Source organism: Procambarus clarkii, chromosome 46 (genome assembly GCF_040958095.1).
Source record: "Procambarus clarkii isolate CNS0578487 chromosome 46, FALCON_Pclarkii_2.0, whole genome shotgun sequence".
In the NCBI taxonomy this organism is placed as follows: Eukaryota; Metazoa; Arthropoda; class Malacostraca; order Decapoda; family Cambaridae; genus Procambarus; species Procambarus clarkii.
The window spans coordinates 253,174-325,262 of NC_091195.1; the positions used below are offsets into that span (position 1 = coordinate 253,174).

At 47.9% G+C, this 72,089-nt stretch overlaps 1 protein-coding gene and 1 pseudogene across 1 annotated transcript; both read left to right on the plus strand.

Annotated features, from left to right (window-relative positions):
- The first annotated feature begins 2,911 nt into the window (after nucleotides 1-2,911).
- On the plus strand, nucleotides 2,912-43,879 carry LOC138350609 (uncharacterized). Its single transcript, XM_069301637.1, has 2 exons — nucleotides 2,912-3,466; nucleotides 43,378-43,879. Exons 1-2 carry the CDS (start codon nucleotides 3,117-3,119, stop codon nucleotides 43,403-43,405), a joined length of 378 nt encoding a protein of 125 aa, XP_069157738.1. The 5' UTR covers nucleotides 2,912-3,116; the 3' UTR covers nucleotides 43,406-43,879.
- Nucleotides 43,880-51,837: 7,958 nt separating this feature from the next.
- On the plus strand, nucleotides 51,838-53,698 carry LOC123752165 (kelch-like protein 26; annotated as a pseudogene).
- The last annotated feature ends 18,391 nt before the right edge of the window (nucleotides 53,699-72,089 follow it).

The window sequence follows — 72,089 nt, forward strand, 5'->3', positions numbered from 1 at the left end:
CCATCACCACCTCCAGTACCACTCTCATCCCAGCTAACACCACCTCCAGTACCACTCTCATCCCAGCTAACACCACCTCCAGTACCACTCTCACCCCAGCTAACACCACCTCCAGTACCACTCTCACCCCAGCTAACACCACCTCCAGTACCACTCTCATACCAGCTAACACCACCTCCAGTACCACTCTCACCCCAACTAACACCACCTCCAGTACCACTCTCACCCCAGCTAACACCACCTCCAGTACCACTCTCATCCCAGCTAACACCACCTCCAGTACCACTCTCACCCCAGCTAACACCACCTCCAGTACCACTCTCACTCCAGCTAACACCACCTCCAGTACCACTCTCACCCCAGCTAACACCACCTCCAGTACCACTCTCATCCCAGCTAACACCACCTCCAGTACCACTCTCACCCCAGCTAATACCACCTCCAGTACCACTCTCACCCCAACCATCACCACCTCCAGTACCACTCTCATCCCAACCATCACCACCTCCAGTACCACTCTCACCCCAGCTAACACCACCTCCAGGACCACTCTCACCCCAGCTAACACCACCTCCAGTACCACTCTCATCCCAGCTAACACCACCTCCAGTACCACTCTCACCCCTACCATCACCACCTCCAGTACCACTCTCATCCCAACCATCACCACCTCCAGTACCACTCTCACCCCAGCTAACACCACCTCCAGTATCACTCTCATCCCAACCATCACCACCTCCAGTACCACTCTCATCCCAACCATCACCACCTCCAGTACCACTCTCATCCCAGCTAACACCACCTCCAGTACCACTCTCATCCCAGCTAACACCACCTCCAGTACCACTCTCACCCCAGCTAACACCACCTCCAGTACCACTCTCATACCAGCTAACACCACCTCCAGTACCACTCTCACCCCAACTAACACCACCTCCAGTACCACTCTCACCCCAGCTAACACCACCTCCAGTATCACTCTCACCTCAGCCAACACCACCTCCAGTACCACTCTCACCCCAGCTAACACCACCTCCAGTACCACTCTCATCCCAGCTAACACCGCCTCCAGTACCACTCTCACCCCAGCCAACACCACCTCCAGTACCACTCTCATCCCAGCTAACACCACCTCCAGTACCACTCTCATCCCAGCTAACACCACCTCCAGTACCCCTCTCATCCCAGCTAACACCACCTCCAGTACCACTCTCACCCCAGCTAACACCACCTCCAGTACCACTCTCATCCCAACCATCACCACCTCCAGTACCACTCTCATCCCAGCTAACACCACCTCCAGTACCACTCTCATCCCAGCTAACACCACCTCCAGTACCACTCTCACCCCAGCTAACACCACCTCCAGTACCACTCTCATCCCAGCTAACACCACCTCCAGTACCACTCTCATCCCAGCTAACACCACCTCCAGTACCACTCTCATCCCAGCTAACACCACCTCCAGTATCACTCGCACCCCAACCATCACCACCTCCAGTACCACTCTCACCCCAGCTAACACCACCTCCAGTATCACTCTCACCCCAACCATCACCACCTCCAGTACCACTCTCATCCCAGCTAACACCACCTCCAGTACCACTCTCATCCCAACCATCACCACCTCCAGTGCCACTCTCATCCCAGCTAACACCACCTCCAGTACCACTCTCACCCCAGCTAACACCACCTCCAGTACCACTCTCATCCCAGCTAACACCACCTCCAGTACCACTCTCATCCCAGCTAACACCACCTCCAGTACCACTCTCATCCCAGCTAACACCACCTCCAGTATCACTCGCACCCCAACCATCACCACCTCCAGTACCACTCTCACCCCAGCTAACACCACCTCCAGTATCACTCTCACCCCAACCATCACCACCTCCAGTACCACTCTCATCCCAGCTAACACCACCTCCAGTACCACTCTCATCCCAACCATCACCACCTCCAGTGCCACTCTCATCCCAGCTAACACCACCTCCAGTACCACTCTCATCCCAGCTAACACCACCTCCAGTACCACTCTCATCCCAGCTAACACCACCTCCAGTACCACTCTCATCCCAGCTAACACCACCTCCAGTGCCACTCTCATGCCAACCATCACCACCTCCAGTACCACTCTCATCCCAACCATCACCACCTCCAGTACCACTCTCATCCCAGCTAACACCACCTCCAGTACCACTCTCATCCCAGCTAACACCACCTCCAGTACCACTCTCATCCCAACCATCACCACCTCCAGTACCACTCTCACCCCAGCTAACACCACCTCAAGTACCACTCTCAACCCAGCTAACACCACCTCCAGTACCACTCTCACCCCAGCTAACACCACCTCCAGTACCACTCTCATCCCAGCTAACACCACCTCCAGTACCAATTGTGAGAGTTTGAGGATATGGAATATGGAATAGTAAGGAATTGAGCTCGGAAAATTTCTAAAAATTTTCTTTAATTCTTTTAACCTTTATTCCTGTCGTGATATTCAATTAGGTCGCCTGAGGAAGGACTTGCTTAGCTAACACACCAGTGTAGTAAGCAGCTCATTCCTCACTCTGGGACCATTTATGAACAATTGACTAGGCAAACGCAGAGAGACACCAAAAAAGTTTAAATCCCCTCTACTATCGGCCGTCGACCTTCGCCATTCGCCGAAGCGAATCTAACGAGTAGGTCCTGGGCTCTCACAACAATAATTTATTGTTGTGTGATGCCGTATATTTGGTCCAAAACTCATCAGTTTCAATTTAATAGTCGAGTGTGAGAGTACGCTTACAGAACCATATAAATGTGTGGGTGTAACGCAGACAGTGTTCAACATAACTTAGTTTATTCAATAAAGTACTAACCACTACAACAAAAACAAAAGAAATATCAATGACGTTACTGGAGATCCTTCCTGTGACACTATCAATGACAGCTAGACACCAGCCCCTCGGACTGCATAATGAACTAACTCGAACATAATGAGAGATTCCGTCCTCTGCCTCTGGGGGGCGTGGACGTCGGGCTCTGGCTGCCAGTAGCTGTTTGTCGCTGACTGGTGGTGGTTGCTCGTTGCTGTGGGGCGCCAGCTGACTGAGGCGGAGGTCAGCAATATGGCGGCGACTGGTGGTGGCCGCATCCGCCGTGTGAATACTGCTCGGCTGGAGTTCTCTGCACCGGTGGATTGGGAACTAGTGGCGGCTGCGCTTTTGGATGTCCTTCAGGTGGATGTTAAAGATCTCCTCGGTCTCGAGAAATTTTCTCCCACTCGCGTGGCGGTGACGTTTGCCACGTCACCTGGATACGAGCGGTTTGTGGGGTGTTGGAACGAGCGGACGACTCCCCTTCCTCATTCGGCTGTGTCTGTGACTGTCTCTGATCCGTGGGGTCCACTGACCTTTGTGAGCGTGCACGGGGTACCTGTTACGTTTCCAGAGGTGGAGCTTTCTTCTGTGTTTACGAGGTATGGTATGGTGTTGCGTCATCGGTACAACTTGTTTAGTGCCGGGCGGCTGCGGGGCCTCCGGCTGGGTACTCGCACGCTGCATATGCGCCTCAAGGAGCCCATCCCCTCCAAGGTTATGTGCTGTGGTCTTCCGTTCCGGGTTTTCTATCCAGGGCAGGCCCGCACGTGCTTCCGCTGTGGGGAGGAGGGCCATGACGCTGCCCAGTGTGAGATTCCTCGACTGGAGACTGCTTCTGTATTCAGTGTGGGGGATTTTCCCCCCCTCCGTGAGGATGGTGCATCCCTGGCTGGTCCTCGGCGTGGGGGTGTGAATGGTGGGGCACCTGTGACTGTTGTGCCTGGTGGTGCACCTGCGACTGTTGTGCCTGGTGGTGCACCTGCGACTGTTGTGCCTGGTGGTGCACCTGCGACTGTTGTGCCTGGTGGTGTACCTGCGACTGTTGTGCCTGGTGGTGCACCTGCGACTGTTGTGCCTGGTGGTGCACCTGCGACTATTGTGCCTGGTGGTGCACCTGCGACTGCTGTGCCTGGTGGTGCACCTGCGACTGCTGTGCCTGGTGGTGCACCTGCGACTGCTGTGCCTGGTGGTGCACCTGCGACTGCTGTGCCTGGTGGTGCACCTGCGTCTGCTGTGCCTGGTGGTGCACCTGCGACTGCTGTGCCTGGTGGTGCACCTGCGTCTGCTGTGCCTGGTGGTGCACCTGCGACTGCTGTACCTGGTGGTGCACCTGCGCCTGTTGTGCCTGGTGGTGCACCTGCGACTGCTGTGCCTGGTGGTGCACCTGCGACTGCTGTGCCTGGTGGTGCACCTGCGACTGCTGTGCCTGGTGGTGCACCTGCGACTGTTGTGCCTGGTGGTGCACCTGCGACTGTTGTGCCTGGTGGTGCACCTGCGACTGTTGTGCCTGGTGGTGCACCTGCGACTGCTGTGCCTGGTGGTGCACCTGCGACTGCTGTGCCTGGTGGTGCACCTGCGACTGTTGTGCCTGGTGGTGCACCTGCGACTGCTGTGCCTGCTGGTTCGTCTGTGCCTATCGTGTCTTCTGTGCCAGCTGTGGTGGAGGACGTGGCTGCTCCTGATTCCCGTCTTCTACTTCCGGTGGATGTGGAGGTGCATCCTGTTCCTGGTGCTTCGTTGGTGAATGGGCGAGGTGTTGGGAGTGTCGTCTCGGTGCCTCCCGTTGTGGGCGATGCTTTCACTGAGGGTGATGGGAGCGTCGTCGTTGGTGCCGGCGTTCCTGTTGCATGCATTGCGAGTCCGCCTTCTGCTCCCCCTGCGGGTGCGTGCCAGGAGGGGGCGTTGACCTCCCATGCTCCTCGCCGGAAGCGCGTTGCGGGGGCGCGCTCACGCAGTCGAGAGCCCCCTGGCAAACGGATTGAGGCTTCGCGGAGTTGTGCCTTGGGTGGTGCCCCCCCTCCTCCTCCTAATTCTCCTGTGTCTGATATGGATTCCGGAAGTGATGCAGTGCCGGTTGGCAGCAAGAATTCCTCGTCGGTGGTGGACGTTGGTGATACCTGGTCAGTGGCAGCGGGGTCTCGGCGTGCTTCGCTGGGTGATGCCGGCACTGTCCGCCTCCTGCGGGATCAGAGGCCAGGCATTATGGTGGATTCCCCGACGGTGGAACGGCGGCAGTTTGAGCCTCAGGATGCTGACGGCGCCTCTGCAGTGGGTGGCTCTGTGCCCTCTGGTGGTCCTGGAAGGGCTGGGGGTCATTGATGGGTTCGATGGCGCCTGCTATTGTTTGTGCGTCTTTGAATGTTCGTGGTCTGAATGCTTTGGCGGTCCAATTGGGCCTTGTGGATGTGCTTCGGGAGCAGCGGGTGGATGTGGCTCTGATCCAAGAGCACAATGTTCGGGATGTGTCTGTGTTGCAGGGGTTGTGTGCTGAGTATCATGTTGTGCTGAACCCGCCGAGGACGTCCTTTGGGGGAACGCTGATGTTGTTTTCGCGGAGGGCATCCATTTCCGTGCTTCACACGGAAATGGATGAAGATGGGCGGGTCTTGTTTGTTCGGGCTGAGTATTTGGGGGTTGTGATTCCGTTCTTGACAGTGTACGCCCCTTCTGGGGTGGCGCATCGTCAGGACCGGGAGCTGTTTTTTCGGGAGGGGCTTTTGCCATACCTGCGGCATGATACGCGGGATTTGATCTTTGGGGGGGATTTTAATTGTGTTACGTGTGTGAGGGATTGCTCTAGTGCTCACCCTCGGAATGTTTCGGCCGCTTTAATTGAGGTTTTGCGTGCGTGCGGGTTTCGCGATGCGGCTGTTTTGTGTGGCGGCTCGTTGGAGTATACCTTCGCTGCGCGTGGGGCGAGTTCTAGGTTGGATAGGTTCTATGTTTCAGGTGGGGAGTGTTCGGTTTTTGATTTTCGCACGGTCCCGGTGGCTTTCTCGGATCATTGTATGGTGGTTGTCCGGGTTGGTGTCCGGAGTCAGGTGCGGGTGGGGCCTGGGTGGTGGAAACTCAATTGTCGGTTATTGCGTTGTCCACGTATTTGTGCGCAGTTTCGGGCCTGGTGGGTTGGCATCGTTGCCCGGAAGGCTGATTTCTCCTCTTTGTTCGTTTGGTGGGAGTGGTGTAAGGTGGAGTGTCGGAGGTTTTTTGGGATTGTTGCTAAGCGGGAGGCTGCCGGGAGGTTTGGTCTGCTGCGGTTCCTTCAGGCGCGTTTGTCTTCTTTATATGTGCGGTTGAATGCTGGGGTTGACTGCTTTAGTGAGATTGCTGAGTGTAAGGAGCGTATTTGTGATTTGCGTGCGGTGTTGGCTGACGGTGTTCGCGTGCGTGCTCGTGTAGCTGAGCGGGTGGATGGGGAGAGGCTCTCTCCCTTTCTTTTAGGGAGGGAGAAGGCTGCTAGGGGTTCCGTTCTTCTCCAGGGCCTTCGGCGGCCTGATGGGTCTGTGCTTTCTAGCACAGAGGGTGTTCTGCTTACCGCACGGCGGGAGTTGGAGGCACTCTATGGGGAGGTGCATGGTGATAGTGTGCTCGCGGGTTCCTTTTTGGACAGGTGCTTCCCCGGTTTGTCGCGCTCGGAGTGTGCCCGGTTGGTGCAGGATGTTTCCACGGTGGAGCTCCTGGAGGTGGTTCGGTCGTTTCGTTCTGGGAGAGTGCCGGGTGCGGATGGCCTGCCCGTTGAGTTCTACCTTACCTTTTGGGATGTGCTGGGGGGGGTGCTTTTGGAAGTGGTGCAGGCGTGTTTGCGTTTGGGTGCTCTGCCTGATTCCTTCTGTGACGGGATCGTGCGGCTACTCCCGAAGCCGGGCGATTTGCAGTTGTTTTCCAATTGGAGGCCTATTACGCTCTTAAATGTTGATTATAAAATTCTTTCTAAGGTTTTAGCGCGTCGATGTCGGGGTGTCGTTGCGTCGGTGGTCTCTATGGAGCAATTTTGTGGTGTGCCTGGCCGTGCCCTGATGCATTGCAATGCCTTACTTCGTGACGTGCTTCTCTATGCGTCCGAGTATCGGCTTTCGGCGGCTATGATCAGCTTGGACTGGTCCAAGGCCTTTGATCGGGTGTCTTTAGAGTTTGTTTTTAGTGCTATGGAGAGGCTTGGGTTTCCGGTGGTGTTTGTGGGGTGGATCCGTTTGTTGTATGTCCGGAGTCGCAGTCGCGTTTGTGTGAATGGGTTTTTTAGCTCATTTTTTCCTATTTGCCGTTCCGTTCGTCAGGGGTGTCCCATGTCCATGCTTTTGTATGTGATTTTTCAGGAACCTCTTTTTCGGGCGGTGAAAGCGTGTTCCTTGATCGTGCCTCCTTGTCTGCCGTCCGGTCTCCGGCTACCCGTTTGCGGGTATGCTGACGACACCATTCTATTTGTAGCTTCGGAGGGTTCTGTTGCAGCTGTCCAGGACGTTCTCCTGCGGTTTGAGTCCGCTACGGGGGCCGTTCTTAATCGGGCGAAGTCGGGGTTGATGGGGATCGGTGAGTGGGCCTCCCGCCTGGTGTGGGATAGGTCGTGGTTTCCGGTGGTCTCCTCGATTCGGGTTCTTGGGATTACTTGGTTTGCCTCCTATGACCGCTCCTTGGAGTGGAATTGGGGTGCTGTCTCTCGGTCGGTTGGTGTTGCAGTTGGCCTTTTGTCGCGTCGGCCCTTGACGATTTATCAGAGGGGACTGCTTGTTGCGTGTAAGGTCTTGTCGCGTGTCTGGTTTGTGGCTCGATGTTTCCCGTTGGATCGTCGGAAGGCCTTGGGTTTGGAGAGTGTGGTGTATAGATATGTATGGTGTGGGCGTTATCAACCGGTGCGCCGTTCGACGTTGGTGTTAGGGGTGAGAGAGAGGGGTGTTGGCATTCCTGACGTTTTCACGAAGGCCAAGGCCCTCTTCTGGGTCTCGTTGCGTCGGGGGCTGGCTCTCGGTGGGGGGTTGAATACGCTGGGTGTGTTTTTCTGCTCGCTTCGCTTCAGTTTTTTGGTTGATTTGGGGGTTTGTCAGGAGGTGGCCTTGGTTACCCCCCCCTGTTTATTCTTGGGCCGTGGGGATTCTTCGGGAGCTCTGCCGCCATCCTGGGTTTCTGTCTTTCTCGTGCAAGGCTGTGTATGGGGTGTTGTTGCCCCGGGTGCGGCCTCGAGTGGAGGGCTTGTTCCCGTGTTGGGATTGGGGTGGTATCTGGTCGTGTTTGGGGGCACGGTTCTTGGCGCCTCAGCAGCGTGAATTGCTGTTTCGGGTTCTGCATTTGTCGCTGGCGACAAATGAGCGGTTGTGTATGCTTGGCTTGCGGGATTCTGGGGCGTGTGTTCACTGTGGTTTATGTGAATCGCAGGTGCATGTATTTTATTTTTGTGTCCGGTTACAGGGGTTGGTGGACTGGTTTCGGGATGTCCTGGAGGTGTTTTGTGGTCCGGGTTGTCGGGGTGATGTTTTGCGGTTTTTGTTTTTGTATTTTCCGGCTTATCCGCAGCGGGTGCGTAATACATTGTGTGTTTTGGTTGCTGATTATGTGTTTTGTGTGTGGGTTGGGAGGCGGGAGGGTTTTGGGATTGCCCGAATTTTAGGATTTTTACGGGGGCGCATGCGGTTTACCTGGTGGTGGTTGCAGCGCGCTTTTCCGGAGGAGTTTGGTCGGTGGTTCACAGATGCCTATGTTCGTGGGGTTGCCTTTGGGTCGGCGGGTGCCTTGGTGGCAAGGTGATGTTCTCGTCTTGGGTGGGGTTGGGGTGTTGATGGGGGGGGTTTAGAGGGGTTGGGGGGTTTCGGGGTTTGCTTTGCTATGCGCTCCCTTTCCGCTTCTTGGGGTGTCCTTGGCGGGGGTTGCGTGTGTTTGTGTGTCTCCCCCCTTGAGATGCTGCTGCTCCTGTGTGTGTGTGGTGTGTTTTCCGTACCTCCGGGTGCCGGTTGTGTCCGTATGCGTGTGGGTGTGTGATTTTGAGGGGGGTTTTGGCTCCTGCGTGGGCCTGGGTTTTCTGCTGTACTGTTTTCTACTGTTCCTTTTGTGGCCGTGTTTCGCTTTGGCCTGTAACCCTTTATTTTGCGTGCTTGGGTGCAGTGTGGTGTGCCGTGGTGGTGTGGGTGGTATGAGTGTGTTTGTCTTGTTGTTTAGAGTGTGTTTAGTGTGTGGGTACATAATTTCTTCTTATTTAGTGTATATCATTTTCCTGGGCAGCGCGTGTATGATCCTATGCTCCTTTGTTCTTCTGTGTGTGTGGTAGGCGTGGTTTTGTGCACGTGATTATATATCCACGTCTGTGTATGTTTATGTTATTGGTTCCCGGTGTGTTTCAATGTTATTTATGTACTTTATTGTTAATTTATTTTTCATGTAATTTTCTTGGCCATGTTCTGTGTTGCTATGTAGATATGTACTGTTTAGCCTATTGTTTCCATGTACTGTTTTAACACTTATTTCCCTGTACTGTTTAGCCCATTGCTTCAATGCGTTTTCATTTTGTTCAGCGCTTGTGTTTGTTTTGCGGTTACTGTTATTGTTTAGTGTACAGACTGTTTATTCCTGTGTACTGTTACTTCATTGGTGTACTTGATGTGTACAGGTTTGCGTTGTTTTGTGTGTTCTTGTAATTTGTGTAATTTATAAAAATAAAAAAAAAAAAAAAAAAACTCGAACATAAGCGTGCACACAGAGGAATCAAACAAGCAGGCAATAACAGATCTATAATCACACCTGTAACTATGACACAGTAGGTTCTGAGACACGTCTCCAGTAACCTCCTAACTGTTCTACACCTCTGTGCAGTCCACACCTGCACTAGCGGTTGCAATGCTCTCATATCAGTAGCCTGTCAATGACAACAATGACTAATGGGTTCACTGGCAACTCCATCAACCCTTCCTCGAATTAATCTTTACGTTACGTTAACACTCCGTCCCACGGACGATCAACAATCAATAACAATTGATTTACGTTAATGACAAAGTAACATTTACGTTAATAACAAGGTAACATTTACGTTAATTTATTAACTCTTACAACTGTCCCTAGTAACGCGGAAATTACATAAATACTCTACCCGTCGAGCATTCAGTGAGTAAATCCCATTAATCCCTGTACTTCCAGACAGCTGATTAATCTCTTTACTAGTTACGTTAATTTACGTTACTTTACGTTATCGGTTACTATCACTCAACGATGGTAAATTCTGATTTACAATGTCCAAAGTGATAAGAGAACGGTAATCACTCGTGATTACCCTTAGTCATTAATTACTATCCTCAAGATCAATAATTAATCAATTAAATACGCAACTTTTCACACTGGCTCAGCAATTTACATTAAGGTATGAATTCCGTCCGAGGCTTCCATACTCAGACCAATTCAGGTGATTAAGAACGTTAATCACCACGTTTACGTTATTCTAAAATGACGGTTCTCTTCCCACAGTCAATCAAGTGCCGGTACTTCAGGCCCCCTGCTGGCAGGTGGCTGGCTCACGGCACGGTAGGTGGTGTAGGTGGCGGCGCGCTAGGTGGTGTAGGTGGCGGCGCGGTAGGTGGCGGTAGGTGGTGTAGGTGGCGGCGCGCTAGGTGGCAGTAGGTGGTGTAGGTAGCGGCGCGCTAGGTGGTGGTAGGTGTAGGTGGCGGCGCGCTAGGTGGCGGTAGGTGGTGTAGGTGGCGGCGCGTTAGGTGGCGGTAGGTGGTGTAGGTAGCGTCGCGCTAGGTGGCGGTAGGTGGTGTAGGTGGCGGCGCGCTAGGTGGCGGTAGGTGGTGTAGGTGGCGGCGCGCTAGGTGGCGGTAGGTGGTGTAGGTGGCGGCGCGCTAGGTGGCGGTAGGTGGTGTAGGTGGCGGCGCGCTAGGTGGCGGTAGGTGGCGGCGCGCTAGGTGGTGTAGGTGGCGGCACGCTAGGTGGCGGAAGGTGGTGTAGGTGGCGGCGCGCTAGGTGGCGGTAGGTGGTGTAGGTGGCGGCGCGCTAGGTGGCAGTAGGTGGTGTAGGTGGCGGCGCGGTAGGTGGCCGTAGGTGGCGGCGCGGTAGGTGGTGTAGGTGGCGGCGCGCTAGGTGGCGGTAGGTGGTGTAGGTGGCGGCGCGCTAGGTGGCGGTAGGTGATGTAGGTAGCGGCGCGCTAGGTGGCGGTAGGTGGTGTAGGTGGCGGCGCGCTAGATGGCGGTAGGTGGTGTAGGTGGCGGCGCGCTAGGTGGCGGTAGGTGGTGTAGGTGGCGGCGCGCTAGGTGGCGGTAGGTGGTGTAGGTGGCGGCGCGCTAGGTGGCAGTAGGTGGTGTAGGTGGCGGCGCGCTAGGTGGTGTTAGGTGGTGTAGGTGGCGGCGCGCGAGGTGGCGGTAGGTGGTGTAGGTGACGACGCGCTAGGTGGCGGTAGGTGGTGTAGGTGGCGGCGCGCTAGGTGGTGGTAGGTGGTGTAGGTGGCGGCGCGCTAGGTGGCGGTAGGTGGTGTAGGTGGTGTAGGTGGCGGCGCGCTAGGTGGCGGTAGGTGGTGTAGGTGGCGGCACGCTAGGTGGCGGTAGGTGGTGTAGGTGGCGGCGCGCTAGGTGGCGGTAGGTGGTGTAGGTCACGGCGCGCTAGGTGGCGGTAGGTGGTGTAGGTGGCGGCGCGCTAGGTGGTGGTAGGTGGTGTAGGTGGCGGCGCGCTAGGTGGCGGTAGGTGGTGTAGGTGGCGGCGCGGTAGGAGGTGTAGGTGGCGGCGCGCTAGGTGGCGGTAGGTGGTGTAGGTGGCGGCGCGCAAGGTGGCGGTAGGTGGTGTAGGTGGCGGCGCGCTAGGTGGCGGCCCGCGAGGTGGGGGGAGGTGGGGTAGGTGGCGGCGCGCTAGGTGCCGGTAGGTGGTGTAGGTGGCGGCGCGCTAGGTGGCAGTAGGTGGTGTAGGTGGCGGCGCGCTTGGTGGCAGTAGGTGGTGTAGGTGGCGGCGCGCTAGGTGGCGGTAAGTGGTGTAGGTGGCGGCGCGCTAGGTGGCGGTAGGTGGTATAGGTGGCGGCGAGCTAGGTGGCTGTAGGTGGTGTAGGTGGCGGCGCGCTAGGTGGCGTAGGTGGCGGCGCGCTAGGTGGCGGTAGGTGGTGTAGGTGGCGGCGCGCTAGGTGGCGGTAGGTGGTGTAGGTGGCGGCGCGCTAGGTGGCGGTAGGTGGTGTAGGTGGCGGCGCGCTAGGTGGCAGCGCGCTAAGTGGCGGTAGGTGGCGGCGCGCTAGGTGGCGGTAGGTGGTGTAGGTGGCGGCGCGCTAGGTGGCGGTAGGTGGCGGCGCGCTAGGTCGCGGTAGGTGGTGTAGGTGGCGGCGCGCTAGGTGGTGTAGGTGGCGGCGCGCTAGGTGGCGGTAGGTGGTGTAGGTGGCGGCGCGCTAGGTGGCGGTAGGTGGTGTAGGTGACGGCGCGCTAGGTGGCGGTAGGTGGTGTAGGTGGTGGCGCGCTAGGTGGCGGTAGGTGGTGTAGGTGGCGGCGCGCTAGGTGGCGGTAGGTGGTGTAGATGGCGGCGCGCTAGGTGGCGGTAGGTGGAGTAGGTGGCGGCGCGCTAGGTGGTGTAGGTGGCGGCGCGCTAGGTGGCAGTAGGTGGTGTAGGTGGCGGCGCGCTAGGTGGCGGTAGGTGGTGTAGGTGGCGGCGAGCTAGGTGGCGGCAGGTGGTGTAGGTTGCGGCGCGCTAGGTGGCGGCGCGCTAGGTGGTGTAGGTGGCGGCGCGCTAGGTGGCGGTAGGTGGTGTAGGTTGCGGCGCGCTAGGTGGCGGTAGGTGGTGTAGGTGGCGGCGCGCTAGGTGGTGTAGGTAGCGGCGCGCTAGGTGGTGGTAGGTGGTGGAGGTGGCGGCGCGCTAGGTGGCGGTAGGTGGTGTAGGTGGTGTAGGTGGCGGCGCGCTAGGTGGCGGTAGGTGGTGTAGGTGGCGGCGCGCTAGGTGGCAGTAGGTGGTGTAGGTGGCGGCGAGCTAGGTGGCGGTAGGTGGTGTAGGTGACGGTGCGCTAGGTGGCGGTAGGTGTAGGTGGCGGCGCGCTAGGTGGTGGTAGGTGGTGTAGGTGGCGGCGCGCTAGGTGGCGGAAGGTGGTGTAGGTGGCGGCGCGGTAGGAGGTGTAGGTGGCGGTGCGCTAGGCGGCGGTAGGTGGTGTAGGTGGCGGCGCGCTAAGTGGCGGCGCGCTAGGTGGCGGTAGGTGGTGTAGGTGGCAGTAGGTGGTGTAGGTGGCGGCGCGCTAGGTGGCAGTAGGTGGTGTAGGTGGCGGCGCGCTAGGTGGCGGTAAGTGGTGTAGGTGGCGGCGCGCTATGTGGCGGTAGGTGGTATAGGTGGCGGCGAGCTAGGTGGCGGTAGGTGGTGTAGGTGGCGGCGCGCTAGGTGGCGGTAGGTGGTGTAGGTGGCAGTAGGTGGTGTAGGTGGCGGCGCGCTAGGTGGCAGTAGGTGGTGTAGGTGGCGGCGCGCTAGGTGGCGGTAAGTGGTGTAGGTGGCGGCGCGCTCGGTGGCGGTAGGTGGTGTAGGTGGCGGCGAGCTAGGTGGCGGTAGGTGGTGTAGGTGGCGGCGCGCTAGGTGGTGTAGGTGGCGGCGCGCTAGGTGGTGGTAGGTGGTGTAGGTGGCGGTGCGCTAGGTGGCGGTAGGTGGTGTAGGTGGCGGCGCGCTAGGTGGCGGCGCGCTAAGTGGCGGTAGGTGGTGTAGGTGGCGGCGCGCTAGGAGGCGGTAGGTGGTGTAGGTGGCGGCGCGCTAGGTGGCGGTAGGTGGTGTAGGTGGCGGCGCGCTAGGTGGCGGTAGGTGGTGTAGGTGACGGCGCGCTAGGTGGCGGTAGGTGGTGTATGTGGCGGCGCGCTAGGTGGCGGTAGGTGGTGTAGGTGGCGGCGCGCTAGGTGGCGGTAGGTGGTGTAGGTGACGGCGCGCTAGGTGGCGGTAGGTGGTGTATGTGGCGGCGCGCTAGGTGGCGGTAGGTGGTGTAGGTGGCGGCACGCTAGGTGGCGTTAGGTGGTGTAGGTGGCGGCGCGCTAGGTGGCGGTAGGTGGTGTAGGTGGCGGCGCGCTAGGTGGTGTAGGTGGCGGCGCGCTAGGTGGCGGTAGGTGGTGTAGGTGGCGGCGTGCTAGGTGGCGGCAGGTGGTGTAGGTGGCGGTGAGCTAGGTGGCGGTAGGTGGTGTAGGTTGCGGCGCGCTAGGTGGGGGTAGGTGGTGTAGGTGGCGGCGCGCTAGGTGGTGTAGGTGGCGGCGCGCTAGGTGGCGGTAGGTGGTGTAGGTGGCGGCGCGCTAGGTGGTGGTAGGTGATGTAGATGACGGCGCGCTAGGTGGCGGTAGGTGGTGTAGGTGACGGCGCGCTAGGTGGTGGTAGGTGGTGTAGGTGGCGGCGCGCTAGGTGGCGGTAGGTCGTGTAGGTGGCGGCGCGCTAGGTGGCGGTAGGTGGTGTAGGTGGCGGCGCGCTAGGTGGCAGTAGGTGGTGTAGGTGGCGGCGCGCTACGTGGCGGTAGGTGGTGTAGGTGGCGGCGAGCTAGGTGGCGGCAGGTGGTGTAGGTTGCGGCGCGCTAGGTGGCGGCGCGCTAGGTGGTGTAGGTGGCGGCGCGCTAGGTGGCGGTAGGTGGTGTAGGTTGCGGCGCGCTAGGTGGCGGTAGGTGGTGTAGGTGGCGGCGCGCTAGGTGGTGTAGGTAGCGGCGCGCTAGGTGGTGGTAGGTGGTGGAGGTGGCGGCGCGCTAGGTGGCGGTAGGTGGTGTAGGTGGTGTAGGTGGCGGCGCGCTAGGTGGCGGTAGGTGGTGTAGGTGGCGGCGCGCTAGGTGGCAGTAGGTGGTGTAGGTGGCGGCGAGCTAGGTGGCGGTAGGTGGTGTAGGTGACGGTGCGCTAGGTGGCGGTAGGTGTAGGTGGCGGCGCGCTAGGTGGTGGTAGGTGGTGTAGGTGGCGGCGCGCTAGGTGGCGGAAGGTGGTGTAGGTGGCGGCGCGGTAGGAGGTGTAGGTGGCGGTGCGCTAGGCGGCGGTAGGTGGTGTAGGTGGCGGCGCGCTAAGTGGCGGCGCGCTAGGTGGCGGTAGGTGGTGTAGGTGGCAGTAGGTGGTGTAGGTGGCGGCGCGCTAGGTGGCAGTAGGTGGTGTAGGTGGCGGCGCGCTAGGTGGCGGTAAGTGGTGTAGGTGGCGGCGCGCTATGTGGCGGTAGGTGGTATAGGTGGCGGCGAGCTAGGTGGCGGTAGGTGGTGTAAGTGGCGGCGCGCTAGGTGGCGGTAGGTGGTGTAGGTGGTGTAGGTGGCGGCGCGCTAGGTGGCAGTAGGTGGTGTAGGTGGCGGCGCGCTAGGTGGCGGTAAGTGGTGTAGGTGGCGGCGCGCTCGGTGGCGGTAGGTGGTATAGGTGGCGGCGAGCTAGGTGGCGGTAGGTGGTGTAGGTGGCGGCGCGCTAGGTGGTGTAGGTGGCGGCGCGCTAGGTGGTGGTAGGTGGTGTAGGTGGCGGTGCGCTAGGTGGCGGTAGGTGGTGTAGGTGGCGGCGCGCTAGGTGGCGGCGCGCTAAGTGGCGGTAGGTGGTGTAGGTGGCGGCGCGCTAGGAGGCGGTAGGTGGTGTAGGTGGCGGCGCGCTAGGTGGCGGTAGGTGGTGTAGGTGGCGGCGCGCTAGGTGGCGGTAGGTGGTGTAGGTGGCGGCGCGCTAAGTGGTGTAGGTGGCGGCACGGTAGGTGGCGGTAGGTGGTGTAGGTGGCGGCGCGCTAGGTGGCGGTAGGTGGTGTAGGTGGCGGCGCGCTAGGTGGCGGTAGGTGGTGTAGGTGACGGCGCGCTAGGTGGCGGTAGGTGGTGTATGTGGCGGCGCGCTAGGTGGCGGTAGGTGGTGTAGGTGGCGGCACGCTAGGTGGCGTTAGGTGGTGTAGGTGGCGGCGCGCTAGGTGGCGGTAGGTGGTGTAGGTGGCGGCGCGCTAGGTGGTGTAGGTGGCGGCGCGCTAGGTGGCGGTAGGTGGTGTAGGTGGCGGCGTGCTAGGTGGCGGCAGGTGGTGTAGGTGGCGGTGAGCTAGGTGGCGGTAGGTGGTGTAGGTTGCGGCGCGCTAGGTGGGGGTAGGTGGTGTAGGTGGCGGCGCGCTAGGTGGTGTAGGTGGCGGCGCGCTAGGTGGCGGTAGGTGGTGTAGGTGGCGGCGCGCTAGGTGGTGGTAGGTGATGTAGATGACGGCGCGCTAGGTGGCGGTAGGTGGTGTAGGTGACGGCGCGCTAGGTGGTGGTAGGTGGTGTAGGTGGCGGCGCGCTAGGTGGCGGTAGGTCGTGTAGGTGGCGGCGCGCTAGGTGGCGGTAGGTGGTGTAGGTGGCGGCGCGCTAGGTGGCAGTAGGTGGTGTAGGTGGCGGCGCGCTACGTGGCGGTAGGTGGTGTAGGTGACGGCGCGCTAGGTGGCGGTAGGTGGTGTAGGTGGCGGCGCGCTAGGTGGCGGTAGGTGGTGTAGGTGGCGGTAGGTGGTGTAGGTGGCGGCGCGCTAGGTGGCGGTAGATGGTGTAGGTGGCGGCGCGCTAGGTGGCGGTAGGTGGTGTAGGTGGCGGCGCGCAAGGTGGTGTAGGTGGTGTAGGTGGAGGCGCGCTAGGTGGCGGTAGGTGGTGTAGGTGGCGGTGCGCTAGGTGGCGGTAGGTGGTGTAGGTAGCGGCGCGCTAGGTGGCGGTAGGTGGTGTAGGTGGCGGCGAGCTAGGTGGCGGTAGGTGGTGTAGGTGGCGGCGCGCTAGGTGGCGGTAGGTGGCGGCGCGCTAGGTGGCAGTAGGTGGTGTAGGTGGCGGCGCGCTAGGTGGCAGTAGGTGGTGTAGGTGGCGGCGCGCTAGGTAGCAGTAGGTGGTGTAGGTGGCGGCGCGCTAGGTGGTGGTAGGTGGTGTAGATGGCGGCGCGCTAGGTGGCAGTAGGTGGTGTAGGTGGCGGCGCGCTAAGTGGCGGTAGGTGGTGTAGGTGGCGGCGCGCTAGGTGGCGGTAGGTGGTGTAGGTGGCGGCGAGCTGGTTGGCGGTAGGTGGTGTAGGTGGTGTAGGTGGCGGCGCGCTAGGTGGCGGTAGGTGGTGTAGGTGGCGGCGCGCTAGGTGGCGGTAGGTGGTGTAGGTGGCGGCGCGCTAGGTGGCGGTAGGTGGTGTAGGTGGTGGCGCGCTAGGTGGCGGTAGGTGGTGTAGGTGGCGGCGCGCTAGGTGGCGGTAGGTGGTGTAGGTGGCGGCGCGCTAGGTGGCGGTAGGTGGTGTAGGTGGCGGCGCGCTAGGTGGCGGTAGGTGGTGTAGGTGGCGGCGCGCTAGGTGGCGGTAGGTGGTGTAGGTGGCGGCGAGCTAGTTGGCGGTAGGTGGTGTAGGTGGCGGCGCGGTAGGTGGTGGTAGGTGGTGTAGGTGGCGGCGCGCTAGGTGGCGATAGGTGGTGTAGGTGGCGGCGCGCTAGGTGGCGGTAGGTGGTGTAGGTGGGGGAGCGCTAGGTGGTGGTAGGTGGTGTAGGTGGCGGCGCGCTAGGTGGCGGTAGGTGGTGTAGGTGGCGGCGCGCTAGGTGGCGGTAGGTGGTGTAGGTGGCGGCGCGCTAGGTGGCGGTAGGTGGTGTAGGTGGCGGCGCGCTAGGTGGCGGTGGGTTGTGTAGGTGGCGGCGCGCTAGGTGGCGGTGGGTGGTGTAGGTGGCGGCGCGCTAGGTGGCGGTAGGTGGCGGCGCGCTAGGTGGCAGTAGGTGGTGGCGCGCTAGGTGGCGGTGGGTGGTGTAGGTGGCGGCGCGCTAGGTGGCGGTAGGTGGCGGCGCGCTAGGTGGCAGTAGGTGGTGTAGGTGGCGGCGCGCTAGGTGGCGGTAGGTGGTGTAGGTGGCGGCGCGCTAGGTGGCGGTGGGTGGTGTAGGTGGCGGCGCGCTAGGTGACGGTGGGTGGTGTAGGTGGCGGCGCGCTAGGTGGCGGTAGGTGGCGGCGCGCTAGGTGGCAGTAGGTGGTGTAGGTGGCGGCGCGCTAGGTGGCTGTAGGTGGTGTAGGTGGCGGCGCGCTAGGTGGCGGTAGGTGGTGTAGGTGGCGGCGCGCTAGGTGGTGTAGGTGGCGGCGCGCTAGGTGGTGTAGGTGGCGGCACGCTAGGTGGCAGTAGGTGGTGTAGGTGGCGGCGCGCTAGGTGGCGGTAGGTGGTGTAGGTGGCGGCGCGCTAGGTGGAGGTAGGTGGTGTAGGTGGCGGCGCGCTAGGTGGTGTAGGTGGCGGCGCGCTAGGTGGCGGCGCGCTAGGTGGCGGTAGGTGGTGTAGGTGGCGGCGCGCTAGGTGGCGGTTGGTAGGCTGTGGCAGCCTACCCCCTCCCGAGCAAGCGTAGTACTCCCATCACTTTGGCGCCAAAACACTGACTTGAGATTTCCACGAATTTCTATGAGAAAACTGCCCCCTGAACACTTGGCACGAATTTCCCCGTTCCCCTCGACTGCTACAAAGCACTAGCAGGAATTAGAACGTCTATAATCACTGGAGTGGGGACCCACGAGTCTGTTGCTCCTCGTATGCAAATTACCCACGATCCAAGATTTCTCTCACTCGTTCCCTATCTATCTACCCCTCAACGAGGATTCCAGCTGGATTCTGTCTGTGCAGCTGGTGGTCTTGGTGGGGGCGGCAGTGAGGGAGCTGAGACGACAGTTACCACGACGTCGTCTTACCCAATTTGGTCGAATGGGCAAGAGAGAGACGTCAGGCTGGGGTGGTGACTGGAGCAGAATGATGTCTTGGGGCAGGAACACCGGCTTCCCGGGCTCTGCCTCAAAAGAACCAATCAGAGAGAGGCACACAGCAGCCTACCCCTCTCAACCAATCAGAGACGGTGTACCATGGCCCTAGGGCACTCCAAAATGGCCGACCAACATGGCGGCTCAAGATGGACGCCTGCCGTTGCCATGACGACAATGCTGGAGCTAGCGGGAGGCCCACGCTCGCCCATGCTGTCCCAGGCCTCCCAAGATTCCCGCGCAAATCTTGAGTCCCTCCAAGCTTACAGTGAAAAGATGCTATTGTTATATCTCTGTCCACAGACCGACCAGGGGTAACATTTCTGGAATGCTGATGACTGGGGCTCTCCCATGAGTCCAAACACAAGATGTTTCGGGTAATGGTTTCCAAACTTAGGTCCGCGCACTTAACAAGTGCACTTAGCAAGTGTACAGGCCTCCACAGGCATAAGAGCACTATTGTAAGTGAGCTGGTGAACCATCCCCTCACATAACTCTCATGCCAACCATCTCCACCTCCAGTACCATTATCATCCCACTTATCACCACTTCCAGTACCACCCTCATCCCAGCTAACACCACCTCCAGTACCACTCTCATCCCAGCTAACACCACCTCCAGTACCACTCTCACCCCAGCTAACACCACCTCCAGTACCACTCTTGTAATAACCCTCAATGTCCCTTTTATTATCACCCTGAACCTTTCAATGGTAACCCTTCTCTGTACTCTGTGAACGGCTCTCTCTTCGCTCAATACCCCAGCTTAACTCTGTTACAGTCCAGTATGACCCCTCACTGGACGGCCACGAATATAAACTGAATATTAAATGAGGAGGACATAACGAAGGATAGGGGTTATTAATTTATTACTAATTATAAACTATAAAACATTAAAACTGCCACCACCTTCCAAACATAAATGAATGAGTCTAAAATTATTGAGACCCTAGGAAGGAAGGGACTCAATAACCAGGGAACTCAAAGTAAATGACTCTTAATGGATTAAACCTGTAGTCTTACGGAACTGAACGGGAGATTCTAGAGCGACTTTACTATTCATAAGATGGAGAACACAAAGGAATTTCTAGCACAGCAAATGAGAATCACAAGAATGAATAACACAGTCATTAATAAAAGGGAACAGATAACTAAACAAAAAAATACGTTAATATTTTTTATTTATTGGAACCAGCATATTTGAATCAAAATTGAAACATAGCCTACTCTAATAAAAATTAAAATCTCCTATGAGGCACGGCCTGTAATACCAGTGTTACAACTCAAGTGCACTATACCTTAAATACTGCAGCTTGCCAAAGGATGTTGATTGGCTGCCCACAGGTCAGTTGACCTGTATGTACCTCAGCCGAGGTCCCCAGACACACTAAACTTTTCTTTATTGAATACGCTCACCAGTGGAACAGGCTCCACCCCCTAGTTCCTAGGCCCACATTAACTCCGGCTATCCCAAGCCTATGGCCAATGGATTTTACTATGACTAGGTGCTCTAGAAACCGGACCAATGGCATGGGCAGGCACTACCCTGTGAGGCCCCGCCTCCCCAGGCCTACATGTCTTTAACCAATCCGGATCAGGCTTAACCATAAGGGTCAATTCCTCTTGACAGAAAACTCCAAAAACTGGGAAGACACCAACGACTTTCCTTGCTGGGCACCCACGTGTAACTTGAGATCCCAAGTTTATTATCCCTGGGGTAATATACCCAAATTCGTCACTGGCCCGGAGGACAGGAAAGAGAGGGGAGCAAGTGGCTTCAAGCTGTTTATGACACCCCCCTCCCCCCCGGGACAAAAGACAAATGACCCAAGGGAGGGTAGGCAAGCGAGAGAAGGGAAGGGGAAGAGGAAGGAGAAGAGAAAGGGGGAAGAGCAAAGGGGAAGGGGAAAGGGGGTAAGGGGCTATGGTGTGCATATACCATTACACTCTCACCCCAGCTAACACCACCTCCAGTACCACTCTCGTCCCAACCATCACCACCTCCAGTACCACTCTCATCCCAGCTAACACCACCTCCAGTACCCCAGTACCACTCTCATCCCAACCATCACCACCTCCAGTACCACTCTCATCCCAGCTAACACCACCTCCAGTACCACTCTCATCCCAGCTAACACCACCTCCAGTACCACTCTCATCCCAGCTAACACCACCTCCAGTACCACTCTCATCCCAGCTAACACCACCTCCAGTACCACTCTCACCCCAGCTAACACCACCTCCAGTACCACTCTCATCCCAACCATCACCACCTCCAGTACCACTCTCATCCCAACCATCACCACCTCCAGTACCACTCTCATCCCAACCATCACCACCTCCAGTACCACTCTCATCCCAACCATCACCACCTCCAGTACCACTCTCATCCCAACCATCACCACCTCCAGTACCACTCTCACCCCAACCATCACCACCTCCAGTACCACTCTTACCCCAGCTAACACCACCTCCAGTACCACTCTCATCCCAACCATCACCACCTCCAGTACCACTCTCACCCAAGCTAACACCACCACCAGTACCACTCTTACCCCAGCTAACACCACCTCCAGTACCACTCTTACCCCAGCTAACACCACCTCCAGTACCACTCTCATCCCAACCATCACCACCTCCAGTACCACTCTCACCCCAGCTAACACCACCTCCAGTACCACTCTTACCCCAGCTAACACCACCTCCAGTACCACTCTCATCCCAACCATCACCACCTCCAGTACCACTCTCATCCCAACCATCACCACCTCCAGTACCACTCTCACCCCAGCTAACACCACCTCCAATACCACTCTTACCCCAGCTAACACCACCTCCAGTACCACTCTCATCCCAGCTAACACCACCTCCAGTACCACTCTCATCCCAACCATCACCACCTCCAGTACCACTTGTGGGATATTTGGGCTTGATTCTGATTAATTAATAATTAAAGTAGTAAATTAAATTACGAAGGACCACCCGCTTTTAAAGTAAAGTGGGAAACTGAGAATTTCAGATCATTAGATAAAATTCTAGAGAAAACCAGTGACTATGGATATAACTAGAAAGTATGATCATAAGAATAATTAATGGGCTGTATTATTAAAGAAACAAACCTCAAACACCTACATTGGGGGGTTATTACTGGAGGTAAGTACGTCCAGGAATCAGTGTGGTTCGTTCACTAATTCAATTAATAATAATCTAATCCTATAAATAATGCTGAATATAATATCATTCACATAAAGAAGAACATGAATATGAGCATAGTAATGAATTACAGTAAATCACACATTAATATCAAACATTCTGAATACATCAAATTGCAAGGAAATGGATAAAAAAGAAATAAGCCTTAGCTTGTAGCAGATTCCTTTAGATAACCATGGAAGTCCTCTTAATCTCCAAATCTGGTACACTGACGAATGGTACGGTTCAACATGGAGAAGACAGCATGAGGAATTCTTCTCTCGAGCTGCAAGATAAATAACTACCAGTAGCAATTGATTTAACTACTCAATTCATATTCAAAATTATTAATATCTACAGATGGAATTCTAATCACCTGTTATTAGGTGTTATCCCGCTGCTTGACGAACAATCACCCCGCTATTATTAGACCTGTAAATGATGCATCAAATAAAGGGTACTTAGCTGTGGGCACTGTATAAGTATTAAGATTGCCGTAATTTCGCATCCCAGGCTCCGGTGAACCTATCCTGGATTGTGATGCGTTTCAAGCTGGCTGATCACGTGTCGTCAGGAACCAAGTCTAGGGGTCCCTCATTTAACACCAGCACTAGTTGAAAATATTATCTGCAAGGTCGTTCACGCCTCACAGTGGCGGCTTTCATCTGAGGATGGATAACACCTGCCCGATTTGCTGGGCAATGGCGTCTTTTATGAGTACGGTAAGCACAGTTCTGCCTCCTTTCGGCTCTGCACGTGTCCGCGTACTGAGGGGGATGGCGTCCCTCCAACCCACGCCGAGTCGACGTTCATAACACAAATTATTGTCTCGAACATTAATATTTCTCGCATTCGCGCTTGAAACTTTAAAGACTGGACGGGTTTATTATTTAGAGGAACGAAATATTATTATTTAACTATTTAAGAATAGTAAATATATAAAGGAGAGGAATTAATGTCTCCCCATGGCATTCATTGATGACGTTAACTCTATCGCGAGGTAGACGCTATGATTCTAACGCTCTATTCGGCTTTTAGTTAGAGAACAATACGTCTGCAATCAGTTGTCATACAGAATGCTTTAATTATGGAGAATCGTATTTAATTCTCACACAAATTGGATATAATGTGTTTACTGTAAGGAAATCTGACGCAATACTGACGTCAGGTGACGTGAGAATTCTAGCCTAATGCACAGATGAATTATTAGTACATGAGAATTCTACGAGTTGTTAATTTTACTTACTACAATATTTAGTATGGTTAGTAATAAGTAATGAGAATACAACAATGTATTCGGTGTTGGAAATATCCAACATAACTCCGGGGGGAGGATTCTAGGGTCGCAGTGTACTGTGTTGTACTGACCTATCCCGAAGTGGTATTAAGATTAATACATTAGTATGTTAATATGTTAGTATGTTAGTACACACATAACGAACGTCCCGGATTTATCAAGGACTTACAAGAACTTGAGTCTTGCTATTTACATGTCAAATTAAACATGTTGTTTGTAGCCTACACAATATTTATAGAATTCAACTCTCCCAATTTAAACTAACAGAATCTACGGTGATGCGATATCCTGGGTCATAGTGACGTGTAATGTTTCGTTACGTGATATCACATCGTAGCATCATCACAGTTTTCTCAGTGGGATGTGAAAGAAATTACTCTTGTTCAGAGTTGTAATAGGCTTGCAGTTTCCCTTAGTGGAAACATGCATGAAATAATGAAACATTAAATGATTAAGTTATCGGTAATCAGGAACACTCTAAAGCTCACAATAAACTCAACAACTAGGGTCGCAGTGACATGTAATGGTGTATTACGTAGCTGCTGAATCATAGGTAAACTCAGAATAAGTTCCTAAGAACTGATAACACTATTGTATGATTATACAGTAAAGTATTATTAGTCATTTAAGATCATGGAGACTATGACACCACAGTAAGGTCACTGTCTAGGGTCGCTGTGACTTGTAACTATTGAGTTACTAGACAATAACATCACGCAGCATCACGATCACCTCAAATTCAAATTAGGAGATTGAATTAAATGTGCACTGCCGTGCAGTAGTCATGCTGACTGATGGTACAACTAATTTGCTAACTAGCTAAAATAATAGAAAGGTAGAGAACTGAAAAGTTTATTCATTAAAATCAAGGAAAATTCTGAGTCGACAGTGAGATTAGTAGCCTAGTCATTCTGACATGAGCTAATTAAATGGTAGCTCATAGGCTTGACACTGTAAACTGGTTAATACGAAATCACCTTTACATGAAACTGAGTTTCATTAAATCAGTCTCTATAGGTATAGTCAACTGTAATTAATGGTGAGTACAGATTAGGCTAGTACTCAGTTGACACTAACTAAAGTCCCTAAGCCTACCTAAATAAATGGTTTGAATTTCTAACCTACCTAAGTAAGGGACTAAGCTAATTGTGAGCAAAAATGTACTCGAATTAACATTGTGAGCAGTATTGAGCTCATTAACAGGTCGAGTTATATTAAACTCGTGAACATGGTGAGCTACAGTGAGTTCGTCAGCAGTGCTGACAGGGTGAGTTGCAGTGAACTCGTCAACAGTGTTGACAGGGTGAGCTACATTGAGCTCGTTAGCAGTGCTAACAGGGTGAGTTGCAGTGAACTCGTCAACAGTGTTGACAGGGTGAGCTGCAGTGAGCTCGTCAGCAGTGCTGACAGGGTGAGCTACAGTGAGCTCGTTAGCAGTGCTAACAGGGTGAGTTACAGTGAACTCGTCAACAGTGTTGACAGGGTGAGCTGCAGTGAGCTCGTCAGCAGGTAAACTCAGAATAAGTTCCTAAGAACTGATAACACTATTGTATGATTATACAGTAAAGTATTATTAGTCATTTAAGATCATGGAGACTATGACACCACAGTAAGGTCACTGTCTAGGGTCGCTGTGACTTGTAACTATTGAGTTACTAGACAATAACATCACGCAGCATCACGATCACCTCAAATTCAAATTAGGAGATTGAATTAAATGTGCACTGCCGTGCAGTAGTCATGCTGACTGATGGTACAACTAATTTGCTAACTAGCTAAAATAATAGAAAGGTAGAGAACTGAAAAGTTTATTCATTAAAATCAAGGAAAATTCTGAGTCGACAGTGAGATTAGTAGCCTAGTCATTCTGACATGAGCTAATTAAATGGTAGCTCATAGGCTTGACACTGTAAACTGGTTAATACGAAATCACCTTTACATGAAACTGAGTTTCATTAAATCAGTCTCTATAGGTATAGTCAACTGTAATTAATGGTGAGTACAGATTAGGCTAGTACTCAGTTGACACTAACTAAAGTCCCTAAGCCTACCTAAATAAATGGTTTGAATTTCTAACCTACCTAAGTAAGGGACTAAGCTAATTGTGAGCAAAAATGTACTCGAATTAACATTGTGAGCAGTATTGAGCTCATTAACAGGTCGAGTTATATTAAACTCGTGAACATGGTGAGCTACAGTGAGTTCGTCAGCAGTGCTGACAGGGTGAGTTGCAGTGAACTCGTCAACAGTGTTGACAGGGTGAGCTACATTGAGCTCGTTAGCAGTGCTAACAGGGTGAGTTGCAGTGAACTCGTCAACAGTGTTGACAGGGTGAGCTGCAGTGAGCTCGTCAGCAGTGCTGACAGGGTGAGCTACAGTGAGCTCGTTAGCAGTGCTAACAGGGTGAGTTACAGTGAACTCGTCAACAGTGTTGACAGGGTGAGCTGCAGTGAGCTCGTTAGCAGTGCTAACAGGGTGAGTTGCAGTGAACTCGTCAACAGTGTTGACAGGGTGAGCTGCAGTGAGCTCGTCAGCAGTGCTGACAGGGTGAGCTCGTTAGCAGTGCTAACAGGGTGAGTTACAGTGAACTCGTCAACAGTGTTGACAGGGTGAGCTGCAGTGAGCTCGTCAGCAGTGCTGACAGGGTGAACTACAGTGAGCTCGTTAGCAGTGCTAACAGGGTGAGTTGCATTGAACTCGTCAACAGTGTTGACAGGGTGAGCTGCAGTGAGCTCGTCAGCAGTGCTGACAGGGTGAGCTACAGTGAGCTCGTTAGCAGTGCTAACAGGGTGAGTTACAGTGAACTCGTCAACAGTGTTGACAGGGTGAGCTGCAGTGAGCTCGTCAGCAGTGCTGACAGGGTGAGCTACAGTGAGCTCGTTAGCAGTGCTAACAGGGTGAGTTGCATTGAACTCGTCAACAGTGTTGACAGGGTGAGCTGCAGTGAGCTCGTCAGCAGTGCTGACAGGGTGAGCTACAGTGAGCTCGTTAGCAGTGCTAACAGGGTGAGTTACATTGAACTCGTCAACAGTGTTGACAGGGTGAGCTGCAGTGAGCTCGTCAGCAGTGCTGACAGGGTGAGCTACAGTGAGCTCGTTAGCAGTGCTAACAGGGTGAGTTACATTGAACTCGTCAACAGTGTTGACAGGGTGAGCTGCAGTGAGCTCATTAGCAGTGCTAACAGGGTGAGTTACAGTGAACTCGTCAACAGTGTTGACAGGGTGAGCTACAGTGAGCTCGTTAGCAGTGCTAACAGGGTGAGCTCGTTAACAGTTAACAGGGTGAGTTCAGTGAACTCAAACTAACGAGGTGGAGTTTTGTCATTCAATTGTCATGGCAAGCAATATTAAGCTCGTACGCATGGTGAACAAGCACTCATATTATTACGTTAATTCTAAGGTGAGCTATATTGAGCTCAGGAAGCATGTTAATTAACAATGCTAATGTTTAACGATAATGCATTAAACATATTAGTTCTCTGTAAATTCACTTACATATTAGTAAGTTTGCAAGTTTGTTCGTGCTGCGCTCCTACACTATATAAGCAGAAACGAAAGAAAAAACAACTCAAACAATTAATGCAAGTATTTATCACTAACTCTTAGTGCAGAAAACATGGTATTAAGAAGGTTTTCTTGGCAAACCTTTAAGCGCAAGTATAGTGGACCAGTGGTTCTAATGAATTTATTATTAAATTCAGGAAATGCCAGTGGCATTAAGTGCTAGATTCTCTAGCCTAACATTCTTATTTCCTAGGGAGTACTAGATTCTCTAGCCTAACATTACAATTTAACTAGGAAGACTGAGTGTGGTCAATTACTACTTGTCGAGAATAATTCTAGGTCTGCAGTGAATTCAATGGTTTGGTCGCTGTGACTTGTACTTGTTTGAGTATGGACCATTGGTTTTCACTGAGAGCTATGAAACATCTCGGCGAGTATCAATTGCACTACATTCAATCTGAGTTTATTACTCAGCTGTGTTTCTCCCTTTAGCTTGCTGCTGGAGAATTGATTTACTGCTGACTAATTTATTATTATTGGCAGGTTTAGGCTTGTTCACATTCAGAACTTTACCAGTAAGTAAGTAGCCTCCTGCAGATTGGAGCATATTCATTCCCAATCGTTTAACATGTCCAGTTATGAACTGGTAATAGTAGTCGGCTCCTACTAGTACATCTACATTGTTAAGGCGGCCAGACATTAATTTGTTGTCAGCCAAATTAATTTCACGTTCCTGCAGGAAGTGGGCTGTGTACCCCAGACCCTTAATATTTAAGTCTAAAGGTATTTGATCTACAACAATGGCTTGGACAGCCTTGGCATGACTACCTAGTCGTACAAGCGGTTGAACTACTGAGTATTCATGGGTTCCTCGATTTATCATGGACCCTGACAAGTTTAATTTTACTTGTTCTATTGGTTGTAAATTAAGTGCCTCTGCTGCCCTTTGAGTAATGAAAGTTCTCTGGGAGCCTTGATCAAATAGTCCACGGGTGGTGATCTTGGCTCCTCTGTTCTTCACTTGAAGTTGGGCAGTAGGCAAAGCAGCATCCACTTGAGATGCTTGTGAAGTTACGCTGTACACATCTCGCACCTTGCAGCACTGTACTGGTGTAGATTCTCTACGTCCTATTCTAGGATTGACATAATTAGTTCTAACTAATTTGCACAGTGCAGCATGATGCTTGCCCCTTCTACACCTATTGCAGGTGTTCAGTGGGGTGTCACAGCTGTTAACATTATGTGGTTTGAGACACCTAATACATTTGTGTAACTGTTTGAGTCGTCTGACTCTTGTGTCTCTATTAGGATAATTAGTACATTTGTACAGAGAATGTTGTTGATTGCAAAACAAGCACATTCCCCATCCTACAGATCGTTTAGGGCTTACCGGTTTGGGTAAAACAGTATTTGCAGGTTGTGGTGGTTTTGCTGTTTGCATTTGCTTGTCATTTATTCTCTTGTGAGTACTTGATGTACTCTGGGGAACCATTAATTGGCTCTTGGGAGTGCTCTTTGGACTATTAGGTCTCTTAGGAGCACCGGTGGAATTATTAGCAGTGCTCTTTGGACTATTAGGTCTCTTAGGAGCACCTGTGGGACTCTTAGGCCTCACTGATGAATCAGTATTTGACTGATTGTTGTTACATGAATTATTAGCACTTTTGTTACCTAGTGACAGAGTCACTTTAGGAGTTTCAGGTAAGGAAACTGATGTAGGTACAGTTTTGGTGCATTCAGATTTAGCATTAATTGCTTGGTCTGCTGTATGATTGCTCATATTACGCAAACCTGTAAATATATCCTGCATTGACAGGGTATTACCATTCTGGCATACATATAATTTATTAAGTGTGTCACCAGACAATTTTCTTTGGATGATAATTTTAGTCATCCACTCAGTAGTTGGGTGATCCACCTCTTTACTGAAAGAATTTATCAGTGACTCAAGCTGAAAACTAAAGGCTTGTAAAGAGTCAACTGATTGTTCTGGTGAAGATAAATTTAATAATTGGTGTACAAGGTTTATAATAGTCTTCTCATTGTTAGCGCTTGCTTTAGAAGGCTGTTGTGAGTAATTGTGACCATTACTTGTGTTACTTAAGGCTTCTTGTTTAGCCTCAGCTGTGATTACAGCTTCGACTGCTGTTGCAGCATTAGCTTTATCATTTTCTGGTTCAGATTCACTGATCATTGCAGCTTCACTTGTTTCATCTGTAGCTTCACTTGTTTCTCTGGGTTCTGGTGATAAGCTAGTTAATTCAGTAGCATTATGTATTGAACTTATAGAATCCAGGGAACATTGAGAAGAGTGGTCTGAAATTTGATCAGACTCTGTAAACAAATCATCACATGAAGCTGTATTAGATGAGAGGTTAGAAAATGAAGGTTGATCTTCAGTTGTTGATCTTGTATAGTGATCAGCATTGATTAGAGGATTCTCCTCGTCTTGATTTAGCTCAAGTATTTCATCTGAGCTGAGTGTTAACTTGTATACAGGTCTATTAATGATCTAATTCACCCACTCGGGAATATCTTGCTTCGCAAGCACCTCCTTATATCGGTCTAAACTGGTTTGAACAGAATGTTCATAGTTATCGAGATCAGATTCTGTTAGACGTAAGTGGTCTGAGACAGTATGACCGGCTTGGAGTAAATTCCTGTGGGACTCGATTACAGTCTTGATATAGTCATATTTTTGGGTGGCGATCCTTATGGAACTTGCAAGTCTATAGACGTCACCTGGGTCAGTTACGACACAGAAATGACATTTCATAAGCAGTTTTCCCAAAGGACCTTGAAGAGCTGTCAAGAATCTTGCGTTCCTTTCTAAAGGATTCATTCTTGCGGTAAATTGAGCCTGATAGGGCTTATGTAGCTAGTGGTATAGCTATGTTGTCTGCTCCTTGATGTAGAGCAGGTATAAGTATTGACAGCCTGATAGGGCTTATGTAGCTAGTGGTATAGCTATGTTGTCTGCTCCTTGATGCAGAGCAGGTATAATTATTGACAGCCTGATAGGGCTTATGTAGCTAGTGGTATAGCTATGGTGTCTGCTCCTTGATGTAGAGCAGGTATAAGTATTGACAGCCTGATATTTCTTGAGGCTGGTTGTAATTTACCTCATTTAGAGGTTAGCTACCTACCTAATAATAAGCAACTAAGATTTGAGTGGTACCTTGGTCTCACTACAGGTGTTCCTCAGCTTAGCTCTTCTAAATCAGCCTCGGATGGGTAGTGGACTTACAGTAACACTCAAAGACATACATAGAAATATGCAATAAAATAATTACACAATAAATGGTTAATCCCACCCTTGATAGGGTCAGCACAAAAGAATAATATATGTGTCACTAACTAGCTCAAGCCTAGTCGTGAGAATTTCTACTTGAGAAACTACAACTACATTTAGTCTGTGCTTGTGCCAAATTCAACACAATCACAGCCTAAATTGCTAACTAATAAAGGTTGGCAAAGATTATATTATGGTGCAGTAATGTGCAAATAATTGTGCTGTGTTTTTTGGGTTTTTTGTATTTTATATAATATACACTTGTGTAATTATGTGTATAAGAAATTAAATGAACACAAAAGAATTAATTGTGTTTGGCAAGTATTCTACTGCCGTAAATATTACTTAACTCCTGAATGTACTCCTAATGGTGGAATAAAATATTATCAGGGTTAGTAATGATTAACTAGTAAGAGATCAGTAATTTATATTAGTATACTGGATCCCTAAATGTTAATGATCCACTGACTTGAGTGAATCAGTAATTATAACATGGATTCAGGCTATAATGGACAGTCTGCTGACAGCCATATATTGAAACATTGGTATAGCCTAAATGGTTAACACTTAATTGGTGTTAGTGATTAATATAAGGTTATGAGCTGTTGCTCTTGGTGACCTAAAGATTCTACTTCAGTATGAAGTGTAGGTCTAAATGTTGTGGGTAATTGGTTATGACCCACTAAAGCTATGTATAAGGTAGCTGTTAGTGTGATCTAGGCTAACTGGTGTGTTACACTGTTAGTTGACACAATTAATTAGTCTAGCTTCTATCACACAAGGATTAGTTATTAATGGTTAATATTTTAATTATAAATTTAATGCTTATCCGGTTCGAAGGACCATAATGTGGGATATTTGGGCTTGATTCTGATTAATTAATAATTAAAGTAGTAAATTAAATTACGAAGGACCACCCGCTTTTAAAGTAAAGAGGGAAACTGAGAATTTCAGATCATTAGATAAAATTCTAGAGAAAACCAGTGATTATGGATATAACTAGAAAGTATGATCATAAGAATAATTAATGGGCTGTATTATTAAAGAAACAAACCTCAAACACCTACATTGGGGGGTTATTACTGGAGGTAAGTACGTCCAGGAATCAGTGTGGTTCGTTCACTAATTCAATTAATAATAATCTAATCCTATAAATAATGCTGAATATAATATCATTCACATAAAGAAGAACATGAATATGAGCATAGTAATGAATTACAGTAAATCACACATTAATATCAAACATTCTGAAAACATCAAATTGCAAGGAAATGGATAAAAAAGAAATAAGCCTTAGCTTGTAGCAGATTCCTTTAGATAACCATGGAAGTCCTCTTAATCTCCAAATCTGGTACACTGACGAATGGTACGGTTCAACATGGAGAAGACAGCATGAGGAATTCTTCTCTCGAGCTGCAAGATAAATAACTACCAGTAGCAATTGATTTAACTACTCAATTCATATTCAAAATTATTAATATCTATAGATGGAATTCTAATCACCTGTTATTAGGTGTTATCCCGCTGCTTGACGAACAATCACCCCGCTATTATTAGACCTGTAAATGATGCATCAAATAAAGGGTACTTAGCTGTGGGCACTGTATAAGTATTAAGATTGCCGTAATTTCGCATCCCAGGCTCCGGTGAACCTATCCTGGATTGTGATGCGTTTCAAGCTGGCTGATCACGTGTCGTCAGGAACCAAGTCTAGGGGTCCCTCATTTAACACCAGCACTAGTTGAAAATATTATCTGCAAGGTCGTTCACGCCTCACAGTGGCGGCTTTCATCTGAGGATGGATAACACCTGCCCGATTTGCTGGGCAATGGCGTCTTTTATGAGTACGGTAAGCACAGTTCTGCCTCCTTTCGGCTCTGCACGTGTCCGCGTACTGAGGGGGATGGCGTCCCTCCAACCCACGCCGAGTCGACGTTCATAACACAAATTATTGTCTCGAACATTAATATTTCTCGCATTCGCGCTTGAAACTTTAAAGACTGGACAGGTTTATTATTTAGAGGAACGAAATATTATTATTTAACTATTTAAGAATAGTAAATATATAAAGGAGAGGAATTAATGTCTCCCCATGGCATTCATTGATGACGTTAACTCTATCGCGAGGTAGACGCTATGATTCTAACGCTCTATTCGGCTTTTAGTTAGAGAACAATTCGTCTGCAATCAGTTGTCATACAGAATGCTTTAATTATGGAGAATCGTATTTAATTCTCACACAAATTGGATATAATGTGTTTACTGTAAGGAAATCTGACGCAATACTGACGTCAGGTGACGTGAGAATTCTAGCCTAATGCACAGATGAATTATTAGTACATGAGAATTCTACAAGTTGTTAATTTTACTTACTACAATATTTAGTATGGTTAGTAATAAGTAATGAGAATACAACAATGTTGTATTCGGTGTTGGAAATATCCAACACCACTCTCATCCCAACCATCACCACCTCCAGTACCACTCTCATCCCAACCATCACCACCTCCAGTATCACTCTCATCCCAACCATCACCACCTCCAGTACCACTCTCATCCCAGCTAACACCACCTCCAGTACCACTCTCACCCCAACCATCACCACCTCCAGGTCCAATTGTGAGAGTTTGAGGATATGGAATATGGAATAGTAAGGAATTGAGCTCGGAAAATTTCTAAAAATTTTCTTTAATTCTTTTAACCTTTATTCCTGTCGTGATATTCAATTAGGTCGCCTGAGGAAGGACTTGCTTAGCTAACACACCAGTGTAGTAAGCAGCTCATTCCTCACTCTGGGACCATTTATGAACAATTGACTAGGCAAACGCAGAGACCCCAAAAAGTTTAAATCCCCTCCACTATCGGCCGTCGACCTTCGCCGAAGCGAATCTAACGAGTAAGTCCTGGGCTCTCACAACAATAATATATTATTGTGTGATGCCGTATATTTAGTCCAAAACTCAAGAATCAGTTTCAATTTAATACTCGAGTGTGGCAGTACACTTACAGAACCATATAAATGTGTGCGGTGTAACGCAGACAGTGTTCAACATAACAACTTAGTTTATTCAATAAAGTACTAACTACTACAACAAAAACAAAGGAAATGTCAATGACGTTACTGGAGATCCTTCCTGTGACACTATCAATGACAGCTAGACACCAGGGCCAGATTTCACGAAACAGTTACGCAAGTACTTATGAACGTGTACATCTTTCGTCAATCTTTGACGGCTTTGGTTACATTTATTAAACAGTTTACAAGGATGAAAACTTCACAATCAACTGTTGTTATTGTTATAAACAGCCTCCTGGTGCTTCGGAACTCATTAACTGTTTAATAATTGTAAACAAAGCCCCGAAAGATTGACAAAAGACATACGGGTTCGTATGTGCTGGCGTAAGTGCTTTCGTGAATCTGGCCCCTGCCCCTCGGACTGCATAATGAACTAACTCAAACATTAGCGTGAACACAGAGGAATGAAACAAGCAGGCAATAACAGATCTATAATCACACCTGTAACTATGACACAGTAGGTTCTGAGACACGTCTCCAGTAACCTCCTAACTGTTCTACACCTCTGTGCAGTCCACACCTGCACTAGCGGTTGCAATGCTCTCATATCAGTAGCCTGTCAATGACAACAATGACTAATGGGTTCACTGGCAACTCCATCAACCCTTCCTCGAATTAATCTTTATATTTCGTTAACACTCCGTCCCACGGACGATCAACAATCAATAACAATTGATTTACGTTAATGACAAAGTAACATTTACGTTAATAACAAGGTAACATTTACGTTAATTTATTAACTCTTACAACTGTCCCTAGTAACGCGGAAATTACATAAATACTCTACCCGTCGAGCATTCAGTGAGTAAATCCCATTAATCCCTGTACTTCCAGACAGCTGATTAATCTCTTTACTAGTTACGTTAATTTACGTTACTTTACATTATCGGTTACTATCTCTCAACGATGGTAAATTCTGATTTACAATGTCCAAAGTGATAAGAGAACGGTAATCACTCGTGATTACCCTTAGAGTCATTAATTACTATCCTCAAGATCAATAATTAATCAATTAAATACGCAACTTTTCACACTGGCTCAGCAATTTACATTAAGGTCTGAATTCCGTCCGAGGCTTCCATACTCAGACCAATTCAGGTGATTAAGAACGTTAATCACCACGTTTACGTTATTCTAAAATGACGGTTCTCTTCCCACAGTCAATCAAGTGCCGGTACTTCAGGCACCCTGCTGGCGGGTGGCTGGCTCACGGCACGGTAGGTGGTGTAGGTGGCGGCGCGCTAGGTGGTGTAGGTGGCGGTAGGTGGTGTAGGTGGCGGCGCGCTAGGTGGCGGTAGGTGGTGTAGGTGGCGGTAGGTGGTGTAGGTGGCGGCGCGCTAGGTGACGGTAGGTGGTGTAGGTGGCGGCGCGCTAGGTGGCGGTAGGTGGCGGCGCGCTAGGTGGCGGTAGGTGGTGTAGGTGGCGGCGCGCTAGGTGGCGGTAGGTGGTGTAGGTGGCGGCGCGCTAGGTGGCGGCGCGCTAGGTGGCGGTAGGTGGTGTAGGTGGCGGCGCGCTAGGTGGTGTAGGTGGCGGCGCGCTAGGTGGCGGTAGGTGGTGCAGGTGGCAGCGCGCTAGGTGGTGGTAGGTGGTGTAGGTGGCGGCGCGCTAGGTGGCGGATGGTAGACTGTGGCAGCCTAACCCCTCCCGAGCAAGCGTAGTACTCCCATCAGTTTGGCGCCAAAACACTGACTTGAGATTTCCACGAATTTCTATGAGAAAACTGCCCCTGAACACTTGGCACGAATTTCCCCGTTCCCCTCGACTGCTACAAAGCACTAGCAGGAATTAGAACGTCTATAATCACGGGAGTGCGGACCCACGAGTCTGTTGCTCCTCGTATGCAAATTACCCACGATCCAAGATTTCTCTCACTCGTTCCCTATCTATCTACCCCTCAACGAGGATTCCAGCTGGAATTTGTCTGTGCAGCTGGGGGTCTTGGCGGGGGCGGCAGTGAGGGAGCTGAGACGACAGTCACCACGACGTCGTCTTACCCAATTTGGCCGAATGGGCAAGAGAGAGACGTCAGGCTGGGGTGGTGACTGGAGCAGAATGATGTCTTGTGGCAGGAACACCGGCTTCCCGGGCTCTGCCTCAAAAGAACCAACCAGAGGGAGGCACACAGCGGCCTACCCCTCTCAACCAATCAGAGACGGTGTACCATGGACCTGGGGCACTCCAAAATGGCCGATCAACATGGCGGCTCAAGATGGACGCCTGCCGTTGCCATGACGACAATGCTGGAGCTAGCGGGAGGCCCACGCTCGCCTACGCTGTCCCAGGCCTCCCAAGATTCCCGCGCAAATCTTGAGTCCCTCCAAGCTTACAGTGAAAAGATGCTATTGTTATATCTCTGTCCACAGACCTGCTACCCAAGCCAAGGTAACATTTCTGGAATGCTGATGACTGGGGCTCTCCCATGAGCCCAAACACAAGATGTTTCGGATAATGGTTACCAAACTTAGGTCCACGCACTTAACAAGTGCACTTAGCAAGTGTACTGGCCTCCACAGGCATAAGAGCACTATTGTAAGTGACCTGGTGAACCATCTCCTCACATCACTCTCATGCCAACCATCACCACCTCCAGTACCACTCTCATGCCAACCATCACCACCTCCAGTACCACTCTCATCCCAACCATCACCACCTCCAGTACCACTCTCACCCCAACCATCACCACCTCCAGTACCACTCTCATCCCAGCTAACACCACCTCCAGTTCCACTGTGGGGTTTTACTTTTCATGACTACAATTGCGTGCAAGGTCACACATGTGTATATGGCAGACGCTTCACGAAGCTGTCGGAACCCATCAGATACGAGGGCGAGCGTACAAGGTCTGGGAGCACGGTCGAGTAAGAGTCCTTGTTGGTCTCCTCTCAGACTGCCTTCACCGGGTCCTGATCCACACTGATCGTGGGAATCTCCTCAATGTAATTACATCAATTTAAGGGACTCCTGGGGTCCTCATCACATTTATAGTTTAGTGACTAATAGGCAACTCGGTGTTGAAGACACCTGGGGCTGAAAGTTTAAGTAAGAGTTAAATATTTAGCAGTTTTTGGAAGTGGTTTAACGGAAACACCGCATTATGCTTAATAGTAGTTTATTTACACTTAACCACTAATAAAAAGGGGTGCTTGATTTACCTTAGATTGACCTCAGTAAGGATATTATCACTCGTGGACAAAAACCTAACTTAACATGATTGACAACCAATAACTAACACGGGGTACCTAACATGCCGGTGTGCAAAGGGTCACAGGAGTCCCAAACAGAATACTCGGGCAATAATCATGCACAATAAATCAACAATTAAATGTGTGGTGTATGTGAAGGTCACATTCACTGACGAGTGTTATGTCGTGACACCACACAGATATACATGCATACAACGTCGGGTGTCTTGTCTGACACATATACCTGTGTCAGGTGTTTAGAAGGTGAGTTGACCACTGGTTGACTAGTGGTTCACCACTGACTGACCACTGGTTGACCACTGTTTCACCACTAACTGACCACTGGTTCACCACTGACTGACCACAGGTTCGCCACTGATTCATCACTGGTTCACCACTCAGATCAACACAGAACAGACACTATTATAAGAAAACAAGATATTGTACTGATTGAGGAAATCATTCCATAGGTGTCGGGATTTTTGAGTTGGCTAAACGGGTCTCAGAGTATTCTGGGGCAAGGGGTGGGGGGTCAAGGGAACGGGGGACAGGAAGGGTATGGGGTGAGGGGGAGGGCGGGCAGGGAGTATGATGGGGGAGGGGGAGCGAAGGAGGGTATGGGGTGATTGGGGGGACAGGGAGAGTATGGGGTTATAGAGGAGGTAGGACAGAGAGGAGAGGGGAGACAGGAGGGGAAGGGGGGTACAGGGATGGTATGGGGTGCTACTTTACTACTTTACATGCTATTTTACCACAGTTCTTTCTTGATGACCTGCCACAGTGCCACTTTACTATTGTTATTTCCTGTTACTTTGGCACTGTGCCATTTTACCACAGATACTTCCTGGTGACATGGCACTGTGCTACTTTACCATAGCTATTTCCTGATGTCGTGGCAGTGTCACCTTACCACAAACTGAGGATTGGAGCAGACAGATTCTCTACAAATGACAAGGAAGTCTGCAAGGAACTCAATATTTAATTCCAGGAGGTCTTCACTATAGAGCAAGGAAAAGTTCCAGTGATAAGAGACGGAATAGTTAACCAGGCACCAATACAGGAGTTTGGGATTGCTAGTGTGGATGTAAGGAGGCTTTTGTTAGATATGGATGTGACAAAGGTTACTGGCCCAGATGGAATATCATTTTGGATACTAAAGGAAGGAGCAGAAGCACTGTGCCAGCCACTCTCCATGGTGTATAACAAATCACTGGTAACAGTTGAACTGCCAAAAATTTGGAATATGGCAAATGTAGTCCCTATATACAAGAAGGGGGATAGATAGGAGACCCTGAACTACAAGCCAGTGTCCCTAACTTGCATACCATGCACGTTGATGGAGAAGATTGTGCAAAAAAATATAGTGGAACCTCTGGAGCGAAGAATCTTAGTAACACATCAGCATAGGTTCAGGGATGGCAAGTCATGCCTCACAGGATTAGTTGAATTTTACGACCAGGCAACAAAATTCAGGCAAAAAAGAGAGGGGAGAGCTAACTGCGTATTTTTGGATTGCCAGAAGACCTTTGACACAGTAACACACAAGAGATTAGTGCACAAGCTGGAGATGCAGGCAGGAGTGAAAGGGGCGGTACTCCATTAGATAAGGGAGTACCTAAGCAGCAGGAGACAGCGAGTCACTGTGAGGGGTGAGGTCTCAGACTGGCGCGGCATCAACAGTGAAGTCCCACAGGGATCAGTCTTTGGACCTATACTGTTTCTGATATATGGAAATGATCTCTCAAAGAATATAGAATCGTTCCTCTCATTGTTTGCTGATGATGCAAAAAGTATAAGGATGATTAAGACGGAGGAAGATAGTATAAGGAATCATGATGACGTAGACAAACTGAATGAATGATCCAACAAATGGCTACTAAAGTTCAACCCGAGTACATGTAAGGTGATGAAACTAGGCGGTGGAAACCAGGAGGCCTGACACAGGATACCGAATGGGAGATGAAGTCCTTCATGAAAAGGACAGAGAGAAAGATCTAGGAGTTGATATCACACCAAACCTCTCTCCTGAAGCCCACATAAAAAGAACATCTGTGGCGTATGCGAGGCTGGCTAACATCAGAACTGCCTTCAGGAACCTATGTAAGGAATCATTCAGAACCTTGTATACCACATATGTAAGACCAATTCTGGAGTATGCGGCTCCAGCATGGAGCCCGTATTCTGTCAAGCACAAGTTGACTTTGGAAAATGTTCTAGGCTAGTCCCAAGAACTAAGAGGCATGAGTTACGAGGAAAGGCTGCATAAAATGCGCCTCACGACGATATGATCACTACCTACAAAATTCTCAGGGGAATTGACGGGGTAGATAAGGATAAACTGTTTAACATGGGTGGTACGCGAACAAGGGGACCCAGGTGGAAACTGAATACCCAAATAAGCCACAGGGATGTTAGAAAAAACTTTTTCAGTGTCAGAGTAGTTAACAGGTGGAATGCATTAGGCAGTGATGTGGTGGAAGCTGACTCCATACACAGTTTCTAATGTGGATATGACAGAGCCCAGTAGGCTCAGGAATCTGTACACCAGATGATTGACTGATGAGAGGCGGGACCAAAAAGCCAGAGTTCAAACCCCGTCAGCACAACTAGGTGAGTACAGCTACTTCCTGGTGACCTGGCACAGTGCCACTTTATCACAGCTATTTTCTGAAGTTCAGGCACAGTACCACTTTACAATAGTTACTACCTGGTGACCTTGCACAGTGCTACTTTATTATAGTCTGTTTTTGATGCCCTGGCACAGTACTATTTGACAACAGTTATTTCCTGATATTCTGGCACAGTGCCACTCTACCACAGCTATTTGCTAATGTCCTGACACAGTGCCACTTTACCATAAATGTTTCATTGTGACTTGGCACAGTGCCACTTTACCCCAGGTATTTCTAGATGTTCTGCCACAGTGCCACTTTACAACCGATATTTCTTCATGACCTGGCACAGTGTCACTCTATTACAATAACTTACAGATAACCTGGCACAGTGTCACTCTATTACAATAACTTACAGATAACCTGGCACAGTGTCACTCTATTACAATAACTTACAGATAACCTGGCACAGTGCCACTCTATTACAATAACTTAAGATAACCTGGCACAGTGTCACTTTATCAAAGGTATTTCCTCTTGACTAGGCAGTTTTAAGATAAGACTTAAGTCTTATCACTCGTATATTGTTAATTTCAACCTTCACGACACCGGATTCTGTCGGCGGCCGCGCGAGATGAAACTGGCAATAACGAGATATGGATTAACGTCGCGTTGACTATATGGTCGGTAGTGCAAATCTTTCACGTCCTACACGGACGAGCGACAACTTCAGAATGCTGGGGACAACGTGGGCCGCTGGCTTCCAGGCTGCTCCCTCAGTACTTCTATGTTCTTTGAAACTAGCCAATCCCGTGGCAGGCCATGCTGGCTGAACCAATCACAACCTTGGTTCAGGGGAGGTGCTAAGCCATGACGTCATCCGGCTAGACCTCTGGTTACACAAACCGTTGGCCTGGGCCGGGCCCTCCTGACCACAGCTCCCAATTGTACCACGAGACACTAAAACTGGATTTTTCACCCCCTGGAGTTTCAAGCTGTAATACATATTACACATTGCTGTAATTTCTGAACGCTAGTGTACGGACGCTGCATTGCGTCCATCACGAGAGTACACGTTTTATGCTTCATTTTCTACTACCACTAGAAATTGAGCGTGGGGGAGGCACCCCCCCCCCCATAGCTGGTCCTGTGTGGGAGCTGAGTGTGGGGGAGGCACCACCCCCCTAGCTGGTCCTGTGTGGGAGCTGAGCGTGGGGGAGGCACCACCCCCCCCTAGCTGGTCCTATGTGGGAGCTGATCGTGGGGGAGGCACCCCCCCCCTAGCTGGTCCTGTGTGGGAGCTGATCGTAGGGGAGGCACCCCCCCCCCTAGCTGGTCCTGTGGGGGAGGCACCCCCCCCCCCTAGCTGGTCCTGTGTGGGAGCTGAGCGTGGGGGAGGCACCCCCCCTAGCTGGTCCTGTGTGGGAGCTGATCGTAGGGGAGGCACCCCCCCCCCTAGCTGGTCCTGTGGGGGAGGCACCCCCCCCCTAGCTGGTCCTGTGTGGGAGCTGAGCGTGGGGGAGGCACCCCCCCCCCTAGCTGGTCCTGTGTGGGAGCTGAGCGTGGGGGAGGCACCACCCCCCCTAGCTGGTGCTGTGTGGGAGCTGAGCATGGGGGAGGCACCCCCCCCCCTAGCTGGTCCTGTGTGGGAGCTCAGCGTGGGGGAGGCACCCCCCCCCCTAGCTGGTGCTGTGTGGGAGCTGAGCATGGGGGAGGCACCCCCCCCCCCCTAGCTGGTCCTGTGTGGGAGCTGAGCGTGGGGGAGGCACCCCCCCCTCCTAGGTGGTCCTGTGTGGGAGCTGAGCGTGGGGGAGGCACCCCCCCCTAGCTGGTGCTGTGTGGGAGCTGATCGTGGGGGAGGCACCCCCCCCCCTAGCTGGTCCTGTGTGGGAGCTGAGCGTGGGGGAGGCACCACCCCCCCTCCTAGGTGGTCCTGTGTGGGAGCTGAGCGTGGGGGAGGCACCCCCCCCCCCCCCCGCTGGTGCTGTGTGGGAGCTGAGCGTGGGGGAGGCACCCCCCCCCCCCTAGCTGGTCCTGTGTGGGAGCTGAGCGTGGGGGAGTAGTAGGGAAAAAGAAGACTACGAGGGGCTCCCGCCATCGGCTGAGATGGATGACAGATGGATGAGCGTAGCTTAACGTGAAGAAGTGCACGCGAGCCGGGGACAAGTGCATGAGTCTCAGCTTGTGGAAGTCGTCGTGTGAAGCTAATCTTTATTTTTAGACTCTAGCTCTTGAGCCCGAGTCTTACTAGTTTTAAACAATCATATTTTGCTTGTAGTAAAGTCCCATTTATTCTAGTGTACTTATTCATAGATGTTTTGGAGAACCTTAGATGATTTGGGGAATTTTGGTTTTGGGAAACCTTTGATGAAACCATCTAACCATCTATTTTTGGTCGTAGTAAAGCTTTCTGTCTTAGACGCAATAAAGCACGTAAATTATTGTGATCGTCTCAAAGTTCTCCAAATGTACTTGCTAGAGAGCATACGAAAGAGATATAAAATAATATACACCTGGAAGTCACTGGAGGGCCAAGTCCCAAATCTACACATTAAAATAACACATACTGGAGTGAACGATATGGAAGAAAATACACATTAGAATCAGTGAAGAGCATGGGTGCCATAGGCATAATCAGAGAACACTCTATGAACATCAGAGGTCCAGGGTTGTTCAGCATCCTCACAGCGAGTATAAGAAATATTGCCGGAACAGTTGTTTGTTGTTAAAGATTCGCTACCTGGAACAAAAAGTTCCAAGTAGCACGGGCTATAGTGAGCCCGTATTGTGCCGGAACAACCATAGCTAGGGAAGTAGAAGAACTCCCAGGACCCCGTCAAGCAGGAATCAAGCAGATGTTTTACCGCCTAGTCATAGCACCATGGGTATCACTAACAGGGATTAATGACCAATAAGGTTCAGTTTCTGGAGTGGATGACCCTACTTAGATGTATTGGGCTGGTTGTACTGGGCAACTTACATTTAATGGATTACTTGTATTTTTGGCCGTAGTAAAGCTTTCTGTCGTCGAAATTTAATTTAAATCATCATATTTTGGGTGTAGTAAAACGGCTTTCTGTCATAGCAATTTTAATTTAAATCATTATATTTTGGACGTAATAAAGATAATTGTATTTTCAAATTTTGAATTTCCTTATTATTTCTTACTAACGTAACTTCAGAATGTGGTGAAAGTGTGATGAAAGTGATGAGTGTGAACAAGTGTGAGAGTAGTGTGTGTGTACTTACCTAGTTGTGCTTGCGGGGGTTGAGCTGTGGCTCTTTGGTCTCGCCTCTCAACTGTCAATCAACTGGTATATAGATTCCTGAGCCTACTGGGCTCTATCATATCTACATTTGAAACTGTGTATGGAGTCAGCTTCCACCACATCAGTACTTAATGCATTCCATTTGTTAACTACTCTGACACGGAAAAAATTCTTTCTAATGTCTCTTTTTTTTCTCATTTGGGTACTAGGTAACCACTTGTGTCCCCTTGTTCATGTTCCACCCATGCTAAAGAGTTTATCTTTGTCCACCCTGTCAATTCCCCTGAGAATTTTGTAGGTGGTTGTCAGGTCTCCCCTTACTCTTCTGTTTTCCAGGGACGTGAGGTTTAGCTCCCTTAGCCTTTCCTCGTAGCTCATACCCCTCAGTTCTGGGACCAGTCTGATGGCATTCCTCTGCATCTTATCTAACTTTGTCTTGTGTTTAATTAGGTATGGACTCCAGGCTGGAGCTGCAAACTCCATGATTGGTCTTACATAAGTGGTATACAAGATCCTGAACGATTCCTTGCATAAGTTTCTAAAGGAAGTTCTTATGTTGGCCAGTCTAGCATATGCCGATGATGATATCCTTTTGATGTGGGCCTTTGGGGACAGGTTCGGTGTGATATCAACTCCTATATCTTTCTCTCACTTTTACTCTTGCAGGATTTCACCTCCCAGATGGTACATTGTGTCCAGCCTTCTGCTCTCTTCGCCTAATTTCATTACTTTACACTTTCCTGTGTTGAACTTTAGTAGCCATTTTATAGACCATTCGGCCAGTTTGTCCAGGTCGTCCTGTAGTCTGTCTATCTTCATCTGTCTTGATTCTTCTCATAATTTTTGCATCATCAGCAAATATTGAGAGGAATGAGTCTATTCCCTCTGGAAGGTCGTTTACATATATTAGAAACCAGATGGGTCCAAGTACAGAGCCCGTGGAACCCCGCTGGTGACATCTCGCCACTCTGATGTTTCAACCCCTCCCCCCCCCCCTCTCACAGTTACTCGCTGTTTCCTGTTGCTTAGATACTCCCTTATCCACTGGCGCACCTTACCTTTAACTCCTGCCTGTTGCTCCAACATTTGTAACAGCTTTTTGTGAGGTACTGTGTCAAAGGCTTTCTGACAGTCCAAGAAAATGCAGTCTTCCCACCCTTCTCTTTCTTGCCTAATTTGTTTTGCTTGGTCATATAATTCTATTTGTTACGGACTCGTCAGCACCGTCTGAGTATGGCCTGATAATTCCAGTGCCATCTATGGGTCTGTACTCAAACTCCTCTAGAATTAGACGCTACATAGACAATGCCATCCATTGGTGGTGGCGTGATAGCGGCAAACGGCTCTGGTTTCCTGCTCTGGCTAGCAAGAGAGGTCGATGTCGATGACCTCTGGTGAGGTGGCGGCTCAAGATCAGCGCCATCTGTTGTGCTACAGAGCACAATGTCAAGTCCCTAGTGAGGAAGTGTTACTTCTTGGTTTCACCAGGATCATCCATATAACTGATGACGTGTTTGTGTCCACAGAGATGACGTGAAGCAGCAATCGCACTGAGGATGGCAGTTTACCTTGGGCAGCCTACGTTCTCCCGACTTAGTCCTGCAAGATGACTAAGTAAGCCGCCGCTGATCTGAAGCAAAGTGTGTTGACCGCTGTTGAAGTAGTATTGGAAGAGATCAGCGTATCTCGGGACTGGCTTAGGGGAGAAACGGGCGTCAGTGAGGTGCCTGTTGGGAAGTGCTGCTAGCCGGTAGCTAGAGGCTTCTGCCAGGGGTTCGCTGCCCCTGTATCAATTGTGTTGTGGCCCCAATCAGCGTGTGGCTGAGGTTCTCTGCCAGCAAGTGGCTGGAGAGTGGTCATGGGGTATTGGCACCTCGTGATACTGTCAGTACGCTGGCCCACAGGAAAGGTGAACTCGCCAGTGTTTCCCAGTATGGTTGGAAAAGGTACTGAGTGAAGTGGAACACTGAGAATGGCGAATTCTGCCTTGTGTGCGTTCTGAGTTTCCTGTGTGAAAGCGACACTTGTACATAAGTATAGTAATATTCCATTTTTATATATCTATTTATGGTGATGGTAAATATATTGGTGATGGGAATATTGTTTTGTTCATCTCTCCCTTATTAATTCATTGCATTATCTGGCCAATTCCTTGAAAGCAACTACCGACTTGGGCTCGGATACAACGAATAAGGTTCATCCATCAAGAATCCGGTTACTGGTCCATAATGACTGTAACACTATTAAACTTGTGAGGTATGATTTACCATATCTGAACTCTTGCTGGTGGTGTGTTAAAAGTTCTTTCCCTGCAGATGCTCTACAAGCCTTATTTCTCTCACGATATTCTCCACCATCTTGCATGGTATACAAGTTAGGGAAACTGGCCTGTAGTTCAGCGCCTTTTGCCTGTTACCCTTTTTGTATATTGGGACTACATTAGCTGTCTTCCAGCTTTCCGGTAGGTCTCCTGTTTTGTGTGACCTGTTATACATCATAGAGAGTGGCACACTTAGTGCTTCTGCACCTTCTTTTCATATCCACGATGAGATTCTGTCAGGCCCAACAGCCTTTGTCACATTCAGCTCCAACAGATTCCTTTTGACCTCATCACAAGTGAGGTCAAATTTCTCAAAGGTTGCTTGGTTTGCCTCCTCATTTATTGCAGGGACTTCTCCTTGTTCTATTGTAAAGACCTCCTGGATCCTGAGTTTTTTCACTCTCCTTTTAGTCATTCTCTGTATATCTGTTCTCCCCTTTTCTCAGTTTCATCACTTGTTCCTTCACTGCTGTTTTCCTCCTGATGTGGTTGTGGAGCAGTTTTGGTTGAGTCTTGGCTTTACATGCGATGTCATTTTCATACTGTCTCTCTGCTTCTGTGTATGTGTTTGTGTACTCGCCTAATTGTGCTTGCGGGGGTTGAGCTCTGGCTGTTTGGTCCCGCCTCTCAACCGTCAATCAACAGGTGTACAGGTTCCTGAGCCTATTGGGCTCTATGATATCTACACTTGAAACTGTGTATGGAGTTAACCTCCACCACATCACTTCCTAATACATTTCATTTGTCAACCACACTGATATTATAAAAGTTCTTTTTAATATCTCTGTGGCTCATTTGGGCACTCAATTTCCACCAGCATCCCCTAGTGGGACACGGGTGGACACGTGTGTGTGTGTGTGTGTGTGTGTGTGTGTGTGTGTGTGTAATTGCTTAAGTGTAGTTACAGGATGAGAGCTACGCTCGTGGTGTCCCGTCTTCCCAGCACTGTTTGTCATGTAACGCTATGAAACTACTGATGGTTTTGGCCTCCACTACCTCACCTAATTTGTTTCAATCGTCTACTACTTTGTTTGCAAAAGTGAATTTCTTATATTTCTTCGGCATCTTTGTTTAGTTAGTTTATATCTATGACCTCATGTTCTTGAAGTTCTTGGTCTCGGGAAATCCTCCCTATCATTTTTTTACTATTTTGTACGTAATGATCATATCTTCTCTTTTTCGTCTATCTTCTGGTTTTTGGCATATTTAATGCCTCTAACCTCTCCTCGTAGCTTTTGTCCTTCAGTTCTAGGAGCCATTTATTAGCATGTCTTTGCACCTTTTCTAGTTTGTTGATGTGCTTCTTAAGATATGGGGCATAATACAACCGCTGCATATTCTAGCTTTGGCCTAACAAAAGTCCTGAACTATTTCTTTAATATTTTGCTATCCATGTATTTAAAAGGAATTCTGAAGTTAGAAAGCGTGGCATAGGCTCCTCGCACAATGTTCTTTATGTGGTCCTCAGGTGATAGTCTTCTTTCTAGAACCACCCCTAGATTTCTTTCTTTATCAGAAGTCTTTAAAGATTTTCCACATAATTTATTGGTTGTGTGGGGTCTATGTTCTATTCCACATTCCATCACATGCCATTTATTTACATTAAATTCCATTTGCCAAGTGGTGTTCCATATACTTAATATTAGACAATGAACATTACCGGTGCAAAAACTGAACCCTGTGGTACTCCGTTTGTGACATTTCTCCAGTCCGATACACTTTTCTCTTATTACTGCCCTCATTTTTTTACCAGTCAGAAAATTTTTCATCCATGTTAGCAGCTTAGCTGTCGCCCCTCCAATGTGTTCCAGTTTCCAGAACAACCTCTTATGTGGAACTCTGTTGATGGCCTTATTTTAGGTCCAGATAGATGCCTTCAACCCAAGCATCCTTTTCCTATAAAATCTCTGTGGCTCGATCAAAGAAACTGAGTAAATGCGATACACGGGATCTTGCCGATCGAAAACCAAACTGTCTGTCTGATATTATAAAGTTTTTTCTCCGGGTGTTCTACCCAATTAGTTTTAATTATTTTTTCCAATAGTTTGACTATTACACTTGTCAATGATACAGATGTACTCACCTAATTGTACTAACCTAATTGTGCTTGCGGGGATTGAGCTCTGGCTCTTTGGTCCCGCCTCCTAACCGTCAATCTACTGGTGTACAGATTCCTGAGCCTACTGGGCTCTATCATATCTACATTTAAAACTGTGTATGGCGTCAGCCTACACCACATCACGGCCTAATGCATTCCATCTATTAACTACTGACACTGAAAAAGTTCTTTGTAACGTCCCTGTGACTCATTTGGGTACTCAGTTTCCACCTGTGTCCCCTTGTTTGCGTACCACCAGTGTTGAATAGTTTATCCTTGTCTACCCTGTCAATACCCCCGAGGATTTTGTAGGTTGTGATCATGTCTCCCCTTACTCTTTCTTCCAGTGTCATCAGGTGCATCTCTCGCAGCCTTTCCTCGTAACACATGCCTCTTAGCTATGGGACTAGTTAAGTGGCATACCTCTGAACTTTTTCCAGCTTCGTCTTGTGCTTAACAAGGTACGGGCTCCGTGCTGGGGCCAAATATTCCAGGACTGGTCTTACATATGTGGTATACAAGATTCTGAATGATTCCTTACACAGGTTCCTGAATGCTGTTTTGATGTTAGCCAGTCTCGCATATGCCACAGACGTAATTCTTTTTATGTGGGCTTCAAGAGGCAGGTTTGGTGTGATATCAACCCATAGATCTTTCTTTCTGTCTGTTTCATGAAGTACCTCATCTCCCATTCTGTATCCTGTGTCTGGCCTTCTGGTTCCACCGCCTTGTTTCATTACTTTGCATTTACTTGGGTTGAACTTGAGCAGCCATTTGTTGTACCATTCATTCAATCTGTCCAGGTCATCTTGTAGCCACCTACTATCCTCCTCTGTCATCAGCAAACATTGAGAGAAACGAGTCTATACCCTCCGGGAGATCATTTACATATATCAGAAACAGTATAGGTCCAAGGACTGACCCCTGCGGGACTCCACTTGTGAGGTCTCGCCAATCTGAGACCTCACCTCTCACAGTGATTCGTTGTCTTCTGTTGCTTAGGCACTCCCTTATCCAATGGAGTATTTTCCCTTTCACTCCAGCCAGCATCTCCAGCTTTATCACTAGCCTCTTGTGTGGTACTGTATCAAAGGCTTTCTGGCAATCCAAAAATATGCAGTCTGCCCATCCCTCTCTTTGTTGCCTGGTCGTAGAATTCAATTAACCGTGTGAGGCAGGACTTACCATCCCTGAACCCATGTTCATGCTGTGTTACAAAGTTCCTTCGCTCCAGATGTTCCACTAGCTTTCTTCACACAATCTTCTCCATCAGCTTGCATGGTATGCAGGTTAGGGACACTGGCCTGTAGTTCAGTACCTCCTGTCTATCCCCTTTCCTATATATCTGGACCACATTAGCTACTTTCCAAATTTCTGGCAGTTCCCTGTTGCCAGTGATTTGTTATACACTATGGAGAGGATAAGCACAGTGCTTCTGCTCCTTCCTTTAGTATCCAAGGGGAAATTCCATCTGGGCCTATAGACTTTGTCACATCCAACTCTAGTAACAACTTCCTTACTTCCTCACTGGTAATCTTAACTTCTTCCACTGGTTCCTGGTTAACAATTCCCTCTCTTATCTCTGGAATTTCTCCTTGTTCTAAGGTGAAGACCTCCTGGAATTTCTTATTCAGTTCCTCACACACCTCCTTATCGTTTGTAGTGAATCCTTGTGCCCCTATCCTTAATTTCATTACCTGTTCCTTTACTGTTGTTTATCTCCTGATGTGGCTGTGCAGCAATTTAGGTTAAGACTTTACCTTGCTCGCGATGTCATTTTCGTATTGTCTTTCTGCCTCTCTTCTCATCCTGACATATTCATTCCAGACCCCCTGGTATCTTTCTCTGCTCTCAAGTGTCCTTCTATTCCTATAGTTTCTCCATACTCTTTTATTTTGCTGCTTAGCTAGCCTACATCTCTGATTAAACCATGGGTTTCTCGTCTTCATTTCGTTGTCTTCCTTTTGGACTGGGACATACTTGTTTGCTGCCTCCTTGCATTTCTGCGTGACGTTGTCCATCATGTCTTGGGCCGTCTTTCCCCTGAGCTCTGTATCCCATGTTATATCTGTTAGGAGTCTTCTTATCTCCTCATAGTTACCCTTACGGAATGCCAGCCATTTGTTTTCAGTACCCCTCCTCGAGTGTGTGTGTGTGTGTGTGTGTGTGTGTGTGTGTGTGTGTGTGTGCGCGCGCGCGCGATTAGTGTGAGCATGTGTGATGAGAGCGAGAGTAGGTAAGTAGATGAGCGTTGATGACCTTTGACCCTCATCCCTAGGCCTAACTATACATTCCATTCAAATTCCTGACAATCTCGTCACTCTTCATTCTTTTCCTGGGTGTTGCATGTTACGTTTTCAAATCAAAGTGTTACTCTTCCCATAAGTTAACCTCGGTAGTGCATCGTAGTTCAATAAATTAGTAAGTTGTACAACAGATACTTACTCTTATTATTAACAATATTTTACTAAGTCAGCTTACTGCGAAATAACTAAGTTATCTTTTCGTTTACTCTAACAAAATCATTCAAACAAATCTATATGACTTTACGTCAAACTTTAAGTCAACTGTGACCATGTATTAGTTCAACTTTTTTTTTGTGTTTTATGAGTTACAAATCTTACCAACTCAATCTTTCAGGATCTTTGCTGTTTTACATAGTATCAAAGAACTGAAGAAATCTTTCTCTAGTCTACCTCATCCTACAACTGTTTCGTATCATAACAACTACCGCTGGTCTTTACGCATCACGCGAACACTAAATACTTATAGGCATCTTTGTGTTTATGTCTTATAATGTTACCAAGTTTATTGATCTGTACACAGAGAATAAACTACACCAACGTGAAGTATCAGCGAGATACCTTCTTCTTTCTATTGTTCTGTATCTTCCATCATTGCTATTTAAGCTTTAAAGATTGACTGTTTGTACTCCATGTTAAGTGTGGATTTTACGTTAGTTGGAGTAGTTCAAATATTTGCTAACTATTTCTGAGTGAGCGTGAGAGAAGTGTGGGAGAGCGTGTGTGCCACTCATCTAGGTGAACTTACCTATCTGTACTTTACAAACAATTTCTTAGATCCAACATTAGATTTTCAGCTCCCTTACACTATGCTCTGGTAGCGCAATATAGATCAGTATCAGTAAAGTATACAACTCATCCCCGTTATTATTAACTAAGTTAGTATTTTTACTTTTATCAAAAAGTTTTTCAAACTCATCATAATTAAGATAAAAATTTTACCAAGTCAATATTTTCCATATTATTATTTTTCCATATTTCCATATTTCCAATCGCCGTTCCTTTAATCTGTCTGTTGGTTTTCCCGTCGGAAGTCATGATGGTGTCCCTCATGACCTGTAGTATTGCCTCTTGTAGGAGCTCTTTGGTCGGGGGCCTTCAGACACCTGCCTCCTTAAGCTCGTGCTGAATCTTGGGTTTGTTTATGTCAAAAAAGTCGCTACTCTCGTTGTGGGTTACTTGGGTACAAGGATACTACATCAAGCGAAAATAGACATGTGGCAGAAGGTCATTATAGTTCCGCAGGCGTATGAGGAAGTCCGTAGTATCCTTCAGTCGTTCCGGGAGAAGTTTCAATAGTGGTGTGAGTAGAGCTGAACACCTGAGGACAACAGGTTTTGTTGGTACTTGGCAGCCACTCACTACTGGCCGGCCTGGCCATGAGCCAGTTGCTTCTAACCTTTCTTTAAAGATATTCGCGAGGATGTATAGAGCCGAGACTTTCGACGGGAAGTTAAGAAAAATATCTCTTATCTCCGCTTAGAGTAGACCTCGCTGGCGTCCCGTCCGTGAGTCTTCATTTCTGTAGGACTTTACGACCAAGGGTCTTACTCCTGATCTGTGTATTCTTAAGGGCCACGGGCTGGTTCTGGACTGGCTGGTATGTTCCCCTGTCCAACAGTTGCCGTATCATTTCCTTCCTGTAATTCTCTGTTTTTCATATTACAACCATTGCTCCTCTGTTCGCTGGTTTGATGACTATGTCAGCCCTGTTTAGCAGGTTCTTTAGGGCGGCCTTTTCCTCTCTTGTCATATTTGGCTTGTGTCCGTCTTGGACAGCTGAGAGGAGGTTGGTCCTCATTTCCTCTATCTTTGGGTGTATGCCAAGCACACACACCTGCACACACATTCTAGATGTGCAGGTGGGTTTTTTGGGTGCACATACGTGTGCATCCAAAAATGAAAGTGAGAGAGCATGTTAGTATTGTGTCTTGGTAAACCTAGCAGGTTTGTTTTAAGTTCTCTCGTCACTTTCAGCCAGGAGACATTAATTTTGGCTTCTAAATCGTTGAGAGAGTCGTTTATTGCTGTTTCCCGTGCTCATCGTGTTGGTGTTCTGCGACAAATGAGAGTCCTTTTCTGAGCATTAATCATTCTTGGGCCGTCAGGTCAACTTCTGAGACAACTGCATGGGCTAGTTCCTGTTTTGTCCATCGCCGTCTCGCCAGTCGTCCTCCCGTCAGGTCGTCTCCTCTGGGCGGCTGGTTACTATCTCTGGGGCTGGTACTCCGTCCTCCTCCTCCAGCGTCGTCGTCGTCGTCGTCTGGACGCCAGTGGTCCTCTGGATCGTCTAAGTTTCTGTTCCTTCTCCAATCTCTGTTTTTGGATCTGAAAAAAGGTTTACGTTGTTGGTCCCTGTTACGTTCTGTGTGGTTGGCGCTATTCCTCCCCTTGGTTCTCCAGGGGTCTCTCTCAGTCTGTTGTTGTCACTATTCCTCTCCCTGGTTCTCCAGGGGTCTCTCTGTCTGTCGACTGTTGAGGCTGTTGTTGCCTGCTCGGCTGTTGGAGGTGTTGGTCGTCGTAGTCGGTGTTACTGGTCCTCTTCCGGTAGTTCTGCCTGGGCTGCTATCGAGGTCAGCTGGCGGAGTTTACCGCCATTGGTGGTATTAACTGTATGTTCCGTACCTTCCGTACAAGAACATACACCGTACCTGTATGTTCTTGTGTGTTGTGACTGTACCCACCGTACCTGTATGTTCTTGTGTGTTGTGACTGTATCCACCGTACCTGTATGTTCTTGTGTGTTGTGACTGTATCCACCGTACCTGTATGTTCTTGTGTGTTGTGACTGTAACCACCGTACCTGTATGTTCTTGTGTGTTGTGACTGTACCCACCGTACCTGTATGTTCTTGTTTGTTGTGACTGTATCCACCGTACCTGTATGTTCTTGTGTGTTGTGACTGTAACCACCGTACCTGTATGTTCTTGTGTGTTGTGACTGTGTCCACCGTACCTGTATGTTCTTGTGTGTTGACTGTATCCACCGTACCTGTATGTTCTTGTGTGTGTTGTGACTGTATGTACCGTACCTGTATGTTCTTGTGTGTTGTGACTGTATCCACCGTACCTGTATGTTCTTGTGTGTTGTGACTGTACCCACCGTACCTGTATGTTCTTGTTTGTTGTGACTGTATCCACCGTACCTGTATGTTCTTGTGTGTTGTGACTGTAACCACCGTATCTGTATGTTCTTGTTTGTTGTGACTGTATCCACCGTACCTGTATGTTCTTGTGTGTGTTGTGACTGTATCCACCGTACCTGTATGTTCTTGTGTGTTGTGACTGTATCCACCGTATCCACAGCGGTTACCCCACGACCGCTCAACACTGTACAGTTCGAGCATCCATCGCACACAGGAACCTTGCTATTTGGCCTTAATACCTTACGTTCCAAGGGCTTATTGCTCGATGTGACACTCATTGCTGGTGGTGAGGCTTTTCAGGCTCATCGGGTTGTCCTAGCATCTTGCAGTGATTATTTCCGTACCATGTTCACGGATGAAATGCGAGAACGCTGCCAATCCGAAATCTGTTTGAACGGTGTGAGTGCTGCTGGATTGCAGTGCTTGCTGGAGTATGCGTACACCAGCCGTCTCTCTCTCAACCTGGCAAACATCCAGGATGTTCTGGCAGCAGCGGCCCATGTTCAGGTGCTCACCGTTGTTGAGGCTTGCTCCAATTATCTCCAGGCTCAGCTTGACTTGGACAACTGTGTGGATATTGCCACCATTGCAGACATATTCTCTTCATAGACTGAGGAAGAGGGTATATGCCTTCATGAGTTCCCACCTTCATCAGTTCAGTAAAATGTCAGATTTTCAACGGCTGACGGTGGTACAGGTGTTGCATCTTCTGTCATGTGACTATCCTTAAGATTGTAGTGAAGCACAAGTGTTGTTGACTGTTGCTGGTTGGCTTCAGCACTGCCCATCAGATCGTACCCGGCATGCTCCTGCCCTCCTGCATGCACTTAATTTACAGGAGGTTCCTGCTTCAGTTTTGGAGCGGGCAGCATGCCTCTCCATACTAGAGGAGCCTATGAGAGCTGCACTACGTCGCATGGCCCTGCCCGTTTCACCAGCACCTCCAACTGGCCTTGTTAATCCAAGAGGGCTGGAATTGGCAGTAGTGAAGGTAGGCGGCTTCAGTATTGCTGGTATAACAAATGAGATTACTTACTTTTTACCTTCGGTTGGTCGTTGGCGTCACTTGACCACCCTCCCGCATGTTGAACAGTGTAATTATGGTACAGCAGTGCTAATAACCAGCTGTATGTCATTGGTGGCTGCTTCAATCAGTCGCTACAGGAAAATATTCACCCATTTGGGTTTAGATATAACCCTCAACAGAATAAGTGGAGTACCATGGCTCCAATGCAGCGTGAAAGATGCAGATTTTCCCTAAGTGTTCTTGGTGGGCAGCTGTATGCAGTAGGAGTAAGTGAAGCCAGTGATGATGGTATTGCTGAAGATGAAAGTCTCTGTGAAGCTTATAACCCTGCAGCCGATACATGGACTCCTATTGCTGGCCTGACTGGTACACGGCAACAACATGCAGCCGCTGCTCTTAATGGGTTGCTCTATGTCAGTGGTGGGTTAGAAGGTGATCAAGTTCTGGATTCTTGCCACGCATACAACCCAAGTACCGGCACGTGGGAGTCTCGTACCCCGCTCCTCACTCCGCGGGCAGATCATTACTGTGTTACATGCTCCAACTGTATGTATATCTGTGGTGGATGGTATGAAGATGAAGCCACAAACACCAGAGTCTTAGTTGACACCATTGACTGCTACAACCCAATCACAGATAGCTGGTCAGTTGTAAGTCGTGTCCCCACCCCCCGTTATCATGCAGGAATTGTTGTAATAGGTTCTCAACTTTACGTAATTGGTGGATTTCACTCGGATGCTACATTTGACCGTGCAACGGGTGTAATAGAATGTTATGACTTGGATAATGGAGTATGGAATGTAGAAAATGCATATCCACAAGATATATGGGAACACGTTTGTGTTCCTTTGTATATCCCACGGTGCCGAGATGACATGGATGTTTTAGCTATATCTAAGTAATCGATTATATCAGTTGTAAAGATGGTACCATAGTTATATTTTATTATATTTTATATAAAATTATATTATGTTTCATAATTGCCTTATTGATATGCTTGTATTATGTACAATTTCAAATTTAATTTGACTTAAGTGTATATACTGTATGTGTGGGTGTGTGTGTGTGTGTGTGTGTGTGAGTGCGAGTATGTGCATGTGTGTGTACACATATACACAATTTTTTTTTAAGAGAGAGATGTCAATTCTTTGTAGTTTCTGGAAGAGAGCTTTGCTCACAGGAGCCCATCTTCATACTGTAATTTACAGTATTTCATTATAAGCAGTTTTTAAACTTCTAGTGATTTTTATCACCCACTGACCTCCCCTGAAGTTGTTTGTGCTCGTCCACCAGTGTCTTAATTTATAAATAATTTATGTTATTCTTTCCACACATTTTTCTGAAGTTCACAAATGTGGCCTCTTCTGCTTGATTTTGACTTGAAGGCCTCTTTTTTCAGTGTGTGATTATAATGCCCCCTTCCTCTTGTTTTTTCTTGTCTTCAAATTTGTTTATAGTCAGCCACGTGCTTTATGAACGCCTGTTGCCGATTGGGATTTGTTTGGATAAAAAGGTTTGGATAACTGGTGGGACAAGCAGCAGTCTGAATAAAAATGTGCAATTAAGATGGAACAAGTTTGCCCAGTGAGCCGGTAGGTCGAGCGGACAGCACACTGGACATGTGATCCTGTGGTCCAAGGTGTAGGTTGTACAGCAATCTGTTCGGCAGGTTGTCTGGGAAATTATCAGTGAAGGACGTTTACTGATACATTTCTGAGGTACATGGAGTTGCCTCGAGTTCTAGATCTTAACGATAAGGCGGCAGACGGTGCTCCGTCACCTAGAGTGTAGCTGAGTTATCATCATAGAGGGGGTCATGTTGGCAGCGAGACTGACCTCAAACATTCTGGTCGTGAATTGTGTCTTAGGAAGGACGGCTGCTAGTGTTGGATGTTTTTCCCCAAGGGCGGGTCAGGCGTAGTTAGCAGGCGTAGCTTACCGAGGAACAATCGTAGATTTAATCACCACGAGAGTAGTCTTACAATTAGTTAAGGGAATTCATAGTTAAGTATATTATACCTTTATATTTTCATTATTTTACTCAGATTTTTTTTTATAAGTGTAAGGAATTACAGTGTCGATAAGGTTGGATGTGCACCTGACCGCCTCTTGTGTGCACATATGTGTACATGTGTTTCTTGTGGGACGATCGGAGAGATTGTTTATACTAAGTTATCAACACCTGTTTCATCTTGGGCACACGGTCATAACTCTTGTCCACTCAGGAAGGGTACTGTCTTATGTCCCCGCCTCTTTCTGCAGATGTTCCGCGCGGTGTATATTGTGGTTACAGCGAGTGTGCGTTTGTTCTGATTTACTTTTTAATGTTCATTCGTTACATAGAACATTGTGTTAAATTTTCAAGTTAATATGACGCTTGGTGACAAAGTTACAGGTATTGTGTTATTTTGTGGAATTATATCTTTATTGGCAATTTGTTTGATTTTATATGTCCACTCCGATGTTATCGGAATGGAAGGGGTTCTCAATAGGGTTGCAATCCCCCTCTATTCCCTCTCAGTTCCCGCCCCAAGTTCCCTACACCTACCCCACCCAGTTCCCACCCACCCTACCCGCCCTTGTTCCCTCCACCCACCCTGCTCCACTTCCTCACACCGTCCCCACTCAAGGTCACTCCACCCACATTTTGCTTGTTCAGCCCCTCCCCTCTCAGCATCATCTCAAGATAACCGTACCTGTATGTTCTTGTGTGTTGTGACTGTATCCACCGTACCTGTATGTTCTTGTGTGTTGTGACTGTACCCACCGTACCTGTATGTTCTTGTGTGTTGTGACTGTACCCACCGTACCTGTATGTTCTTGTGTGTTGTGACTGTATCCACCGTACCTGTATGTTCTTGTGTGTTGTGACTGTATCCACCGTACCTGTATGTTCTTGTGTGTTGTGACTGTATCCACCGTACCTGTATGTTCTTGTGTGTTGTGACTGTATCCACCGTATCTGTATGTTCTTGTGTGTTGTGACTGTATCCACCGAACCTGTATGTTCTTGTGTGTTGTGACTGTATCCACCGTGTACCCCTGTATGTTCTTGTGAGAGAGAGCACGAGAGAGAGAGAGAGAGAGAGAGAGAGAGAGAGAGAGAGAGAGAGAGAGAGAGAGAGAGAGAGCTTTAGCCACAAGACTATGAGTACATGGGTCATTACAATACAAAAATAAGACAGCATTACAAAGTATAATAAACTGCAGGAGCCAGTGTACTACTACACAGGAGATTACTCATGCCGCTGGAGGATATGACCAAACAACCACACGACAACAGGCAATGTACTCACTGTTGCCACTTGTTGTCATGTCTCACGATCCTGACAGCACTTCTAATCTCAGTCACCAGACCAATTAATTTTCAATATATGCTCTCCTTTATGATTTACAGGAATTCTGTAAATGATAAATAATTCTGGAATTCTAGAATAATTTACAGGAATTCTGTAAATAATTCTGTAAATGGAGGACACTGACTGAAAATGCCCTCCATGCCCGAATCCATCCCCATTGTGCAAAGTAAACAAAGATACTTTTAATGAGCATATACAGTAGTAGTAGTAATAATAATAATAATAATAATAATAATAATAATAATAATAATAATAATAATAACAAATAACATACATAAAAGAGTCTCTGGCAGTTTCAGAGTGAGAACGTCACCAAAGTTTATACAATTCTCTTATTTACTGATGACACATTTTTTCCTACATTACAAACATACTTTTGATTTTTTGTTTATCAAACGTCCTATACTCTTCCTCACCCTGACACAGGGCAAAGGTCCTACCTTTCCTCACCCTGCCTCAGGGCAAAGGTCCTACCCGTCATCATCCTGCCACAGGGTGAGGAAGGGTAGGATCATTCTGTTGACGCAAATGGTGACAAGTCATGGACGAGGCCTCTGGTACAATAATGGTGACAAGTCACGGACGAGGTCCCTGGTACAATAATGGTGACAAGTCACGGACGAGGTCCCTGGTACAATAATGGTGACAAGTCATGGACGAGGCCTCTGGTACAATAATGGTGACAAGTCATGGACGAGGCCTCTGGTACAATAATGGTGACAAGTCATGGACGAGGCCTCTGGTACAATAATGGTGACAAGTCATGGACGAGGCCTCTGGTACAATAATGGTAACGAGGCCTCTAGTAAAATAATAGTGACGAAGTCTCTGGTACAATAATGGTGACAAGTCATGGACGAGGCCTCTGGTACAATAATGGTGACAAGTCACGGACGAGGCCTCTGGTACATTAATGGTGACGAGGCCTCTGGTACAATAATGGTGACAAGTCATGGACGAGACCTCTGGTACAATAATGGTGACAAGTCATGGACGAGGCCTCTGGTACAATAATGGTGACAAGTCATGGACGAGGCCTCTGGTACAATAATGGTGACAAGTCACGGACGAGGTCCCTGGTACAATAATGGTGACAAGTCATGGACGAGGCCTCTGGTACAATAATGGTGACAAGTCATGGACGAGGCCTCTGGTACAATAATGGTGACAAGTCATGGACGAGGCCTCTGGTACAATAATGGTGACGAGGCCTCTGGTACAATAATGGTGACAAGTCATGGACGAGACCTCTGGTACAATAATGGAGACAAGTCATGGACGAGGCCTCTGGTACAATAATGGTGACAAGTCATGGACGAGGCCTCTGGTACAATAATGGTGACAAGTCATGGACGAGGCCTCAGGTACAATAATGGTGACAAGTCACGGACGAGGCCTCTGGTACAATAATGGTGACGAAGCCTCTGGTACAATAATGGTGACAAGTCACGGACGAGGCCTCTCGTACAATAATGGTGACGAGGCCTCTGGTACAATAATGGTGACAAGTCACGGACGAGGCCTCTGGTACAATAATGGTGACGAGGCCTCTGGTACAATAATGGTGACAAGTCATGGACGAGACCTCTGGTACAATAATGGTGACGAGGCCTCTGGTACAATAATGGTGACAAGTCACGGACGAGGCCTCTGGTACAATAATGGTGACAAGTCATGGACGAGGCCTCTGGTACAATAATGGTGACAAGTCACGGACGAGGCCTCTGGTACAATAATGGTGACAAGTCACGGACGAGGCCTCTGGTACAATAATGGTGACAAGTCACGGACGAGGCCTCTGGTACAATAATGGTGACAAGTCATGGACGAGGCCTCTGGTACAATAATGGTGACGAGGCCTCTGGTACAATAATGGTGACAAGTCACGGACGAGGCCTCTGGTACAATAATGGTGACAAGTCACGGACGAGGCCTCTGGTACAATAATGGTGACAGTTCATGGACGAGGCCTCTGGTACAATAATGGTGACAAGTCATGGACGAGGCCTCTGGTACAATAATGGTGACAAGTCATGGACGAGACCTCTGGTACAATAATGGTGACAAGTCACGGACGACGCCTCTGGTACAATAATGGTGACAGGTCACGGACGAGGCCTCTGGTACAATAATGGTGACAAGTCATGGACGAGGCCTCTGGTACAATAATGGTGACAAGTCATGGATGACGCCTCTGGTACAATAATGGTGACAGGTCACGGACGAGGCCTCTGGTACAATAATGGTGACAAGTCACGGACGAGGCCTCTGGTACAATAATGATGACAAGTCATGGACGAGGCCTCTGGTACAATAATGGTGACAGGTCACGGACGAGGCCTCTGGTACAATAATGGTGACAAGTCACGGACGAGGCCTCTGGTACAATAATGGTGACAAGTCATGGACGAGGCCTCTGGTACAATAATGGTGACAAGTCATGGACGAGACCTCTGGTACAATAATAGTGACGAGGCCTCTGGTACAATAATGGTGACAAGTCATGGACGAGGCCTCTGGTACAATAATGGTGACAAGTCACGGACGAGGCCTCTGGTACAATAATGGTGACAGGTCATGGACGAGGCCTCTGGTACAATAATGGTGACAAGTCACGGACGAGGCCTCTGGTACAATAATGGTGACAGGTCACGGACGAGGCCTCTGGTACAATAATGGTGACAAGTCACGGACGAGGCCTCTGGTACAATAATGGTGACAGGTCATGGACGAGGCCTCTGGTACAATAATGATGACAAGTCATGGACGAAGCCTCTGGTACAATGATGGTGACAAGTCATGGACGTGGTCCCTGGTACAATAATGGTGACGAGGCCTCTGGTGCAATAATGGTGACGAGGCCTCTGGTACAATAATGGTGACGAGGGCTCTGGCACAATAATAGTGACGAAGTCTCTGGTACAATAATGGTGACGAGGCCTCTGGCACAATAATAGTGACGAAGTCTCTGGTACAATAATACATCTCATGTTTCCAAAGAGAAATATTTAAGGTTGTACAAGAGTGGGAGAGATAGGAGAGATGAGAGCGAAAGTGACCTAACTGCAGCTGTATGCGAGACCTGTATGCGTCCTGCCCCTAATGTTAAACACCTGCACACTCTAACACCTGTAATGGTTATGAAAGCTAAACATTGAGAGTTATGATAGTCCCTTTAACATGTGCTGTGACAACCATTAACATGGAATGTTGGAACTGTTTGTCTGTCTGTGTGTCTTACAGTCTTTTGTCTTCCAGGTACAGCACCACCTGTAATAAACACTTCCAGGTACAGTACCACCTGTAATAAACACTCCAGGTACAGCACCACCTGTAATAAACACTTCCAGGTACAGCACCACCTGTAATAAACACTCCAGGTACAGCACCATCTGTAATAAAGACTTCCAGGTACAGCACCACCTGTAATAAACACTCCAGGTACAGCACCACCTGTAATAAACACTTCCAGGTACAGCACCACCTGTAATAAACACTCCAGGTACAGCACCATCTGTATTAAACACTCCAGGTACAGCACCACCTGTAATAAACACTTCCAGGTACAGCACCACCTGTAATAAACACTCCAGGTACAGCACCACCTGTAATAAACACTCCAGGTACAGCACCATCTGTATTAAACACTCCAGGTACAGCACCACCTGTAATAAACACTTCCAGGTACAGCACCACCTGTAATAAACACTCCAGGTACAGCACCACCTGTAATAAACACTTCCAGGTACAGCACCACCTGTATTAAACACTCCAGGTACAGCACCACCTGTATTAAACACTCCAGGTACATCACCACCTGTAATAAACACTCCAGGTACAGCACCACCTGTAATAAACACTCCAGGTACAGCACCATCTGTAATAAACACTCCTGGTACAGCACCACCTGTAATAAACACTCCAGGTACAGCACCACCTGTAATAAACACTCCTGGTACAGCACCACCTGTAATAAACACTCCAGGTACAGCACCATCTGTAATAAACACTTCCAGGTACAGCACCACCTGTAATAAACACTCCAGGTACAGCACCACCTGTAATAAACACTCCAGGTACAGCACCACCTGTAATAAACACTTCCAGGTACAGCACCACCTGTAATAAACACTCCAGGTACAGCACTACCTGTAATAAACACTTCAGGTACAGCACCACCTGTAATAAACACTCCAGGTACAGCACCACCTGTAATAAACACTCCAGGTACAGCACCGCCTGTAATAAACACTTCCAGGTACAGCACCATCTGTAATAAACACTCCAGGTACAGCACCACCTGTAATAAACACTCCAGGTACAGCACCGCCTGTAATAAACACTCCAGGTACAGCACTACCTGTAATAAACACTTCAGGTACAGCACCACCTGTAATAAACACTCCAGGTACAGCACCACCTGTAATAAACACTCCAGGTACAGCACCGCCTGTAATAAACACTTCCAGGTACAGCACCATCTGTAATAAACACTCCAGGTACAGCACCACCTGTAATAAACACTCCAGGTACAGCGCCACCTGTAATAAACACTTCCAGGTACAGCACCACCTGTAATAAACACTTCCAGGTACAGCACCATCTGTAATAAACACTCCAGGTACAGCACCATCTGTAATAAACACTCCAGGTACAGCACCACCTGTAATAAACACTCCAGGTACAGCACCGCCTGTAATAAACACTCCAGGTACAGCACCACCTGTAATAAACACTCCAGGTACAGCACCACCTGTAATAAACACTTCCAGGTACAGCACCACCTGTAATAAACACTTCCAGGTACAGCACCACCTGTAATAAACACTCCAGGTACAGCACCACCTGTAATAAACACTTCCAGGTACAGCACCACCTGTAATAAACACTTCCTGGTACAGCACCACCTGTAATAAACACTCCAGGTACAGCACCACCTGTAATAAACACTCCAGGTACAGCACCACCTGTAATAAATACTCCAGGTACAGCACAACCTGTAATAAACACTCCCAGGTACAGCACCACCTGTAATAAATACTCCAGGTACAGCACCACCTGTAATAAACACTCCAGGTACAGCACCACCTGTAATAAACACTTCCAGGTACAGCACCACCTGTAATAAACACTCCAGGTACAGCACCATCTGTAATAAAGACTTCCAGATACAGCACCACCTGTAATAAACACTCCAGGTACAGCACCACCTGTAATAAACACTTCCAGGTACAGCACCACCTGTAATAAACACTCCAGGTACAGCACCATCTGTATTAAACACTCCAGGTACAGCACCACCTGTAATAAACACTTCCAGGTACAGCACCACCTGTATTAAACACTCCAGGTACAGCACCACCTGTATTAAACACTCCAGGTACATCACCACCTGTAATAAACACTCCAGGTACAGCACCACCTGTAATAAACACTCCAGGTACAGCACCATCTGTAATAAACACTCCTGGTACAGCACCACCTGTAATAAACACTCCAGGTACAGCACCACCTGTAATAAACACTCCTGGTACAGCACCACCTGTAATAAACACTTCAGGTACAGCACCACCTGTAATAAACACTCCAGGTACAGCACCATCTGTAATAAACACTTCCAGGTACAGCACCACCTGTAATAAACACTCCAGGTACAGCACCACCTGTAATAAACACTTCCAGGTACAGCACCACCTGTAATAAACACTCCAGGTACAGCACTACCTGTAATAAACACTTCAGTTACAGCACCACCTGTAATAAACACTCCAGGTACAGCACCACCTGTAATAAACACTTCAGGTACAGCACCACCTGTAATAAACACTTCAGGTACAGCACCACCTGTAATAAACACTCCAGGTACAGCACCGCCTGTAATAAACACTTCCAGGTACAGCACCACCTGTAATAAACACTCCAGGTACAGCACCATCTGTAATAAACACTCCAGGTACAGCACCACCTGTAATAAACACTCCAGGTACAGCACCGCCTGTAATAAACACTCCAGGTACAGCACCACCTGTAATAAACACTCCAGGTACAGCACCGCCTGTAATAAACACTTCCAGGTACAGCACCACCTGTAATAAACACTCCAGGTACAGCACCACCTGTAATAAACACTCCAGGTACAGCACCGCCTGTAATAAACACTCCAGGTACAGCACCACCTGTAATAAACACTTCAGGTACAGCACCACCTGTAATAAACACTTCCAGGTACAGCACCACCTGTATTAAACACTCCAGGTACAGCACCACCTGTAATAAACACTCCAGGTACAGCACCGCCTGTAATAAACACTTCCAGGTACAGCACCGCCTGTAATAAACACTCCAGGTACAGCACCACCTGTAATTAACACTTCCAGGTACAGCACCACCTGTAATAAACACTCCAGGTACAGCACCATCTGTAATAAACACTCCAGGTACAGCACCACCTGTAATAAACACTCCAGGTACAGCATCACCTGTAATAAACACTTCCAGGTACAGCACCACCTGTAATAAACACTTCCAGGTACAGCACCACCTGTAATAAACACTCCAGGTACAGCACCACCTGTAATAAACACTTCCAGGTACAGCACCACCTGTAATAAACACTCCAGGTACAGCACCATCTGTAATAAACACTCCAGGTACAGCACCACCTGTAATAAACACTCCAGGTACAGCACCACCTGTAATAAACACTTCAGGTACAGCACCACCTGTAATAAACACTGTACTTGTTACCATACCTAAGAACTGTCAAGCTTCTGTGTCCTCCACTGACAACTACAGAACTATTGACCTAAACGGACTATGAACGCACTGTAGCGCGCCCGGCAAACAACAACAAAAATAGTGCTAAGTGCTGGTGTTTTGGGTGATCGAGCGGCAACCCGGAAAAGTGTAAACTCTTTTCACTGTCCTGACCTTAATTTTCTACGTACGTATTTCATTTTTGTACCAATGTGTTCGCAATAGAATGTTCTAGAAGAACATATGTATAAAATGTCACACAAGGATGCGTTAGACCGGCACCAAATAAAGAATCTTCGTCGATCACTAGCCGTGAGCTCCAAACAGCGACGAGATGTTTTCATTCTTTTCAGGGTTGTCAACTCCACACTTGTCCTATAGCGTTAAATTTGGTATCTCTGAGATTACAATAAAATTCTCTACACGGACATATGCATATAAATGTAGAATCATGGTAGCGGCCCACCCGCAAGAGTGTGGGAAGTGGGCGAAGTGTTACTTGTTACTGGATTTTAGTGTAACCAGTATTGAAAAGTGAATATTCTTTTCACTGTCCTGACCTTAATTTTCTACGTATGTATTTCATTTTTGTACCAATGTTTTCGCAATAAAATGTTCTAGAAGAACATATTTATAAAATATCACACACGGATGCGTTAGACCGGCACCAAATAAAGAAACTTCGTCGCCCACACTCGCCATGTCTACAATACAATAGTTCTACCACGAAGATACAAGACAATTCCGTTCTTTCAAATAGGCTATGTGGCTAATAAAGAAAACGTAAATTGAAATTTCATGGCAAACATCTTCATACTATCCACAAGTTGATTGGATAAGAATTGAATTTTTTATAAATATTTGTTCATCAGACATAAAAATATGTCGCTCGCTCAGATTCAAGAGAAAAGTAGTTGTCCCAACTTTGTGCCCGCAGGGGAGTAAAGTGATAACACTTTACTCCCCCACTAAACACTAATAACACTAAATTAAACAAAGAATTTGATTACTTACTGACGTTCCAGCTGACCAACTGGACGCCTCTGACCTTCAGTTTGCATACAGAAATGGTTGCTCAGTCTCGCGTCCTCCTAATAGCACTTCGCATTTTGACGTATACTTTACCTAAAGCTAAAAATTGTCGCATTAGAAAATGGGAGCAGCTCACGCAATTGATATCATATGCCTTTTTCTGTTCGTGAGTCGTCTGGTAGGTTAGGATAAGGCACTTCAGTACGACAGTTCTTGACGTTGGGAACGCTCGCGAGAACAGGTTGACTCAACAACGCTCTGTAGTTTCATGGTGGCGGAAACGATTCAGTTCTACAACTCGTAAGGTAGTTCTGTTCTCTCTTTATTTCCTGATGCTTCCAAAGCTTTTGAAAAAGTTGCATGCATCAAATTTTTAGAGAATTGCTTAACAGAGAAGTATGCCCTGTCATTACTAGATTATTTATATATTTCTTATGAGGTATGTATATTAGCTGTGAATTGGAGTATTGTCCTCTATGAATATTTCTTCCTAAAAATGGAGTCAAACAAGGTGCAGTGTTTAGTCCTATATCATTTGTTGTCTATCTTGATCCCAAGAGCCATAAGCTGGCTGTCACACAGGCAGTATTACGGCCAATGTTTCTGTTATGCTGATGATCTAGTTCTACTCGCACCCACCAAAGATGCTATGGACGCCTTGATAGGAATATGTGAAAGATATAGTGCAGAATACAACCTAACGTTGAATCCTGCCAAGTGTGCCCTAGCTTGTTTTAACTCACTGGATTCAATTTATATTGATCCAAAATTATAGTTACTAAGCAGAGATTTCTGTAAAGTATACTGACAAATATCTGTGGCATATTATATCCTCAAAGGGGCAACTTTTCAAATTTTGTTATGCTATTAGAGACCTAAAGTTAGAACAAATGTCATTAGGAGTAAATTCGGTCATCTTAATATCTTTCAAAAGTAAGGTTATTTAGCACTCAATATTTAAGCCTGTATAGATGTGAACTATAGGACCAACAAAAGGCTGATCTTGGTATGCTTAATTGTGAATGGAGGAAATGTTCAAGGCGAATCTTGGGTGTCCATCCTCGCACTCATTGTTATCTCATATCAGGCATGATGTGCACACCCACACGTAAAGAAATTACGTTAACGAAACCACACATCAGAAGATGGAGAAACGACGACGTTTCGGTCCGTCCTGGACCATTATCAAGTCATGTGTTTGATACACACGACTTGATAATGGTCCAAGACGAACCCAAATGTCGTCGTCCTTTCACCTTCTAGTGTGTGGTCTGGTCAACATACTTTAGCCCCGTTATTGTGACTCATCTCCTGCACATGGCTAAGTAAGGACCATACCCAACTTTACAACTTGCCCAGTTATAAAGCCATTCACAATTGTTGACCAAATAAAAAAGGAGGTGGCACAGCTATCTATTACTATAACACCTTCATTTTCACTAGTGTTATTAGTGATAGAGACGACTATTGTGATTCTACCTTTGCTCAATTCTCGATTAAATCCCTCAAATCCTCCTTGACAATTGGAGCTATCAATAGGTTTCCCAATACTAATACAACTGCATTCTCAGATCACCTAAGAAATCTAATCATAAACAACAAGCTCAACAAAAATCACGTTATTCTAGTAAGTGACTTCAATATTGACGCGTGTCAACGATATAGACCTCATGTTGACAATTTCCTAAACAGCATGAACTCCTGATTGCTAACCCCCACAATCACCAGGCCCACCCGAATCACTCAAACATCCGCAACAACCTTGGATCACTTATGGAATAACATAACCCCCACTGCATCTGTTATTATCACTGACAGAACAACTGACCACTATCCAACCATCTTCTTAGTAAACATGGACATAACACCATTGGATACCAAGAAACTTACCTTCAGATTACACAGCAAAGCAGCAATAGTCAATCTCACAATTGCACTTCACAATGTAAACTTGGAATCTGAATTCAATAATATACAGGATATAAATTCATTAGTCAACACCTTCTTTTCCAAAACTGTATAGCCTCTACAACAGTCATTGTCCTCTCCTCACCAAGCAAATAACTGCCAAAAGATTAAACAACCCCTTGCTCACGAGTGACATACTCAAAGCAATCATCATGAAACATGAATATGAAAAAAACATAGTATTGGCCTAGTTATAAAATACATAGATAATAAAATTAATTAATTAAGAGATACTCATTAATGCTTACCAGTATAACAGGAAGAACGAAACATTCCTATTATGGGCGTAGATTCAAAGAAGCAAAAGGAAACATGAAAAGCATATTAAGTCAATCAAGGATCTAAACAACAATCACATAACACGCAGATAAAACTCTCCAAGGATCGTTACACACCTGCAACAGACTTAGAAATGACAACTGAATTTAATAGCTTTTTTCCATCTGTTGGTGCTCACGTCGTCAAAAAAAATTCCTCAGACACATCTTACTACATATCTTTCCGTTAGCTATCCTAACTCTCTTTTCCTTTTACCAGTCAGCTCGGCAGATGTTATGTCTCTCATTTACTCACTAAAATCAAAGCTGGGAACACTAGTGAAATACCATCTATGGTTTACACGAGTGCCGTTCATGCACTTGCCCCACCCATACCTCTGATATTCAACAAATCTCTAGAATGTCATACTTTACCTGATATCCCTTAAAAAGCACGAGTAACTCAATATCTGTAATTATATTTGCTTGATATAATCTACAAGAGGAATTATATCTACTTGATATAATCTACACGAGTAATTATATCTGCTTGATATAATCTACACAGCCCTTGACAAAAATGAGTTCCCAGTTGGGTTCTTCATTGACCTGAGAAAGGCCTTTGGTACTGTTAACTATAACTACCTCTTACTTAAACTTCTCCATTATGGAATCCGAGGTCTTGCCCTGAACTATATTCTCCTATCTTGGAGACAGACACCAATATGTTGCCATCAATGATATAACCTCCCCCACTCAATCATTATCTGTAGGAGTGCCACAGAGCAGCATTCTAGGACCTCTCCTACTTCATATATACACCAATGATTTGCCTAATGTCTCTAACATTCTTAAACCTATGCTATTTGCTGACGATACTACCTTTTTCTACTCAGACCCCAACCCAAACACACTAGATAATGTTATAAAAAACGAATGAAAAAAGTCCAATCATGAATGTTAACTAACTCACACTAAACTTGAAAAAAACTTACTACATTTTATTTGGAAGCAAATCATTAAATCTAATTCAACTTCAGATAGACAAAGTTAACATCAGCAATAAAAATTATGGAAAGTTCCTTGCCTATACATAGATAAGAGACTCAACTTCAGCACCCACATACAACACATAGCCAAAAATGGCTCAAAAACTTTACTCTCTAAAATAAAATATTATGTTTCCCACTCTGTTCTCCTTTAATTATACTACTCGATAATCTATCCCTATCCTACATATGGTATCTGTGCATGGGGTTAAACTACTGCAAATTACCTCAAGCCCATCATCATTCAGCAAAAAATACTGCTATCAGAACAATATCTAACTCTATTTTCAGACAACACACAGCCCCTCTTTTTAAATCCCTAAACATGCTGAACATTCATTCAATCCACACATTCTCTTGTCCTATTTACATGTACAAAACCTTGTTCTTAAATGCAAACCATGTTCTGAAACTCTTCCACGACAGATGTTATAGAACCCATAATCACCATACCAGAAATAAATATCTCATTGATATACGCAGAGTATTAATGCTTAGTATTAATACAAATAATAGAACATAACTAAACCTGTGTAAACACTCTATGCAAATAAAGAGACCTAGTGTTATGAACCCGACTACATCGTCGGAGTATGGAGTAGCGACGTCAGCTCCATCTGTGAGTCAGCTCTCTAACCCCACAGTATCTGCTGTCATATGGACGACGCCTTCTAGTGGAGACAGTCTGATTCCTGCAAATGGCTCAAGATTCCTGCCTTTGTTAACAAGTGAGGTAGTAGTGAGTGACCTCTGGTGATGTGGCGATTCAAGACCAGTGCCGTCTGTTGGAGCTACAAGCGAAATGTCAATGCCCGAGTGTGTATGTTGCTTCCCGGTTTCTCCAGTACCTATAACTGATGACGTGTCTGTATCCACAGAGGTGACGTGGGGCAGCAGTGGTACTGAGGATGGCCCTGGGTAGCCTAAACTCTCCCAACTTAGTCCCGCCTGAAGGCTAAGTGAGCCGCCGCCGATCAGGAATAGTGTAGTTTCTGCTAGGGGAGTAGTAGCGGAAGAATTCAGCGTATCCTGGGATTGGCTACGGGGAAGAGACGACCGACAGTGAGGTGCCTGTCGAGGAGCATTACTAGCCCGTCGCTAGAGGCTTCTGCAATGTGTGCGATAACCCTGTATTTGTCTGTGTAGAGGCCCCAATCAGCGCTTGGCTGAGGTTCTCTGCCAGCACTTAGCTGGAAAGTGGTTGTGGGCAGAGAGGCCGCTCGTGAGACTGCCGGTAGGCTGGGCCACGGCAAAAGGTAGACTCGCCAGTGTTTCCCAGTACTGTGGCCAGTAAGGTTGGGAATGGTACTGTGTGTTGTGGAAACACGAATATTAACGAAAGCTGCATTGTGTTGGCGTCGTAGAGTGCTCAGTGTGAGACACCTGTATATACATCTATGTGTAGTAATATTTTATTTTAATGTTTTTATTTAAGGTGATGGGAATATATTGATAAAGGAATCAGTTGTGTTAATCCCCCCTTTTTTATTTATTGCATTACCTAGTCTACTTCATGAAAGCCACTACCGACTTGGGGCCGGATACTATCACTTAGGTTCATCCATCAAGAACCCGGTTACGACCCAAAGAGGCCGTAACACCTAGTCTATGGAACTCACTCCCCAACGAAATAAAAGCTGTCCTGCCTATGTCTTATTCATAAGTAAAATCAAAAAGTACTTAGTTTCATCCTCGTAGTTTCCTACCTAGAGCTTTAAACTCGCCCTGTATCTTGTGCTACCCACCTCCACCAATGCTTAAGACATTCACCTTCACCATTGTAATCACTGCTAATAACTTATATCATAGTTGTTAGGTTGAACATAACTTATATCATAGTTGTTAGGTTGAACATAACTTATATCTTAGTTGTTAGGTTGAACATAACTTATATCATAGTTGTTAGGTTGAACATAACTTATATCATAGTTGTTAGGTTGAACATAACTTATATCTTAGTTGTTAGGTTGAACATAACTTATATCATAGTTGTTAGGTTGTACATAACTTATATCATAGTTGTTAGGTTGAACATAACTTATATCATAGTTGTTAGGTTGAACATAACTTATATCATAGTAGTTAGGTTGAACATAACTTATATCATAGTTGTTAGGTTGAACATAACTTATATCATAGTTGTTAGGTTGAACATAACTTATATCATAGTTGTTAGGTTGAACATAACTTATATCATAGTAGTTAGGTTGAACATAACTTATATCATAGTTGTTAGGTTGAACATAACTTATATCATAGTTGTTAGGTTGAACATAACTTATATCATAGTAGTTAGGTTGAACATAACTTATATCTTAGTTGTTAGGTTGAACATAACTTATATCATAGTTGTTAGGTTGAACATAACTTATATCATAGTAGTTAGGTTGAACATAACTTATATCATAGTTGTTAGGTTGAACATAACTTATATCATAGTTGTTAGGTTGAACATAACTTATATCATAGTTGTTAGGTTGAACATAACTTATATCATAGTAGTTAGGTTGAACATAACTTATATCATAGTTGTTAGGTTGAACATAACTTATATCATAGTTGTTAGGTTGAACATAACTTATATCATAGTAGTTAGGTTGAACATAACTTATATCTTAGTTGTTAGGTTGAACATAACTTATATCTTAGTTGTTAGGTTGAACATAACTTATATCATAGTTATGTTTTTTACAATGTGTATAATAATATTCTTAAAACTTTGCGACAAATACAAACTTAATTATCTTTAAGATTAAAGATCTGCCCGAAACGCTCTCCGCGTTAGTGACTTTACAACAATGTAGAAACATCAATACTATTTACTCTCATAAACCCAATGTACATTTTCTTATATGTATATGTATATATATATATATATATATATATATATATATATATATATATATATAAATTAAGTTCTTGACACAGATCACACAGGTGCTTACCTGTCAGTGCTTACCTATCAGTGCTTACCTGTCAGTGCTTACCTGCCAGTGCTTACCTGTCAACGCTAACCTGAGAGTGCTTACCTGTCAGTGCTTACCTGTCAATGCTTACCTAGCAGTGCTTACCTGTCAGTGCTTACCTGTCAATGCTTACCTGTCAGTGCTTACCTGTCAATGCTTACCTGTCAATGCTTACCTGAGAGTGCTTACCTGAGAGTGCTTACCTGATAGTGCTTACCTGAGAGTGCTTACCTGACAGTGCTTACCTGTCAGTGCTTACCTGTCAGTGCTTAACTGTCAGTGCTTACCTGACAGTGCTTACCTGAGAGTGCTTACCTGACAGTGCTTACCTGATAGTACTTACCTAGTGGTGCTTACCTACAGTTCCCGTTGGTGTATGTCTCACACAAGGTGACCGTTGGTGTATGTCTCACACAAGGTGACCGTTGGTGTATGTCTCACACAAGGTGACCGTTGGTGTATGTCTCATACAAGGCCACCGTTGGTGCATGTCACACACAAGGGGACCGTTGGTGTATGTCTCACACAAGGTGACCGATGGTGTATGTCTCACACATGGCCACCGTTGGTGTATGTCTCACACAAGACCACCGTTGGTGTATGTCTCACACAAGGCCACCGTTGGTGTATGTCTCACACAAGGTGACCGTTGGTGTATGTCTCACACAAGGTGACCGTTGGTGTATGTCTCACACAAGGCCACCGTTGGTGTATGTCTCACACAAGGCCACCGTTGGTATATGTCTCACACAAGGTGACCGTTGGTGTATGTCTCACACAAGGTGCCGTTGGTGTATGTCTCACACAAGGCCACCGTTGGTGTATGTCTCACACAAGGCCACCGTTGGTGTATGTCTCACACAAGGTGACCGTTGGTGTATGTCTCACACAAGGCCACCGTTGGTGATGTCTCACACAAGGTGACCGTTGGTGTATGTCTCACACAAGGTGACCGTTGGTGTATGTCTCACCCAAGGCCACCGTTGGTGTATGTCTCACACAAAGTGACCGTTGGTGTATGTCTCACACAAGGTGACCGTTGGTGTATGTCTCACACAAGGTGACCGTTGGTGTATGTCTCACACAAGGTGACCGTTGGTGTATGTCTCACCCAAGGCCACCGTTGGTGTATGTCTCACACAAGGTGACCGTTGGGGTATGTCTTACCCAAGGCCACCTTTGGTGTATGTCTCACACAAGGCCACCGTTGGTGTATGTCTCACACAAGGTGACCGTTGGTGTATGTCTCACACAAGGTGACCGTTGGTATATGTCTCACACAAGGTGACCGTTGGTGTATGTCTCACACAAGGCCACCGTTGGTGTATGCCTCACACAAGGTGACCGTTGGTGTATGTCTCACACAAGGCCACCGTTGGTGTATGTCTCACACAAGGCCACCGTTGGTGTATGTCTCACACAAGGTGACCGTTGGTGTATGTCTCACACAAGGGGACCGTTGGTGTATGTCTTACACAAGGTGACCGTTGGTGTATGTCTCACACAAGGCCACCGTTGGTGTATGTCTCACACAAGGTGACCGTTGGTGTATGTCTCACACACGGTGACCGTTGGTGTATGTCTCACACAAGGCCTACGTTGGTGTATGCCTCACACAAGGGCACCGTTGGTGTATGTCTCACACAAGGTGACCGTTGGTGTATGTCTCACACAAGGCCACCGTTGGTGTATGCCTCACACAAGGGCACCGTTGGTGTATGTCTCACACAAGGTGACCGTTGGTGTATGTCTCACACAAGGCCACCGTTGGTGTATGCCTCACACAAGGTGACCGTTGGTGTATGTCTCACACAAGGGGACCGTTGGTGTATGTCTTACACAAGGTGACCGTTGGTGTATGTCTCACACAAGGCCACCGTTGGTGTATGCCTCACACAAGGGGACCGTTGGTGTATGCCTCACACAAGGTGACCTTTGGTGTATGTCTCACACAAGGG

Excerpts from the sequence above, each read along its gene's own strand:
- LOC138350609 (XM_069301637.1), top strand. The coding sequence starts at position 3,117 with ATGGCGGCGACTGGTGGTGGCCGCATCCGCCGTGTGAATACTGCTCGG. Across the intron at positions 3,467-43,377 it reads CTTTCTTCTGTGTTTACGAG|AGATGACGTGAAGCAGCAAT; the intron begins GTATGGTATGGT and ends TTGTGTCCACAG.